General features: G+C 45.2%; 7 non-coding genes and 1 pseudogene across 7 annotated transcripts; 1 reads left to right on the forward strand and 7 right to left on the reverse strand.

The window, feature by feature from the left end:
- Positions 1-26,082: 26,082 nt before the first annotated feature.
- On the reverse strand, positions 26,083-26,155 carry trnav-uac (transfer RNA valine (anticodon UAC)). Its single transcript has one exon. It is a non-coding gene; the product is annotated as a tRNA-Val (tRNA).
- Positions 26,156-29,027: 2,872 nt separating this feature from the next.
- trnav-uac (transfer RNA valine (anticodon UAC)) lies at positions 29,028-29,100 on the reverse strand. Its single transcript has one exon. It is a non-coding gene; the product is annotated as a tRNA-Val (tRNA).
- A 1,144-nt stretch (positions 29,101-30,244) lies between these two features.
- Positions 30,245-30,326, reverse strand: trnal-uag (transfer RNA leucine (anticodon UAG)). The gene has a single exon. It is a non-coding gene; the product is annotated as a tRNA-Leu (tRNA).
- A 1,665-nt stretch (positions 30,327-31,991) lies between these two features.
- trnav-uac (transfer RNA valine (anticodon UAC)) lies at positions 31,992-32,064 on the reverse strand. The gene has a single exon. It is a non-coding gene; the product is annotated as a tRNA-Val (tRNA).
- Positions 32,065-33,190: 1,126 nt separating this feature from the next.
- trnal-aag (transfer RNA leucine (anticodon AAG)) lies at positions 33,191-33,272 on the reverse strand. Its single transcript has one exon. It is a non-coding gene; the product is annotated as a tRNA-Leu (tRNA).
- Positions 33,273-34,937: 1,665 nt separating this feature from the next.
- Positions 34,938-35,010, reverse strand: trnav-uac (transfer RNA valine (anticodon UAC)). Its single transcript has one exon. It is a non-coding gene; the product is annotated as a tRNA-Val (tRNA).
- A 1,125-nt stretch (positions 35,011-36,135) lies between these two features.
- On the reverse strand, positions 36,136-36,217 carry trnal-aag (transfer RNA leucine (anticodon AAG)). The gene has a single exon. It is a non-coding gene; the product is annotated as a tRNA-Leu (tRNA).
- Positions 36,218-62,990: 26,773 nt separating this feature from the next.
- Positions 62,991-64,657, forward strand: LOC140485514 (heat shock 70 kDa protein-like; annotated as a pseudogene).
- Positions 64,658-72,089: the final 7,432 nt, after the last annotated feature.

The following is a 72,089-nucleotide window of genomic DNA, read 5'->3' on the forward strand; positions in this document are numbered from 1 at the left end:
ACAGTCTCTTGGACAGACTGAGACACTCTCTGACACTCTCTGACAGACAGTGACATTTTCTGAGACACTGTGACACTCTCTGAGACACACTGTGAGACTTGCTGTCTCTTTCTGACTCTGAGACAATCGGTCACTCTCTGAGACACACTGTAACATTGTTTGACTCTATCTCACACTCTCTGAGACACACTCTGTCACTCTCTGACTCTCTCTGAGACACAATATGACTCTCTCTGACACACTATGATACAGTGTGATGCTCTCTGACACTCTCTGAGAAACACTGTGACACTCTCTGACCTACTGTTACACTCTCTGACACACGGTGACATTTTCTGCGACACTGCGACACTCACTGAGACACACTGTGGCACTTTCTGTCTCTCTCTGACTCTCTGATACACACTGAGACACTCTCTGAGATAGACTGTGATAATCTCTGACTCTCTGAGACACACTGTGACACTCACTAACTCACTGTGACACTCTCTGAGGCACACTGTGACACTCTCTGACACTCTCTGAGAGACATTGTGATACAGTCTGACTCTCTATGGCACTCTCTGAGACACACTGTGACACTCTCTCACTGACTGTGACCCTCTCTGAGCCAAATGCTGACACTCTCTGAGACACTTTATGACACACTGTGAAACTTTCTGATTCTCTCTGACACTCTGAAATACAATGGAACATTCTGTGACAGACAATCACAATGTGACACTCTCTGAGACAAACTGTGACACTCTCTAACAGACTGTGTCACACTGTGACACTCTCAAAGACCGATTGTGTCACTTTCTGTCTCTCTCTGACTCTCTGAGACACACTGCGACACTCACTGAGACACAATGTGACACTCTCTGACTCTCTCTGAAACTCTCACACACACTGTGACACTCTCTGAGACACACTGTGACACTCTCTGACAGACTGTGACAGACTGTGACCCCCTCAAAGACAGACTGTGTCACTTTATGACTCTCTGAGACACACTGTGACACTCTCTGACAGACTGTGTCAAACTGTGACACTCTCTGAGAGACACTGTGACACTTTCTGTCTCTCTCTGACTCTCTCTGAGACACACTGTGACACTCACTGACCCGTTCTGACACTCTCTGAGACAGACTGTGAGACTCACTGACATTCCCTAACTATCTCTGTTACACACTGTGACAATCTCTGACACTCTCTGAGACATACTGTGATAACGTCTGACTCTCTCTGGCACTCTCTGAGGTACAATATGATATACTGTGACACTCTCTGACTCACTCTGACACTCTCTGAGACACACTGTGACACTCTCTCACAGACTGTGACCCTCTCTGACGCAAATGCTGACACTCTCTGAGACACAGTATGACACACTGTGACACGCTCTGACACACTCTGAAATACAATGTAACATTCTCTGACAGACTGTCACAATGTGATACTCTCTGAGACAAACTGTGACACTTTCTGACTGTCTCTGACTCTCCGAAACGCACTGTCATCCTCTCTTAGACGCACTGTGACACTCTCTGACTCGCTCTGACACTGTCTGAGACACACTGTGACACTCTCTGACTCTCTCTGAGGCAGACTGTGATACATAGTGACACTCTGTGACTCTATCTGCCACACTGGAACACACTATGACACTCTCTGTCTCTCTCTGAGACGCACTTGATACACTCTGACAGACTGCGACACAATCTCGGACACACTGAGACACTCTCTGACACACTGTGACACTCTCTGACAGATGGTGACATTTCCTGAGACACTCGGTCACTCTCTGAGACACACTAACTTTTTTTGACTCTCTCACACTCTCTGAGACACACTGTGTCACTCTCTGACTCACTCTGTCACACTGAGATACACTGTGATGCTCTCTGACATTCTCTGAGAAACACTGTGACACTCTGTGACAGACTCTGACAGACTGTGACAATTTCTGAGACACACAATGAAACTCTCTGACCTACTGTGACACTCTCTGATACACGGTGACATTTTCTGCGACACTGCGATACTCTCTGAGATAGACTGTGATAATCTCTGATTCTCTCTGAGACTCACTGTGACACTCACTGACTCACTCTGACAATCTCTGAGACACACAGTGACACTATCTGAGACACACTGTGATACAGTCTTACTCTCTAATGGCACTCTCTGAGGCACAGTATGACACTCTCTCACAGACTGTAACCCTCTCTGAACCAAATGTTGACACTCTCTGACACTCTCTGAGACACAGTATGTCACACTGTGACACTTTCTGGCTCTCTCTGACACACTCTGAAATACAATGGAACATTCTGTGACAGACTGTCACAATGTGACACTCTCTGAGACAAAATGTGACACATTCTGACTCTCTCGGACTCTCTGAGACACACTGCGACAGACTGTGTCACTTTCTGACTCTCTGAGACACACTGTGACACTCACAGAGACACACTGTGACACTCTCTGACAGACTGTGACAAACTGTGACACTCTCTGAGAGACACTGTGACACTTTCTGTCTCTCGCTGATGCTCTCTGACTCTCTCTGAGACACACTGTGACACTCACTGACCCGTTCTGACACTCTCTGAGACAGACTGTGAGACTCACTGACATTCTCTAAATCTCTCTGTTACACACTGTGGCAATCTCTGACACTCTCAGAGACACACTGTGATACAGTCGGACTCTCTCTGGCACTCTCTGAGGTACATTATGACATACTGTGACACTCTCTGACTCACTCTGACCCTCTCTGAGACACACTGTGACACTCTCTCACAGACTGCCACTCTCTGACACTCTCCGAGACACAGTATGACACACTGTGACACGTTCTGACACACTCTGAAATACAATGTAAAATTCTCTGACAGATTGTCACAATGTGACACTCTCTGAGACAAACTGTGACACTTTCTGACTCACTCTGACTCTCTGAAACACACTCTCATCCTCTCTTAGACCCACTGTGACACTCTCTGAGGCACACTGTGACACTCTCTGACAGACTGTGACACACTGAGACATTCTCAAGTCAGATTGTGACCCTTTCTGTCTCTCTCTCCCTGACTTTCTGAGACACACTGTGACACTCACTGAGACACAATCTGACACTCTCTGACTCTCTCCGAAACTCTCAGACACACTGTGACACTCTCTGACTCTCTCGGACACTCTCAGACACTACGTGACACTCTCTGACTTTCCCTGACACTTTGAGACGTGCGTTGAGACTCTCTGATCCTACCTGATACTCTTTGAGACACACTGTGACACACTCTGACTTTCTCTGACACTTTGAGACGTACGTTGAGACTCTCTGATACTATCTGACACTCTCTGAGTCACACTGTGACACTCTCTGACTCTCTCTGAAACTCTCTGTGGCACTCTCTGACACACGCTGAGACACACTGTGACACTCTCTAAATCTCTCTGAAACTCTGTGACACACTCTGACATACGCTGAGACACACTGTGACACACTGGCTCTTTCTCAAACACACTGTGACACTCTCTGATCCTATCTGACACTCTCTGAGACACACTGTGACACTTTCTGACTCTCTCTGACTCTCTGAAACACACTGTCATCCTCTCTTAGACGCACTGTGACACGCTCTGACAGACTGTGTCACACTGAGACACTCTCAAGACAGATTGTGACACTTTCTGTCTCTCTCTGACACTCTGAGACACACTGTGTGACTCACTGAGACACACTGTGACGCTCTCTGACTCTCTCTGAGGCGCACTGTGACACTCTCTGACAGACTGTGATACACTGAAACACACTGTGACACTCTCTGACTCTCTAAGGCGCACTTTGACGCTCTCTAAAAGAGTGTGATACACTGAAACACTCTCTGAGAGACTGTGACACTCTGTGAGACACACTGTGATACTCTCTGACATTCTCTGAAACACACTGTGACAATCGCTGACTCTCTCTGAGGCAAACTGTGACACTCACTGACTCTGACACTCTCTGACTCACTCTGACACTCTCTGAGACACACTGTGAAACAGTCTGACTTTCTATGACACTCTCTCAGACACAGTATGACATACTGTGACACTTACTGTCTCTCTCTGACACACTCTGAAATACAACATAACATTCTCTGACAGACTGTGTCCCTCTCTGAGCCAAATGCTGACACTCTCTGACACTCTCTGAGACACAGTATGACACACTGTGACACATTCTGAATCTCTCTGACACACTCTGAAATACAATGTAACATTCTCTGACAGATTGTCACAATGTGACACTTTCTGAGACAAACTGTGACACTTTCTGACTCTCCCTGATTCTCTGAGACACACTGTCATCCTTTCTTAGACACACTATGACACTCTCTGACTCTCTCTGACACTGTCTGAGACACACTGTGACACTCTCTGACTCCCTCTGAGACAGACTGTGACACATAGTGACACTCTGTGACTCTATCTGCCTCACTGGAACACACTATGACACTCTCTGTCCCTCTCTGAGACAGACTGTGGCACACTCTAACAGACTGCGACACTCTCTGGGACACACTGAGACCCTCTCTGACACTCTCTGACAGATGGTGACATTTTCTGAGACACTGCGACACTCTCTGAGATACACTGCGACCTTGCTGTCTCTTTCTGACTCTGAGATACTCGGTCACTCTCTGAGACACACTGTAACATTTTTTGACTCTCTCTCACACTCTCTGAGACACACTGTGTCACTCTCTGACTCTCTCTCAGTCACAATGTGGTACACTGTGATGCGCTCTGACTCTCTCTGAGAAACACTGTGACACTCTCTGACAGACTCTGACAGACTGTGACAATTTCTAAGGCACACGATGACACTCTCTGACCTACTGTGACACTCACTGACTCGTGGTGACATTTTCTGCGACACTGTGACACTCTTTGAGACACACTATGACACTTTCCGTCTCTCTCTGACTCTCTGAGACACACTGAGACACTCTCTGAGGCAGACTGTGATAATCTCTGACTCTCTCTGAGACACACTGAGACACTCTCTGAGACACACTGTGACACTCTCTGAGACACACAGTGATACAGTCTGACTCTCTATGGCACTCTCTGAGGCACAGTATGACATACTTTGACACTCTCTGACTCACTCTGACACTCTCTGAGACACAGTGTGACACTCTCTCACTGACTGTGACCCTCTCTGAACCAAATTTTGACACTCTCTGACACTCTCAGAGACACAGTATGACACACTGTGACACTTTATGACTCTCTCTGACACACTCTGAAATACATTGGAATATTCTGTGACAGACTATCACAATGTGACACTCTCTGAGACAAACTGTGACACTTTCTGACTCTCTCTGACTCTCTGAGACCACACTGTGACACCCTCTAACAGACTGTGTCACACTGAGACACTCTCAAAGACAGATTGTGACACTTTCTGTCTCTCTATCTCTGACTCTCTGAGACACACTGCGACACTCACTGGGACACAATGTGACACTCTCTGACTCTCTCTGAAACTCTCACACACACTGTGACACTCTCTGAGACATACTATGATACTTTCTGACACTCTCACAAACACAATGCGACACTCTCAGAGACACATTGTGACACTCTCTGACAGACTGTGACAGACTGTGACACCCTCAAAGACAGACTGTGTCACTTTCTGACTCTCTGAGTCACGCTGTGACACTCACAGAGACACACTGTGACACTCTCTGACAGACTGTGTCAAACTGTGACACTCTCTGAGAGACACTGTGACACTTTCTGTCTCTCTCTGACTCTCTCTGAGCCACACTGTGACACTCACTGACCCATTCTGACACTTTCTGAGACAGACTGTGAGACTCACTGACATTCTCTAACTATCTCTGTTACACACTGTGACAATCTCTGACACTCTCTGAGAAACACTGCGATACAGTCTAACTCTCTCTGGCACTCTCTGAGGTACAGTATGACATACTGTGACATTCTCTGACTCACTCTGACACTCTCTGAGACACACTGTGACACTCTCTCACAGACTGTGACCCTCTCTGAGCCAAATGCTGACACTCTCTGAGTCACAGTATGACACACTGTGACACGTTCTGACACATTCTGAAATACAATGTAACATTCTCTGACAGACTGTCACAATGTGATACTCTCTGAGACAAACTGTGACACTTTCTGACTCTCTCTGACTCTCCGAAACACATTGTCATCCTCTCTTAGACGCACTGTGACACTCTCTGAGGCACACAGTGACTCTCTCTGACAGACTGTGACACACTGAGACACTTTCAAGACAGATTGTGACCCTTTCTGTCTCTCTCTCTCTCTGACTATCTGAGACACACTGTGACATTCACTGAGACACAATCTGACATTCTCTGACTCTCTCCGAATCTCTCAGACACACTGTGACACTCTCTGACTCTCCCTGACACTCTCAGACACACCGTGACACTCTCTGACTTTCACTGACTTTCTCTGACACTTTGAGACGTACGTTGACACTCTCTGATCCTATGTGACACTCTCTGAGACACACTGTGACACTCTCTGACTCTCGCTGAATCACACTGTGACACTCGCTGACAGACTGTGACACTTTCTGACTCTCCCTGAATCTCTGAGACACACTGTGACACTCTCTGACGCTCTCTGAATCTCCCTGTGGCACTCTCTGACACACGCTGAGACACACTGTAACACTCTCTGAATCTCTCTGTGACACACTCTGATATATGCTGAGACACACTGTGACACTCTGGCTCTTTCTCAAACACACTGTGACACTCTCTGATCCTATCTGACACTCTCTGAGACAAACTGTGACACTTTCTGACTCTCTCTGACTCTGAAACACACTCTCATCCTCTCTGAGACACACTGTGACACTCTCTTACAAACTGTGTCACACTGAGACACTCTCAAAGACAGATTGTGACCAATTCTGTCTCACTCCCTGACTCTCTGAGACACACTGTGACACTCACTGAGACACACTGTGACGCTCTCTGACTCTCTCTGAGGCGCACTGTGACACCCCCTGACAGACTGTGATACACTGATACACATTGTGACACTCTCTGACTCTCTAAGGAGCACTGTGACGCTCGCTGACAGACTGTGATACACTGAAACACTCTCTGAGAGACTGTGACACTCTGTGAGACACACTGTGACACTCTCTGACATTCTCTGAAACACACTGTGACATTCCCTGACTCTCTCTAAGACACACTGTGACACCCACTGACTCTGACACCCTCTGACTCACTCTGAAACTCTGAGACACACTGTGAAACAGTCTGACTTTCTATGACACTCTCTCAGACACAGTACGACACACTGTGACACTTACTGTCTCTCTCTGACAAACTTTTAAAAACAACGTAACATTCTCTGAAAAAATTGTGTCCCTCTCTGAGCCAATTGCGGACACTCTCTGACACTCTCTCAGACACCGTATGACACACTGTGATAATTTCTGACTCTCTCTGACACACTCTGAAATACAATGTAACATTCTGTGACAGATTTTCACAATGTGACACTCTCTGAGACAAACTGTGACACTCTCTGACTCTCTATGACACTGTCTGAGGCAAACTGTGACACACTCTGACAGACTTCGACAGTCTCTTGGACAGACTGAGACACTCTCTGACACTCTCTGACAGACAGTGACATTTTCTGAGACACACTGTGAGACTTGCTGTCTCTTTCTGACTCTGAGACAATCGGTCACTCTCTGAGACACACTGTAACATTGTTTGACTCTATCTCACACTCTCTGAGACACACTCTGTCACTCTCTGACTCTCTCTGAGACACAATATGACTCTCTCTGACACACTATGATACAGTGTGATGCTCTCTGACACTCTCTGAGAAACACTGTGACACTCTCTGACCTACTGTTACACTCTCTGACACACGGTGACATTTTCTGCGACACTGCGACACTCACTGAGACACACTGTGGCACTTTCTGTCTCTCTCTGACTCTCTGATACACACTGAGACACTCTCTGAGATAGACTGTGATAATCTCTGACTCTCTGAGACACACTGTGACACTCACTAACTCACTGTGACACTCTCTGAGGCACACTGTGACACTCTCTGACACTCTCTGAGAGACATTGTGATACAGTCTGACTCTCTATGGCACTCTCTGAGACACACTGTGACACTCTCTCACTGACTGTGACCCTCTCTGAGCCAAATGCTGACACTCTCTGAGACACTTTATGACACACTGTGAAACTTTCTGATTCTCTCTGACACTCTGAAATACAATGGAACATTCTGTGACAGACAATCACAATGTGACACTCTCTGAGACAAACTGTGACACTCTCTAACAGACTGTGTCACACTGTGACACTCTCAAAGACCGATTGTGTCACTTTCTGTCTCTCTCTGACTCTCTGAGACACACTGCGACACTCACTGAGACACAATGTGACACTCTCTGACTCTCTCTGAAACTCTCACACACACTGTGACACTCTCTGAGACACACTGTGACACTCTCTGACAGACTGTGACAGACTGTGACCCCCTCAAAGACAGACTGTGTCACTTTATGACTCTCTGAGACACACTGTGACACTCTCTGACAGACTGTGTCAAACTGTGACACTCTCTGAGAGACACTGTGACACTTTCTGTCTCTCTCTGACTCTCTCTGAGACACACTGTGACACTCACTGACCCGTTCTGACACTCTCTGAGACAGACTGTGAGACTCACTGACATTCCCTAACTATCTCTGTTACACACTGTGACAATCTCTGACACTCTCTGAGACATACTGTGATAACGTCTGACTCTCTCTGGCACTCTCTGAGGTACAATATGATATACTGTGACACTCTCTGACTCACTCTGACACTCTCTGAGACACACTGTGACACTCTCTCACAGACTGTGACCCTCTCTGACGCAAATGCTGACACTCTCTGAGACACAGTATGACACACTGTGACACGCTCTGACACACTCTGAAATACAATGTAACATTCTCTGACAGACTGTCACAATGTGATACTCTCTGAGACAAACTGTGACACTTTCTGACTGTCTCTGACTCTCCGAAACGCACTGTCATCCTCTCTTAGACGCACTGTGACACTCTCTGACTCGCTCTGACACTGTCTGAGACACACTGTGACACTCTCTGACTCTCTCTGAGGCAGACTGTGATACATAGTGACACTCTGTGACTCTATCTGCCACACTGGAACACACTATGACACTCTCTGTCTCTCTCTGAGACGCACTTGATACACTCTGACAGACTGCGACACAATCTCGGACACACTGAGACACTCTCTGACACACTGTGACACTCTCTGACAGATGGTGACATTTCCTGAGACACTCGGTCACTCTCTGAGACACACTAACTTTTTTTGACTCTCTCACACTCTCTGAGACACACTGTGTCACTCTCTGACTCACTCTGTCACACTGAGATACACTGTGATGCTCTCTGACATTCTCTGAGAAACACTGTGACACTCTGTGACAGACTCTGACAGACTGTGACAATTTCTGAGACACACAATGAAACTCTCTGACCTACTGTGACACTCTCTGACACACGGTGACATTTTCTGCGACACTGCGATACTCTCTGAGATAGACTGTGATAATCTCTGATTCTCTCTGAGACTCACTGTGACACTCACTGACTCACTCTGACAATCTCTGAGACACACAGTGACACTATCTGAGACACACTGTGATACAGTCTTACTTTCTAATGGCACTCTCTGAGGCACAGTATGACACTCTCTCACAGACTGTAACCCTCTCTGAACCAAATGTTGACACTCTCTGACACTCTCTGAGACACAGTATGTCACACTGTGACACTTTCTGGCTCTCTCTGACACACTCTGAAATACAATGGAACATTCTGTGACAGACTGTCACAATGTGACACTCTCTGAGACAAAATGTGACACATTCTGACTCTCTCGGACTCTCTGAGACACACTGCGACAGACTGTGTCACTTTCTGACTCTCTGAGACACACTGTGACACTCACAGAGACACACTGTGACACTCTCTGACAGACTGTGACAAACTGTGACACTCTCTGAGAGACACTGTGACACTTTCTGTCTCTCGCTGATGCTCTCTGACTCTCTCTGAGACACACTGTGACACTCACTGACCCGTTCTGACACTCTCTGAGACAGACTGTGAGACTCACTGACATTCTCTAAATCTCTCTGTTACACACTGTGGCAATCTCTGACACTCTCAGAGACACACTGTGATACAGTCGGACTCTCTCTGGCACTCTCTGAGGTACATTATGACATACTGTGACACTCTCTGACTCACTCTGACCCTCTCTGAGACACACTGTGACACTCTCTCACAGACTGCCACTCTCTGACACTCTCCGAGACACAGTATGACACACTGTGACACGTTCTGACACACTCTGAAATACAATGTAAAATTCTCTGACAGATTGTCACAATGTGACATTCTCTGAGACAAACTGTTACACTTTCTGACTCACTCTGACTCTCTGAAACACACTCTCATCCTCTCTTAGACCCACTGTGACACTCTCTGAGGCACACTGTGACACTCTCTGACAGACTGTGACACACTGAGACATTCTCAAGTCAGATTGTGACCCTTTCTGTCTCTCTCTCCCTGACTTTCTGAGACACACTGTGACACTCACTGAGACACAATCTGACACTCTCTGACTCTCTCCGAAACTCTCAGACACACTGTGACACTCTCTGACTCTCTCGGACACTCTCAGACACTCCGTGACACTCTCTGACTTTCCCTGACACTTTGAGACGTGCGTTGAGACTCTCTGATCCTACCTGACACTCTTTGAGACACACTGTGACACTCTCTGACTTTCTCTGACACTTTGAGACGTACGTTGAGACTCTCTGATCCTATCTGACACTCTCTGAGACACACTGTGACACTCTCTGACTCTCTCTGAAACACACTGTGACACTCGCTGACAGACTGTGACACTTTCTGACTCTCCCTGAAGCTCTGAGTCACACTGTGACACTCTCTGACTCTCTCTGAAACTCTCTGTGGCACTCTCTGACACACGCTGAGACACACTATGACACTCTCTAAATCTCTCTGAAACTCTGTGACACACTCTGACATACGCTGAGACACACTGTGACACACTGGCTCTTTCTCAAACACACTGTGACACTCTCTGATCCTATCTGACACTCTCTGACACACTCTGAAATACAATGGAACATTCTGTGACAGACTGTCACAATGTGACACTCTCTGAGACAAAATGTGACACATTCTGACTCTCTCGGACTCTCTGAGACACACTGCGACAGACTGTGTCACTTTCTGACTCTTTGAGACACACTGTGACACTCACAGAGACACACTGTGACACTCTCTGACAGACTGTGACAAACTGTGACACTCTCTGAGAGACACTGTGACACTTTCTGTCTCTCGCTGATGCTCTCTGACTCTCTCTGAGACACACTGTGACACTCACTGACCCGTTCTGACACTCTCTGAGACAGACTGTGAGACTCACTGACATTCTCTAAATCTCTCTGTTACACACTGTGGCAATCTCTGACACTCTCAGAGACACACTGTGATACAGTCGGACTCTCTCTGGCACTCTCTGAGGTACATTATGACATACTGTGACACTCTCTGACTCACTCTGACCCTCTCTGAGACACACTGTGACACTCTCTCACAGACTGCCACTCTCTGACACTCTCCGAGACACAGTATGACACACTGTGACACGTTCTGACACACTCTGAAATACAATGTAAAATTCTCTGACAGATTGTCACAATGTGACATTCTCTGAGACAAACTGTGACACTTTCTGACTCACTCTGACTCTCTGAAACACACTCTCATCCTCTCTTAGACCCACTGTGACACTCTCTGAGGCACACTGTGACACTCTCTGACAGACTGTGACACACTGAGACATTCTCAAGTCAGATTGTGACCCTTTCTGTCTCTCTCTCCCTGACTTTCTGAGACACACTGTGACACTCACTGAGACACAATCTGACACTCTCTGACTCTCTCCGAAACTCTCAGACACACTGTGACACTCTCTGACTCTCTCGGACACTCTCAGACACTCCGTGACACTCTCTGACTTTCCCTGACACTTTGAGACGTGCGTTGAGACTCTCTGATCCTACCTGACACTCTTTGAGACACACTGTGACACTCTCTGACTTTCTCTGACACTTTGAGACGTACGTTGAGACTCTCTGATCCTATCTGACACTCTCTGAGACACACTGTGACACTCTCTGACTCTCTCTGAAACACACTGTGACACTCGCTGACAGACTGTGACACTTTCTGACTCTCCCTGAAGCTCTGAGTCACACTGTGACACTCTCTGACTCTCTCTGAAACTCTCTGTGGCACTCTCTGACACACGCTGAGACACACTGTGACACTCTCTAAATCTCTCTGAAACTCTGTGACACACTCTGACATACGCTGAGACACACTGTGACACACTGGCTCTTTCTCAAACACACTGTGACACTCTCTGATCCTATCTGACACTCTCTGAGACACACTGTGACACTTTCTGACTCTCTCTGACTCTCTGAAACACACTGTCATCCTCTCTTAGACGCACTGTGACACGCTCTGACAGACTGTGTCACACTGAGACACTCTCAAGACAGATTGTGACACTTTCTGTCTCTCTCTGACACTCTGAGACACACTGTGTGACTCACTGAGACACACTGTGACGCTCTCTGACTCTCTCTGAGGCGCACTGTGACACTCTCTGACAGACTGTGATACACTGAAACACACTGTGACACTCTCTGACTCTCTAAGGCGCACTTTGACGCTCTCTAAAAGAGTGTGATACACTGAAACACTCTCTGAGAGACTGTGACACTCTGTGAGACACACTGTGATACTCTCTGACATTCTCTGAAACACACTGTGACAATCGCTGACTCTCTCTGAGGCAAACTGTGACACTCACTGACTCTGACACTCTCTGACTCACTCTGACACTCTCTGAGACACACTGTGAAACAGTCTGACTTTCTATGACACTCTCTCAGACACAGTATGACATACTGTGACACTTACTGTCTCTCTCTGACACACTCTGAAATACAACATAACATTCTCTGACAGACTGTGTCCCTCTCTGAGCCAAATGCTGACACTCTCTGACACTCTCTGAGACACAGTATGACACACTGTGACACATTCTGACTCTCTCTGACACACTCTGAAATACAATGTAACATTCTCTGACAGATTGTCACAATGTGACACTTTCTGAGACAAACTGTGACACTTTCTGACTCTCCCTGATTCTCTGAGACACACTGTCATCCTTTCTTAGACACACTATGACACTCTCTGACTCTCTCTGACACTGTCTGAGACACACTGTGACACTCTCTGACTCCCTCTGAGACAGACTGTGACACATAGTGACACTCTGTGACTCTATCTGCCTCACTGGAACACACTATGACACTCTCTGTCCCTCTCTGAGACAGACTGTGGCACACTCTAACAGACTGCGACACTCTCTGGGACACACTGAGACCCTCTCTGACACTCTCTGACAGATGGTGACATTTTCTGAGACACTGCGACACTCTCTGAGATACACTGCGACCTTGCTGTCTCTTTCTGACTCTGAGATACTCGGTCACTCTCTGAGACACACTGTAACATTTTTTGACTCTCTCTCACACTCTCTGAGACACACTGTGTCACTCTCTGACTCCCTGTCAGTCACAATGTGGTACACTTTGATGCTCTCTGACTCTCTCTGAGAAACACTGTGACACTCTCTGACAGACTCTGACAGACTGTGACAATTTCTAAGGCACACGATGACACTCTCTGACCTACTGTGACACTCACTGACTCGTGGTGACATTTTCTGCGACACTGTGACACTCTTTGAGACACACTATGACACTTTCCGTCTCTCTCTGACTCTCTGAGACACACTGAGACACTCTCTGAGGCAGACTGTGATAATCTCTGACTCTCTCTGAGACACACTGAGACACACTGAGACACTCTCTGAGACACACTGTTATACAGTCTGATTCTCCTATGGCACTCTCTGAGGCACAATATGACATACTGTGACACTCTCTGAGACACACAGTGACACTCTCTCACTGACTGTGACCCTCTCTGAGCCAAATGCTGGCACTCTCTGACACTCTGTGAGACACAGTATGACACACTCTGACACTTTTTGACTCTCTCTGACACACTCTGAAATACAATGGAACATTCTGTGACAAACTGTCAAAATGTGACACTCTCTGAGACAAACTGTGACACTTTCTGACACTCTCTGAGACACAGTATGACACTCTGTGACATGTTCTGACATACTCTGAAATATAATGTAACATTCTCTGACAAACTGTCACAATGTGATACTCTCTGAGACAAACTGTGAAACTTTGTGACTCTCTGAAACACACTATCATCCTCTCTTAGACGCACTGTGACACTCTCTGAGGCACACTGTGTCAATCTCTGACAGAATGTGACACACTGAGACACTCTCAAGACAGATTGTGACCCTTTCTGTCTCTCTCTCTCTCTGACTCTCTGAGACATACTGTGACACTCACTGAGACACAATCTGTCACTCTCTGACTCTCTCTGACACTCTCAGACACACCGTGACTCGCTTTGACCTTCTCTGACACTTTGAGATGCACTTTGACCCTCTCTGATCCTATCTGACACTCTCTGAGACACACTGTGTCACGCGCTGACATACGGTGGCATTTTCTTAGACACTGTGACTCTCTCTGAGACATTCTGTGTCGCTTTCTGTCTCTCTCTGCTTCTCTGAGACGCACTGTGACACTCTCTGACCCGCTCTGACACTCTCTGAGACAGACTGTGTCACTATCTGACACTCTCTGACACACACTGTGACACTTTCTGACTTTCTCTGAGACACACTGTGATACAGTCTGCTCCATCATCCACTCTTTGAGGCACAGTTTGACATACTGTGACACTCTCTGAATCACTGTGACATCTCTGAGACATACTGTGACACTCTTTCACAGACTGTGACACTTTCTGAGTCAAATGCTGACACTCTCTGACACTCTCTGAGACACACTGTAGCACTCTCTCACAGACTGTGACCATCTCTGAAACAAATGCTGACACTCTCTGAGACACAGTATGATACACTGTGACACTTTCTCACTCTCTCTGAGACACTCTGCAATACACTGTAAGATTCTCTAACAGATTCTGTCTCAGAGTGACGCTCTCTGAGAAAAAACTGTGACACTTTCTGACTCTCTCTGTCACTCTGAGACACATTGTGACACTCTCTTAGACTCACTGTGACCCTCTGTGACACTCTCTGACAAGCTGTGACACACTCTGACACTGTCTGCGACACACTGTGACCCTCTCTAGCAATTTGAGACACACTGTGACACTGTCTGACACTCTCTGAAAAGCACTGTGACACTCTCTGACAGACTGTGACACACTGTGACACTCTCTGAGACGGACTGTGACACTCTCTGATCTTATCTAACACTCTCTGAGACACACCGTGACACTCTCTGACAGACTGTGACACACCGCGACACTCTCTGGCACTTTGAGACGCACTGTGACACTCTCTGATCCTATCTGACAATCACGGAGACGCACTGTGACACTCTCTGACTCTCTCTAACACTTTGAGTCACACTGTGACAATCTCTGACAGACTGTCGCACACTGTGACACTCTCAAAGACAGACTGTGACACTTTCTGACTCCCACTGAATCTCTGAGACACACTGTGACACGCTCTTACAGTCGGTGACACTGTGACACTTTCGGATACTCTCTCAGATACACTATGACACTCTCTGACACACTGTGACACTCTGAGACAGACTGTGACACTTTCTGACTCTCTCTGAATCTCTGAGACACACTGTGACACTTTCTGACTCTCTCTGAGACACTCTGCAATACAATCTGTCAGAGAATCTTACAGTGTATCTCACAGTGACACACTGTGAGAAATACTGTGACACTTTCTGACTCTATCTGACTCTCTGAGACACACTGTGACACTCTATTATATACACTGTGACCCTCTCTGACACTCTCGTAAACACAGATTGACATTCTCTGACTCTCTCTGAAATTCATTGAGGCACACTATGACACTCACTGAACGACTGTGACACACTGAGGCACCCTCAAAGACAGACTGTGATATTTTCTGACCCTCTCTGACACTCTTTGAGGCACACTGTGACACTCTCTGACAAACTGTGACACACTGTGACACCCTCTGAGACAAACTGCGACACATTCTAACTCTCTCTGATTCTCTGAGACACACTGAGACACTCGCTGAGACACACTGGGACACTCTCTGACTCTCTGAGACACACTGTGACACTCTCTGACACATTCTGAGACACACTGTGACACTCTCTGAGACACACTGTGACATTCTCTAACTCTCTCCGAAAGGCACTGTGACACTCTCTGAAACACACTGTGACACTCTCTGAGACACACTGTGATACTGTTTGACTCTCTCTGAAAGGCACTGTGACACTCTCTGACTCTCACTGAAAGCCACTGTGACACTCTCTGAGACAATCTGTGACATTCTCTGAAACACACTGTGACACTCTCTGAGACACACTGTGACACTGTCTGACTCTCTGAAACACACGGTGACATTCTCTGAAACACACTGTGACACTCTCTGACTCTCACTGAAAGGCACTGTGACACTCTCTGAGACACACTGTGACACTCTCTAATTCTCTCCGAAAGGCACTGTGACACTCTCTGAAACACACTGTGACACTCTCTGAGACACACTGTGACACTGTCTGACTCTCTCTGAGACGCACTGTGACACTCTCTGAGACACACTGTGACACTGTCTGACTCTCTCTGAAACACACTGTGACACTCTCTGACACATGTGGAAACACACTGTGACTCTCTCTGAAACACACTGTGACACTCTCTGACACATGTTGAGACACACTGTGACACTCTCTGACACTTTGAGACACGCTGTGACACTGTCTGACTCTCACTGAAAGGCACTGTGACACTCTCTGAGACACACTGTGACACTCTCTGACTCTCTCTGACTCTCTGAGACACACTGTGACACTCTCTGATACACACTGTGACACTCTCTGAAACACACAGTGATATTCTCTAACTCTCTCTGAAAGGCACTGTGACACTCTCTACAACAAACTGTGACACTCTCTGAGCCACACTTTGACACTGTCTGACTCTCTCTGAAACACACTGTCACACTCTCTGACACAAGTTGAGACACACTGTGACACTCTCTGACACTCTCTGAGACACACTGTGACACTCTCTGACACTCTCTCAAACACACTGTGACACGCTCTGTCAGACTGTGACACACTGCGACACACTCTGACACTCGCTGAGACACACTGGGACACTCACTGACTCTCTCTGACAATTTGAGATGCACTATGACACTCTCTTATCCTATCTGAGACACACTGTGACACTCTCTGAGACACACTGTGACACTCTCTGACAGACTGTGACACACTGTGTCACTCTCAAAGACAGATTGTGACACTTTCTGACTCCCTCTGACTCACTCTAAAATATACTGTACCCTTCTCTGACAGAGTGTGACCCCCGGTTTCACTCTCTGAGACAGACTGTGACACACTCTGACTCTCTGAGATACACTGTGATACAGTCTGACTCTCTGTGACCCTCTATGAGGCACAGTATGACACACTACGACACTCTCTGACTCACTCTGACACACTCTGAGACACACTGTGACACTCTCTCACAGACTGTGAACCTCTCTGAGACAAACTCTGACCATCCCTGACACTCTCTGAGACACACTGTGACACTCTCTGACAGACTGTGGCACTCTATGACTGTCTCTGACACTAACGTAGACAGACTGTGACACTCTCTGAAACACACTGTGACACTTTCTGACTCTCTCTGACTCTCCCGCAGACACACTGTGACACACTGTGACACTCTCTGAGACACTTTCTGACTCTCTCTGACTCTCTGAGACACACTGTGAGACTCTCTGAGACTCACTGTGATACTTTCTGACTCTCTCTGACTCTCTGAGACACACTGTGACACTCTGTGACTCTCTCTGATTCTCTGGAAAACACTGTGACACTCTGTCCCTCTCTCACCTCTTTGAGACACACTGTGACACTCACTGACTCTCTCTGAGACACACTGTGGCTCTCTGACACTCTGGGATACCCTGTGACGCTCCCTCGCACTCTCTGAGAAATACGGTAACGCTCTCTGACAGACTGTGACAGACTGTGACACTTTCTGACTCTCCCTGTGTCTCTGACACACACTGTGAAAATCTCTGATCCTATTGGACACTCTCTGAGGCATATTGTGACACTCTCTGACGGACTGTAACACACTGTGACACTCTCTGACACTCTCTTAGACACACTGACTTGCACTGTTCTTATCTAACACTCTCTGAGACGCACTGCAACACTCTCTGATCCTGTCTGACACTCTCTGAGACACACTGTGACATTCTCTCCAAGACTGTGACACTCTCTGAGCCAAGTGCTGACACTCTCTGACACTCTCTGAGACACAGTATGACACACTGCGACACTCTCTGACTCTCTCTGAGACACTCTGCAATACACTGTAAGATTCTCTGACAGATTGTGTCTCACAGTGACACTCTCTGAGAAATACTGTAACACTTCCTGACTCTTTCTGACTGTCTGAGACACATTGTGACACTCTCTTAGACACACTGTGACCCTCTCTGACACTCTCTTAAATACACTGTGACATTCTCTGACATTCTCTGAAACACACTGTAATACTCTCTGACAGACTGTGACACACTGAGACACTCTCAAAGACAGACTGTGACACTTTCTGACTCTCTCTGAAATATACTGTAACCTTCTCTGACAGACTGTGACACACTGTGACACTTTCTGACTTCCTCTGACTCTCTGAGAAACACTGTGACACTCTCTGAGACACACTGTGACACTCTCTGACATACTGAGACACTATCTGAGACAGATTGTGACACGTTCTGACTCTCTCTGACTCTCTGAGACACACTTTGACACTCTCTGACTCTCTCTATGACCCACTGTGACACACTCATAGACACACTGTTACACTCTCTGATCCTATCTGACATTCTCAGAGACACATTGTGATACACTTCACTCTCTCTGACACTCTCTGAGACACACCGTGACACTCTCTGAGACACACTGTGACAATCTCTGACAGACTGTGACACTCTATGACTGTCTCTGACACTAACGTAGTCACACTGTGACACTCTCTGAAACACACTGTGACACTTTCTGACTCTTACTGACTCTCTAAGACACACTGTGACACTCTGTGACTCTCTCTGATTCTCTGGAAAACACTGTGACACTCTCTGTCCCTCTCTCACACTCTTTGAGACACACTGTGACACTCACTGACTCTCTCTGAGACGCACTGTGACTCTCTGACACTCTGAGATACCCTGTGATGCTCTCTCACACTCTCTGAGAAACACGGTAACGCTCTCTGACAGACTCTGACAGACTGTGACACTTTCTGTGACACACGATGACACTCTCTGACCTATTGTGACACTCTCTGACACACGGTGACATTTTCTGCGACACTGTGATACTCTGAGACACACAGTGACACTTTCCGTCTCTCTCTGACTCCCTGAGACACACTGTGACACCCTCTGACCCGCTCTGACACTCTCTGACGCTCTCTGAGGCACACTGTGGCACTCTCAGACAGACTGTGACACACTGTGACATACTGTGACACTCGCTGACTCTCTCTGACAATCTCTTAGACACACTGTAACACTCTTTGAGACACAATGTGACACTCTCTGATCTGCTCTGACTCTCTGACTCTTTCTGAGACGCACTGTGACACTCGTTGACTCACTCTGGCACTCTCTGAGGCACACTATGACATACTGTGACACTCTCTGACTCACTCTGGCACTCTCTGAGGCACACTATGACATACTGTGACACTCTCTGACTCTCTCTGGCACTCTCTGAGGCACACTGTGACACTTTCTGACAGACTGTGACACTTCTGACTCTCTCTGACTCTCTCCGAAATATACTGTAACCTTCTCTTAGACACACTGTGACACGTTCTGACTCTCGCTGACTCTCTGAAGCACGCTGTGACTCTCTCTGACAATCTCTTAAACACACTGTGACTCTCTCTGACACTCTCTGAGGCAGATTGAGACACTCTCTGAAACAGACTGTGACACTCCAAAAAAACGTGAAATTCTGTGACACACTCTGCGGCACACTGTGACACGCTCTGACAGACTGTGACACACTGTGACACAGTCTGCCCCTCTCTGACTCTCTGATGCACAGCACGACATCTGTGACCCTCTCTGACAGATTGTGACAAACTGTGACACTCTCTATGACTCTCTCTGTGACAGTATGTGACACTTTCTGAGTCATTCTGTCACTCTCTGAGACACACTATAACACTCTCTCACAGACTGTGACCCTCTCAGAGACAAACACTGACCAACTCTGACATTGTCTGAGACCCTGTAGGACTCACTGTGACACTCTCCGACTCCCTCTGACTCACTCTGAAATACATGTAACCATTTCTGACTGACTGTGACACACTGTGACACTCTCTGAAACATACTGTGACACTCTCTGACTCTCTGCGACTCAGTAGGACTCACTGCGACACTCTCTAACTCCCTCTGACACACTCTGAAATACATGTAACCATTTCTGACAGACTGTGACACACTGTGACACTCGATGAGTCAGACTGTGACACGTTCTGACTCTCTGAGACACACTGTGACACTCTCTGACACTCTCTGTGGCATACTGTGACACTATCAAAGACAGACTGTGAATCTCTCAGACTCTCTGAGACACACTGTGACACTCACTGAGATTCACTGTGACATTCCCTGATAGACTGTGGCACTATGACTCTCTCTGAGACTCTCTTAGACACACTGTGACATTCACTGAGACACACTGTGATACTTTCTGTCAGACTGACACTCTCTGGCTCTCTCTGACACTCTCTTAGACACACTGTGACACTCTCTGATGCTATCTGACATACTCTGAGACGCATTTTGACACTCTTTGATTTTACCTGACACACCCTGAGGCACACTGTGACACTCTCTGACTCTCTGAGACACACTGTGACAAACTCTGACCATCTCTGAGACACACAGTGACACACTCTGACTCTCTCTGTCACTCTGAGACACACTATGTCACGCTCTGACAGACTATGACACTCTCTGAACGACTGTGACACACTGAGACACTCTCAAAGACAGACCGTGACACTTTCTGACTCTCTAAAACACACTGTGACACTCTCTGAGAGACTGTGAAACACTGTGACACTCTCTGAGGAGCTCTGAGACACATTGGGACCCTCTCTGATAATTTAAGACACACCGTGACAATCTCTGACAGACTGTGACACACTCTGATACACTCCGTCACTCTCTGGGACACATTGTGACACTCTCAGACATTCTTTGAAACACACTGTGACACTCTGACAACACTGTGATCCACTGTGACACTCTCTGAGACACACTGTGACACTCTCTGAGAAACACTATGACACTTTCTGACTCTCTCTGAAACGCACTGTGACACTCTCTGACCCTCGCCGAGACACAGTGGGACACTTTCTGACTTGCTCTGACAATTTGAGATGCACTGTGACACTCTCTTATCCTATCTGAGACACACTGTGACACTCTCTGGCAGATTGTGACACACTATGTCACTCTCAAAGACAGACTGTGACACTTTCTGACTCCCTCTGACTCACTCTAAAATACTCTGTAGCCTTCTCTGACAGAGCGTGACCCCCGGTGTCACTCTCTGAGACAGACTGTGACACACTCTGACTCTCTGAGATACACGGTGATACAGTCTGACTCACTCTGACACTCTCAGAGACACACTGTGACACTCTCAGACAGACTGTGACACACTGTGACATACTGTGACATTCTCTGACTCTCTCTGACACTCTCTTAGACACACTGTAACACTCTTTGAGACACACTGTGACACTCTCTGATCTGCTCTGAATCTCTGACTCTTTCTGAGATGCACTGTGACACTCGTTGATTCACTCTGACATGCTCTGAGGCACACTGTGACACTTTCTGACAGACTGTGACACTTCTGACTCTCTCTGACTCACTCTGAAATATACGGTAACCTTCTCTAACAGACTTGACATATTGTGACACTCTCAGAGACAGACTGTGACACGTTCCGACTCTCTCTGACTCTCTGAGACACGCTGTGACTCTCTCTGACACTCTCTTAAACACACTGTGACACTCTCTAACAGACCGTGAAACTCTCTGACACACTCTGCGGCACACTGTGACACGCTCTGACAGGCTGTAACAGACTGTGACACAATCTGACCCTCTCTGAGACCGACTGTGACACTCTCTGACTCTCCATGACACTCTCTGAGGCACAGTACGACATCTGTGACCCTCTCTGACAGATTGTGACAAACTGTGACACTCTCTGAATCTCTCTGAGACAGTCTGTGACGCTTTCTGAGTCATTCTGTCACTCTCTGAGACACACTATAACACTCTCTCACAGACGGTGACCGTCTCAAAGATAAACACTGACCCACTGTGACACTCTCTGAGACACAGTAGGACTCACTGTGACACTCTCTGACTCCCTCTGACACACTCTGAAATACATGAAACCATTTCTGACAGACTGTGACACACTGTGACACTCTATGAGACAGACTGTGACACGTTCTAACTCTCTCTGACTCTCTGAGACACACTGTGACACTCACTGAGACTCACTGGAACACTCCCGGACAGACTGTGACACTATGACTCTCTCTGAGACTCTCCTAGACACACTGTGACACTCACTGAGACACACTGTGATACTGTCTGACAGACTGACACTCTCTGACTCTTTCTGACACTCTCATAGACACACTGTGACACTCTCTGATCCTATCTGACAATCTCTGAGACACATTGTGGCACTCTCTGATCTTACCTGACACTCTCTGAGGAACACTGTGACACTCTCTGACTCAATGAGACACTCCGTGACAATCTCTGACACTCTCTGAGACACAATGTGACATTCTCTGACTCTCTCTTGTCACTCTCTGAGACACACTGTGTCACGCTCTGACAGACTGTGACAATTTCTGTGACACATTATGACACTCACTGAAAGACTGTGACACACTGAGACACTCTCAAAGTGAGACTGTGACACTTTCTGACTCTCTCTGACTCACTCTGAAATATACTGTAGCCTTCTCTGACAGACTGTGACACTCTCTGAGACGGACTGTGACACTCTCTGAGATACTGTGAAACACTGTGACACTCTCTGAGGCACTCTGAGACACATTGGGACCCTCTCTGACAATTTGAGATGCACTGTGACACACTCTGACACACTCGGTCTCTCTGTGGGACACATTGTGACACTCTCTGACATTCTATGAAACACACTATGACACTCTCTGACAACACTGTGACACTCTCTGAGACACACTGTGACACTCTCTGACACTATCTAAAAAGCACTGTGACAGGCAATTCCAAACTACTCCTTCAAACATACTGGAGCCTGAGTGCACCACCACTTCCCAGACAATGCTGCAAAGAGACAAAGAAAGAACATCATAAGAATGGGCCAGAAAAAGTGAATTTCACCAATCACAGTCTCGATTAGATTACCTTTCCCTTCCGATGACTCCAGGACGGAAATGAAGGAAGTGGTAGAAATTCACTAACATATGACATCGAAATACATTGGAACGATTTTCTCATTGGCCAGAAAACCAAATAACGACGAGTCGAGTCACCGTAGGACTCTTTTAAGCAACAACGATGAAATAACAGTCTCCGTTCGGTTCCAGTAAAAGCTCCACTTGCCTGGAACAGAAAGCAACAGTAGAGCTGCTGCCGATTTTCCACGCGGGAGGCGAACACGACCATGACAGCACAGACACTTTGGAAAATTCGGCACTTTCCCACACCGCAGTCAATTCGCCGGGAAGCAAACCCATTTTTCTTCTGTTTTGAACAGAAAAGCAGCAGGGATTGAAACAGAATTTAAAGCAGCTGTGCCGTTGGAGCTGTTCAGCAGAAAAGGCAGCGGTGGGATTCGAACCCACGCCTCTATCGAGACTGGTGCCTTAATCCAGCGCCTTAGACCGCTCGGCCACACTACCAACACGCCCGGGTCCCTATCTTCTTGCACTTCCAATTGTGCTCCTGCATAACAACAGATGTCAACTCACGTGAAAAGGGTTCCATGATCCCTCTCCGACTCGCACAGCTGCTCGGATGTGCCCGTCTACAATATCAATTTCTCAGCAGTTAACGATAGCCCATCAATCCAGACAAAAATCACTGGTAAGCTGAGTCTATCTTCTCAGACTGGATTCAGCTACAAATGTATCTGTGAGTGCGTGAGAATATTCGATCGGTTATGATTGGGTCAAATTACCATGAGCTACTTGACATTACTGCAATTTCGATTCTTGCTTTGCTCAATGATTTCACCCATTGCTCGAAACAGGACAACTTTCACGTTTACACGGAACATGAAACACACCGGACCACAGGGAAAATGCACAAAGCTGAGCAGGCCGTGTCCCAAATCATACCGTGCAGCATAGTTTCAGTCACTGTGTCTGTTTTGCAGAATAAGGTTCACAAAGAATGTTCCACCCTAAAACCGGAGGTAGCATTACAATCCGAGAACGACTGATTACATTGACAGGATGCTCTGACCTCGGGCCCGGTTCGAGATGCCACTTTCCTTGCCTTTTACCTTAACCGTGCAATTTGCTGCAGAGATTATCACACCTGGACATGAGCCTCATGGATACCAACTGAGTTGGAAACCTGTGTGGGAATCGATGAGAAAAAGCGACTCAATAAAGTTTAACAAATTCCATGGTGCTTTTTAGAAATGCAGTTTCTGTTCACCTCAATCCAAAAGGCAGTTTCTGAACATAGTCACAGAAGTCAAAAGGTAATTACCTCACCCCACCCCCACTCCGGAAGAGGTGCTAACTGCCCTTGATTGCTTTTTGTTCACGATGTGAAGAGCTCTCACGCCTGAGTCACCTTCACGTCTCTGGTTGCTGAGTGAATCACAAAGAAGGACTTTCTCCAGAGCTGCAACTGCCTCACTTCCCCACTCGCCCTCCCCGTTTACATTTTCCTGCTCGTCAGTGATTTAAAGAAAACCAAATGGATGCGACGTCATTCTGTAGCCTCTCTGCCGATTCCTCCGTTTCAGTTCCAACGTGGCTTAGATCTCGGGGCGCACCTTAATACTAGCGACGCTATGAAAGCACAGGTCCAGAGGTTCCTCTGAGAGTGTAATTTCTTTCATTGCTGTTGCTGATTGAATGAGCGACTAACGTGCGAACTGCTCCAAAACATGATTCAGGACCTCTGGTGCCAATTCTCGCACGTTGAATAACGAAAGACACCTTCCAAATGAGGTCTTTCAGAGACGACTTTGGGATACATTTGACAGACAGACTAGTTGAGGAATCCGTGGTGCGCTGTGACACCAGCGCATCAGCTTCTTTCCTGTCTTTGAACCGGGCCGCCTGCGCAAGGAATGCGAATGCGGTAATGCTTTTCGTGGAAGGATCAGAAGGGGGTAACTACACTCTCAAACAGAATGGCATATGATCAGAACCAGCTTGGAGAAAAACTTTACAATGCTTTGCACTGTAAGTAAATGGAGTTGCATTGCATTGCACTCCGAGAGAAGATTGATTCAAGCAAACTCGAAGGCAGGTTTGCACATGGGAAAGCAAGCAAGAAAGCACCGTTCTTTTCTACGTCAAAGGCTGCAGTTGAAGAGCAAAGCAGTTTCTGCCCAGTTTCGAACTGGGGACCTTTCGCGTGTAAGGCGAACGTGATGACCACTACACTACAGAAACAAGCCTCGGTCAGCCTCGCTGCAGCTCAGTGGCATCCAGCACTGAAAGTTGAAGCCATTCTACCTTTCACCTTTCTGTTTCCATGAGCTCGTTGTTTAATGGGACTTGTTTAATTTTGGCTATGTGGTGAGCATGGACGAGATACACCGAAGTATCTGTTTCCACGCGGTGTCCCCCAATAACGTTGTGTTGCTTACGCCTGCTTTAAAGAATTACGTTTTTGCGGAGCTTACCGTCGCAGTCTGTGGCAAAATCATTTAGTCTGTTCGACTGCTCACGGGAAAGGTAGCATTGTGAAACACTGCAGAAACGAACGACTTCCTTGCTTTTGCTCCGACTGACCATACTCCGTGAAAGTTTCCTAGATTCTCAGTTGAGGATTTTTGCAGCTGGAAGTTACCTCAGAAACCCTGTTAATTCATAATGTATTGAGCGAATCTTAAAACAGAAAGCATTTAACACGGAACACAAACAAAACTGGAAAACCAAATGCATTTTCAGACACAGAGATGCATGAATGCTAAATGTGAGACAGTTCGGGGGCATGAGCCATAAAGTAATCACTCAACTAACAACAGGGCAATTCCAAACTACTCTTTCCAACATACTGGAGCCTGAGTGCACCACCACTTCCCAGACAATGCTGCAAAGAGACAAAGAAAGAACATAATAAGAATGGGCCAGAAAAAGTGAATTTCACCAATCACAGTCTCGATTAGATTACCTTTCCCTTCCGATGACTCCAGGACGGAAATGAAGGAAGTGGGAGAAATTCACTAACATATGACATCGAAATACATTGGAACGATTTTCTCATTGGCCAGAAAACCAAATAACGACGAGTCGAGTCACCGTAGGACTCTGTTTCGCAACAACGATGAAATAACAGTCTCCATTCGGTTCCAGTAAAAGCTCCACTTGCCTGGAACAGAAAGCAACAGTAGAGCTGCTGGCGATTTTCCGCGCGGGAGGCGAACACGATCATGACAGCACAGACACTTTGGAAAATTCGGCACTTTCCCACACCGCAGTCAATTCCCCGGGAAGCAAACCCATTTTTCTTCTGTTTTGAACAGAAATGCAGCAGGGATTGAAACAGCATTTAAAGCAGCTGTGCAGCAGAAAAGGCAGCGGTGGGATTCGAACCCACGCCTCTATCGAGACTGGAGCCTTAACCCAGCGTCTTAGACCGCTCGGCCACACTACCAACACGCCCGGGTCTCCATCTTCTTGCACTTCCAATTGTGCTCCTGCATAACAACAGATGTCAACTCACGTGAAAAGGGTTCCATGATCCCTCTCCGACTCGCACAGCTGCTCGGATGTGCCCGTCTACAATATCAATTTCTCAGCAGTTAACGATAGCCCATCAATCCAGACAAAAATCACTGGTAAGCTGAGTCTATCTTCTCAGACTGGATTCAGCTACAAATGTATCTGTGAGTGCGTGAGAATATTCGATCGGTTATGATTGGGTCAAATTACCATGAGCTACTTGACATTACTGCATATTTCGATTCTTGCTTTGCTCAATGATTTCACCCATTGCTCGAAACAGGACAACTTTCACGTTTACACGGAACATGAAACACACCGGACCACAGGGAAAATGCACAAAGCTGAGCAGGCCGTGTCCCAAATCATACCGTGCAGCATAGTTTCAGTCACTGTGTCTGTTTTGCAGAATAAGGTTCACAAAGAATGTTCCACCCTAAAACCGGAGGTAGCATTACAATCCGAGAACGACTGATTACAGTGACAGGATGCTCTGACCTCGGGCCCGGTTCGAGATGCCACTTTCCTTGCCTTTTACCTTAACCGTGCAATTTGCTGCAGAGATTATCACACCTGGACATGAGCCTCATGGATACCAACTGAGTTGGAAACCTGTGTGGGAATCGATGAGAAAAAGCGACTCAATAAAGTTTAACAAATTCCATGGTGCTTTTTAGAAATGCAGTTTCTGTTCACCTCAATCCAAAAGGCAGTTTCTGAACATAGTCACAGAAGTCAAAAGGTAATTACCTCACCCCACCCCCACTCCGGAAGAGGTGCTAACTGCCCTTGATTGCTTTTTGTTCACGATGTGAAGAGCTCTCACGCCTGAGTCACCTTCACGTCTCTGGTTGCTGAGTGAATCACAAAGAAGGAGTTTCACCAGAGCTGCAACTGCCACACTTCCCCACTCGCCCTCCCCGTTTACATTTTCCTGCTCGTCAGTGATTTAAAGAAAACCAAATGGATGCGACGTCATTCTGTAGCCTCTCTGCCGATTCCTCCGTTTCAGTTCCAACGTGGCTTAGATCTCGGGGCGCACCTTAATACTAGCGACGCTATGAAAGCACAGGTCCAGAGGTTCCTCTGAGAGTGTAATTTCTTTCATTGCTGTTGCTGATTGAATGAGCCACTAACGTGCGAACTGCTCCAAAACATGATTCAGGACCTCTGGTGCCAATTCTCGCACGTTGAATAACGACAGACACCTTCCAAATGAGGTCTTTCAGAGACGACTTTGGGATACATTTGACAGACAGACTAGTTGAGGAATCCGTGGTGCGCTGTGACACCAGCGCATCAGCTCCTTCCCTGTCTTTGAACCGGGCCGCCTGCGCAAGAAATGCGAATGCGGTAATGCTTTTCGTGGAAGGATCAGAAGGGGGTAACTACACTCTCAAACAGAATGGCATATGATCAGAACCAGCTTGGAGAAAAACTTTACAATGCTTTGCACTGTAAGTAAATGGAGTTGCATTGCATTGCACTCCGAGAGAAGATTGATTCAAGCAAACTCGAAGGCAGGTTTGCACATGGGAAAGCAAGCAAGAAAGCACCGTTCTTTTCTACGTCAAAGGCTGCAGTTGAAGAGCAAAGCAGTTTCTGCCCAGTTTCGAACTGGGGACCTTTCGCGTGTAAGGCGAACGTGATAACCACTACACTACAGAAACAAGCCTCGGTCAGCCTCGCTGCAGCTCAGTGGCATCCAGCACTGAAAGTTGAAGCCATTCTACCTTTCACCTTTCTGTTTCCATGAGCTCGTTGTTTAATGGGACTTGTTTAATTTTGGCTATGTGGTGAGCATGGACGAGATACACCGAAGTATCTGTTTCCACGCGGTGTCCCCCAATAACGTTGTGTTGCTTACACCTGCTTTAAAGAATTACGTTTTTGCGGAGCTTACCGTCGCAGTCTGTGGCAAAATCATTTAGTCTGTTCGACTGCTCACGGGAAAGGTAGCATTGTGAAACACTGCAGGAACGAACGACATCCTTATTTTTGCTCCGACTGACCATACTCCGTGAAAGTTTCCTAGATTCTCAGTTGAGGATTTTTGCAGCTGGAAGTTACCTCAGAAACACTGTTCATTCGTAATGTATTGAGCGAATCTTAAAACAGAAAGCATTTAACACGGAACACAAACAAAACTGGAAAACCAAATGCATTTTCAGACACAGAGATGCATGAATGTTAAATGTGAGACAGTTCGGGGGCATGAGCCATAAAGTAATCACTCAACTAACAACAGGGCAATTCCAAACTACTCCTTCAAACATACTGGAGCCTGAGTGCACCACCACTTCCCAGACAATGCTGCAAAGAGACAAAGAAAGAACATAATAAGAATGGGCCAGAAAAAGTGAATTTCACCAATCACAGTCTCGATTAGATTACCTTTCCCTTCCGATGACTCCAGGACGGAAATGAAGGAAGTGGGAGAAATTCACTAACATATGACATCGAAATACATTGGAACGATTTTCTCATTGGCCAGAAAACCAAATAACGACGAGCCGAGTCGAGTCACCGTAGGACTCTGTTTCGCAACAACGATGAAATAACAGTCTCCATTCGGTTCCAGTAAAAGCTCCACTTGCCTGGAACAGAAAGCAACAGTCGAGCTGCTGGCGATTTTCCGCGCGGGAGGCGAACACGATCATGACAGCCCAGACACTTTGGAAAATTCGGCACTTTCCCACACCGCAGTCAATTCCCCGGGAAGCAAACCCATTTTTCTTCTGTTTTGAACAGAAATGCAGCAGGGATTGAAACAGAATTTAAAGCAGCTGTGCCGTTGGAGCTGTTCAGCATAAAAGGCAGCGGTGGGATTCGAACCCACGCCTCTATCGAGACTGGAGCCTAAATCCAGCGCCTTAGACCGCTCGGCCACACTACCAACACGCCCGTGTCCCCATCTTCTTGCACTTCCAATTGTGCTCCTGCATAACAACAGATGTCAACTCACGTGAAAAGGGTTCCATGATCCCTCTCCGACTCGCACAGCTGCTCGGATGTGCCCGTCTACAATATCAATTTCTCAGCAGTTAACGATAGCCCATCAATCCAGACAAAAATCACTGGTAAGCTGAGTCTATCTTCTCAGACTGGATTCAGCTACAAATGTATCTGTGAGTGCGTGAGAATATTCGATCGGTTATGATTGGGTCAAATTACCATGAGCTACTTGACATTACTGCATATTTCGATTCTTGCTTTGCTCAATGATTTCACCCATTGCTCGAAACAGGACAACTTTCACGTTTACACGGAACATGAAACACACCGGACCACAGGGAAAATGCACAAAGCTGAGCAGGCCGTGTCCCAAATCATACCGTGCAGCATAGTTTCAGTCACTGTGTCTGTTTTGCAGAATAAGGTTCCCAAAGAATGTTCCACCCTAAAACCGGAGGTAGCATTACAATCCGAGAACGACTGATTACATTGACAGGATGCTCTGACCTCGGGCCCGGTTCGAGATGCCACTTTCCTTGCCTTTTACCTTAACCGTGCAATTTGCTGCAGAGATTATCACACCTGGACATGAGCCTCATGGATACCAACTGAGTTGGAAACCTGTGTGGGAATCGATGAGAAAAAGCGACTCAATAAAGTTGAACAAATTCCATGGTGCTTTTTAGAAATGCAGTTTCTGTTCACCTCAATCCAAAAGGCAGTTTCTGAACATAGTCACAGAAGTCAAAAGGTAATTACCTCACCCCACACCCACTCCGGAAGAGGTGCTAACTGCCCTTGATTGCTTTTTGTTCACGATGTGAAGAGCTCTCACGCCTGAGTCACCTTCACGTCTCTGGTTGCTGAGTGAATCACAAAGAAGGACTTTCTCCAGAGCTGCAACTGCCTCACTTCCCCACTCGCCCTCCCCGTTTACATTTTCCTGCTCGTCAGTGATTTAAAGAAAACCAAATGGATGCGACGTCATTCTGTAGCCTCTCTGCCGATTCCTCCGTTTCAGTTCCAACGTGGCTTAGATCTCGGGGCGCACCTTAATACTAGCGACGCTAGGAAAGCGCAGGTCCAGAGGTTCCTCTGAGAGTGTAATTTCTTTCATTGCTGTTGCTGATTGAATGAGCCACTAACGTGCGAACTGCTCCAAAACATGATTCAGGACCTCTGGTGCCAATTCTCGCACGTTGAATAACGACAGACACCTTCCAAATGAGGTCTTTCAGAGACGACTTTGGGATACATTTGACAGACAGACTAGTTGAGGAATCCGTGGTGCGCTGTGACACCAGCGCATCAGCTTCTTCCCTGTCTTTGAACCGGGCCGCCTGCGCAAGGAATGCGAATGCGGTAATGCTTTTCGTGGAAGGATCAGAAGGGGTTAACTACACTCTCAAACAGAATGGCATATGATCAGAACCAGCTTGGAGAAAAACTTTACAATGCTTTGCACTGTAAGTAAATGGAGTTGCATTGCATTGCACTCCGAGAGAAGATTGATTCAAGCAAACTCGAAGGCAGGTTTGCACATGGGAAAGCAAGCAAGAAAGCACCGTTCTTTTCTACGTCAAAGGCTGCAGTTGAAGAGCAAAGCAGTTTCTGCCCAGTTTCGAACTGGGGACCTTTCGCGTGTAAGGCGAACGTGATAACCACTACACTACAGAAACAAGCCTCGGTCAGCCTCGCTGCAGCTCAGTGGCATCCAGCACTGAAAGTTGAAGCCATTCTACCTTTCACCTTTCTGTTTCCATGAGCTCGTTGTTTAATGGGACTTGTTTAATTTTGGCTATGTGGTGAGCATGGACGAGATACACCGAAGTATCTGTTTCCACGCGGTGTCCCCCAATAACGTTGTGTTGCTTACACCTGCTTTAAAGAATTACGTTTTTGCGGAGCTTACCGTCGCAGTCTGTGGCAAAATCATTTAGTCTGTTCGACTGCTCACGGGAAAGGTAGCATTGTGAAACACTGCAGGAACGAACGACATCCTTATTTTTGCTCCGACTGACCATACTCCGTGAAAGTTTCCTAGATTCTCAGTTGAGGATTTTTGCAGCTGGAAGTTACCTCAGAAACACTGTTCATTCGTAATGTATTGAGCGAATCTTAAAACAGAAAGCATTTAACACGGAACACAAACAAAACTGGAAAACCAAATGCATTTTCAGACACAGAGATGCATGAATGTTAAATGTGAGACAGTTCGGGGGCATGAGCCATAAAGTAATCACTCAACTAACAACAGGGCAATTCCAAACTACTCCTTCAAACATACTGGAGCCTGAGTGCACCACCACTTCCCAGACAATGCTGCAAAGAGACAAAGAAAGAACATAATAAGAATGGGCCAGAAAAAGTGAATTTCACCAATCACAGTCTCGATTAGATTACCTTTCCCTTCCGATGACTCCAGGACGGAAATGAAGGAAGTGGGAGAAATTCACTGACATATGACATCGAAATACATTGGAACGATTTTCTCATTGGCCAGAAAACCAAATAACGACGAGTCGAGTCACCGTAGGACTCTGTTTCGCAACAACGATGAAATAACAGTCTCCATTCGGTTCCAGTAAAAGCTCCACTTGCCTGGAACAGAAAGCAACAGTCGAGCTGCTAGGCGATTTTCCGCGCGGGAGGCGAACACGATCATGACAGCACAGACTCTTTGGAAAATTCGACACTTTCCCACACCGCAGTCAATTTTCCGGGAAGCAAACCCATTTTCCTTCTGTTTTGAACAGAAATGCAGCAGGGATTGAAACAGCATTTAAAGCAGCTGTGCAGCAGAAAAGGCAGCGGTGGGATTCGAACCCACGCCTCTATCGAGACTGGAGCCTTAATCCAGCGCCTTAGACCGCTCGGCCACACTACCAACACGCCCGTGTCCCCATCTTCTTGCACTTCCAATTGTGCTCCTGCATAACAACAGATGTCAACTCACGTGAAAAGGGTTCCATGATCCCTCTCCGACTCGCACAGCTGCTCGGATGTGCCCGTCTACAATATCAATTTCTCAGCAGTTAACGATAGCCCATCAATCCAGACAAAAATCACTGGTAAGCTGAGTCTATCTTCTCAGACTGGATTCAGCTACAAATGTATCTGTGAGTGCGTGAGAATATTCGATCGGTTATGATTGGGTCAAATTACCATGAGCTACTTGACATTACTGCATATTTCGATTCTTGCTTTGCTCAATGATTTCACCCATTGCTCGAAACAGGACAACTTTCACGTTTACACGGAACATGAAACACACCGGACCACAGGGAAAATGCACAAAGCTGAGCAGGCCGTGTCCCAAATCATACCGTGCAGCATAGTTTCAGTCACTGTGTCTGTTTTGCAGAATAAGGTTCCCAAAGAATGTTCCACCCTAAAACCGGAGGTAGCATTACAATCCGAGAACGACTGATTACATTGACAGGATGCTCTGACCTCGGGCCCGGTTCGAGATGCCACTTTCCTTGCCTTTTACCTTAACCGTGCAATTTGCTGCAGAGATTATCACACCTGGACATGAGCCTCATGGATACCAACTGAGTTGGAAACCTGTGTGGGAATCGATGAGAAAAAGCGACTCAATAAAGTTGAACAAATTCCATGGTGCTTTTTAGAAATGCAGTTTCTGTTCACCTCAATCCAAAAGGCAGTTTCTGAACATAGTCACAGAAGTCAAAAGGTAATTACCTCACCCCACACCCACTCCGGAAGAGGTGCTAACTGCCCTTGATTGCTTTTTGTTCACGATGTGAAGAGCTCTCACGCCTGAGTCACCTTCACGTCTCTGGTTGCTGAGTGAATCACAAAGAAGGACTTTCTCCAGAGCTGCAACTGCCTCACTTCCCCACTCGCCCTCCCCGTTTACATTTTCCTGCTCGTCAGTGATTTAAAGAAAACCAAATGGATGCGACGTCATTCTGTAGCCTCTCTGCCGATTCCTCCGTTTCAGTTCCAACGTGGCTTAGATCTCGGGGCGCACCTTAATACTAGCGACGCTAGGAAAGCGCAGGTCCAGAGGTTCCTCTGAGAGTGTAATTTCTTTCATTGCTGTTGCTGATTGAATGAGCCACTAACGTGCGAACTGCTCCAAAACATGATTCAGGACCTCTGGTGCCAATTCTCGCACGTTGAATAACGACAGACACCTTCCAAATGAGGTCTTTCAGAGACGACTTTGGGATACATTTGACAGACAGACTAGTTGAGGAATCCGTGGTGCGCTGTGACACCAGCGCATCAGCTTCTTCCCTGTCTTTGAACCGGGCCGCCTGCGCAAGGAATGCGAATGCGGTAATGCTTTTCGTGGAAGGATCAGAAGGGGGTAACTACACTCTCAAACAGAATGGCATATGATCAGAACCAGCTTGGAGAAAAACTTTACAATGCTTTGCACTGTAAGTAAATGGAGTTGCATTGCATTGCACTCCGAGAGAAGATTGATTCAAGCAAACTCGAAGGCAGGTTTGCACATGGGAAAGCAAGCAAGAAAGCACCGTTCTTTTCTACGTCAAAGGCTGCAGTTGAAGAGCAAAGCAGTTTCTGCCCAGTTTCGAACTGGGGACCTTTCGCGTGTAAGGCGAACGTGATAACCACTACACTACAGAAACAAGCCTCGGTCAGCCTCGCTGCAGCTCAGTGGCATCCAGCACTGAAAGTTGAAGCCATTCTACCTTTCACCTTTCTGTTTCCATGAGCTCGTTGTTTAATGGGACTTGTTTAATTTTGGCTATGTGGTGAGCATGGACGAGATACACCGAAGTATCTGTTTCCACGCGGTGTCCCCCAATAACGTTGTGTTGCTTACACCTGCTTTAAAGAATTACGTTTTTGCGGAGCTTACCGTCGCAGTCTGTGGCAAAATCATTTAGTCTGTTCGACTGCTCACGGGAAAGGTAGCATTGTGAAACACTGCAGGAACGAACGACATCCTTATTTTTGCTCCGACTGACCATACTCCGTGAAAGTTTCCTAGATTCTCAGTTGAGGATTTTTGCAGCTGGAAGTTACCTCAGAAACACTGTTCATTCGTAATGTATTGAGCGAATCTTAAAACAGAAAGCATTTAACACGGAACACAAACAAAACTGGAAAACCAAATGCATTTTCAGACACAGAGATGCATGAATGCTAAATGTGAGACAGTTCGGGGGCATGAGCCATAAAGTAATCACTCAACTAACAACAGGGCAATTCCAAACTACTCTTTCCAACATACTGGAGCCTGAGTGCACCACCACTTCCCAGACAATGCTGCAAAGAGACAAAGAAAGAACATAATAAGAATGGGCCAGAAAAAGTGAATTTCACCAATCACAGTCTCGATTAGATTACCTTTCCCTTCCGATGACTCCAGGACGGAAATGAAGGAAGTGGGAGAAATTCACTGACATATGACATCGAAATACATTGGAACGATTTTCTCATTGGCCAGAAAACCAAATAACGACGAGTCGAGTCACCGTAGGACTCTGTTTCGCAACAACGATGAAATAACAGTCTCCATTCGGTTCCAGTAAAAGCTCCACTTGCCTGGAACAGATAGCAACAGTAGAGCTGCTGGCGATTTTCCGCGCGGGAGGCGAACACGATCATGACAGCACAGACTCTTTGGAAAATTCGACACTTTCCCACACCGCAGTCAATTCCCCGGGAAGCAAACCCATTTTCCTTCTGTTTTGAACAGAAATGCAGCAGGGATTGAAACAGCATTTAAAGCAGCTGTGCAGCAGAAAAGGCAGCGGTGGGATTCGAACTCACGCCTCTAACGAGACTGGAGCCTTAATCCAGCGCCTTAGACCGCTCGGCCACACTACCAACACGCCCGTGTCCCCATCTTCTTGCACTTCCAATTGTGCTCCTGCATAACAACAGATGTCAACTCACGTGAAAAGGGTTCCATGATCCCTCTCCGACTCGCACAGCTGCTCGGATGTGCCCGTCTGCAATATCAATTTCTCAGCAGTTAACGATAGCCCATCAATCCAGACAAAATTCACTGGTAAGCTGAGTCTATCTTCTCAGACTGGATTCAGCTACAAATGTATCTGTGAGTGCGTGAGAATATTCGATCGGTTATGATTGGGTCAAATTACCATGAGCTACTTGACATTACTGCAATTTCGATTCTTGCTTTGCTCAATGATTTCACCCATTGCTGTAAGTAAATGGAATTGCATTGCATTTCACTACGAGAGCAGATTTGTTCATGCAAATTCGAAGGCAGGTTTGCAGATGGGAAAGCAAGCAAGAAAACTCTGTTCTTGTCTATGTCAAAGGCTGCAGTTGAAGAACAAAGCAGTTTCTGCCCAGTCTCGAATATGGGACTTTTCGCGTGTTAGGAGAATGTGATGACCGCTACACTACAGAATACAAGCTGCCGACGCCCGTCCTGCGGCTCAGTGGCTTCCAGCACTAAAATTTGAAGCCAATCCACCTTTCACCTTTCTGTTTCCAATACCTCGTTGCTGTTCAGCGTAATTGACATCTTGAAAACGTTAAAAAAAGACACTCTTTCAACTCAGTTCCAACACGTTTCCAACTCATTTATTATCCATGTGGCTCGTTTCCAGGTGTGAACGTCTCTGCAGGAAATTGCACGGTTAACGTAAAATGCAGAAAAACATACACACCAACCTGCACCAATACCAGTCTCCTGTTATTCAACTGTTGTAGACAGAAACACCAGCACACAACCTTCCATTACTCCCCTGTCTCCTGCCAATCAGCAGATACATGTAGAAACACACACAAAATCCTCCATCATCACACTATCTCCTTCCATTAAGTCGATATACACAGAAACACACACAACTCTCCACCAAAACCCTGTTTCTTGCCAGTAATCAGATATACACTAAAACACAAAACACAAGCCTCCACCGACACGTTGTCTCACGCTATCAAGCAGATATACACAGAAGCACATATACACACACGACCCTGCACCAACACCTTGCCTCCGAACAATAAAAAGATATACACTGAAACACACACAAATCTCTGAACCACCTTCCTATCTCCTGCCATTAAACAAATATAACAGACACACAGACACACACAACCCTTCACTACCACATTGTTTTCTGCCATTAAACAAATATACACAGAAACACACACACAATCATTCAGGACCACACTGTCTCCTGCCGTTACACAGATCTACACAGAAACACATCCACACACGCTCACTATCACACACTCACCGGCAATTAAACAGGTATAAAAAGAAACACACACACATCTCGACACCATCCCCCTGTCTCTTGCCTTTAAATAGACAAACACAGAAACACACACACACAACCCTTCACCACCACACTGTCTCCTGCAAGTAAACAGATATACACAGAAACACACACAAACCCCTTCACTACCACATTGTTTTCTGCCATTAAACAGATATACACAGGAACACACACACACGCATACACAATCCTTGACACCCAATTTGTCTCCTGTCATTGAGCAGGTATACACAGAAACACACATGCAACCCTCTACCTGTCTCCTGTAATTAAACAGATATGTACAGAAATACACACACAAAACTCCAGCACCACCCTGTCTCCGGCTATTAAACAGTTATACACAGAAACACACACTCACCATCCTCCACCACCACGCTGTCTGCTGCTATTGAACAGAAATTTACAGAAACATACAGCAACCCTCCACCACCACCCTGTCTCCTTTCATTAAACAGATATACACAGGAACACAAACACACACAAACTTCCATCACCACCCTGTCTCCTACTATTATACAGATATACACAGAAACATGCATACACCACCTTCTACCACCATCCTGTCTGCTGCAATTAAACAGACATATACAGAAACACGCACATACGCCCTCAACCACCACCCTGTCTCCTGCCATTAAACGGATATACACAGAAACACAGACCCATACATCGCCCTACCACCACCTTGTCTCCTGTCATTAAACAGATATGCACTGAAACACAGACACATTCCTCCACCACCACCCTGTCCTCAGCAATTAAATAGATATACACAGAAACGCACACATGCACAACCCTCCACGACCACCCTGTCTCCTGCCATTGAGTGGATATTCACAGAAATGCACACACACAACCGTCGACCAACTCCCTGTCTCCTGCCATTAAACAGATATACACAGAAACAAACACACACAAATCTTGGCCACCACCCTGTCTCCTGCCATTAAACAGATATACACAGAAACACTCATACATACGCAATCCTCCACCACCATCCTGTCTCCTGCAAGTAAGCACATAGATACAGAAACACAGACATTCTACCCTCCACTACCACACTGTTTCTTGCCATTACATAGATTTACGCATAACCACACACACACACCAGCCTCCTCCACCACCGTGTCCTGCAATTAAACCGATACATACAGAAACATACACACATATTTCCAGCACCACCCTGTCTCCTGTCATTAAGCAGTTAAACACAGAAACACAAACACGTTCCTCCTCCACCACTGTCTCCTGTCATTAAACAGTTATACATGGAAACACGCACGCACTCTACCCTCCACCACCACCCTGTCTGCAACCCTTAAATAGATGTATGCAGAAACACACGCACACAACCCTCAACGAACACCCTGTCTCCTGCTATTAAACAGGTGCACACAGAAATACACACACAATCCTCCATCACCACCCTGTTTCCTGCCATTAATCAGATATGCACAAAACACACACACACAATCCTCCATCACCATCCTGTCTCCTGCCCTTAAATAAATATACACAGAAACACACACACACACAATCCTCCAACACCACCTTGTTCTCCTATGATTTAGCAAAGATATACAGAAATACACACACAACCCTCCACCACCACCCTGTCACCAGTCCTTAAACAGATATACACAGAAACACACACACGCACACAAACCTCCATGACACCCCATCTCCTACCCATAAACAGATATATACAGTAACACATATACAAATCCCTCCACCACCACCCTGTCTCCTGGAATTAAACATATATACACAGAAACACACACACACCATCCTCCTCCAACACCCTGTCTCCTGCAAATAAACAGATGTACATAGAAATATACACGCATATCTTCAACACCACCCTGTCTCCTGCCATTAAACAAAAACACACATGCACACAACCCTCCACGAACACCAGTCTGTCTCCTGTTATTAAGCAGATATATACAGAAAAACGCACACAACCCTGCACCACCACCTTATCAACTACCATTAAAGAGACTGGCACAAAAAACACGCACAGACAACCCTACACCAACACTCTGTCTCCTGGCATTAAACTGATATACACAGAAACACACACACATACACACAATACCCTCCACCACCACACTGTTCGCGTGCCATTGAGCAGATATACACAGAAATACACTCGCACAACCCTCGACCATCACCCTGTCTCCTGCCCTAAAACAGATATACACAGAAGCACACACACATACAGAACCCTCCACCACCACCCTGTCTGCTGCCGTTAATCAGATATGCACATAAACATACACATACACACACACACAATCCTCCCCAATCACACACTCTCCGGATGCACACACAAACACACACACACACACACACGCACGCATGCACACACACACACACGCACACACACCTTGAACAGCAATTTGTTTCCTGTCATTAAGCAATTAAACAGATATTTACAGAAACATACAGACAACCCTCCACCAACACCGCCCAATCTCCCATCATTATACATATATACACAGAAACACACACACCCATTCCTCCAACACCACACTGTCTCCTGCAATTAAACATATAGACACACAAACACACACATACCACCCTCCTCCACCACTCTGTCTCTGGAAATTAAACAGATATATACAGAAACATAAAGACTTTTCTTCAGCATCACCCTGTCTTCTGCCATTAAACAGACCTAGACAGAAAAACACACGCATACGTACACACAAGCATTGACAACCAATTTGTTTCCTGTCATTAAGCAGATGTACACAGAAACACACACACAATCCTCCACGACCACCCTGTATACATTCATTAAACAGTTATATACAGAAACACACACTCACCAACCTGCAAAACCACCCTGTCTCCTGAATTAAACAGATATTTACACAAACATCCAGACAAGCCTCCACCACCACCCTGTCTCCTGTCATTAAACAGGTATGCACAAACATACAGACAGACACACACCACCACGACCACCCCTCACCTATCATTAAACAGATGTATGCAGAAACACACGCACACCACCCTCCACCACAACCCTATCTCCTGCCATTAAACAGATATAAATGGAAATACACAAACACACAACCGTGCACCACCACATTGTTTTCTGCCATTAAGCAGATATACACAGATGCACACGCACAACCATCAACTGCCACCATGTCTCCTGCCATGAAATAGATTTAATCAGAAACAAACACATACCACCCTCCACCACCAACCTGCCTCCTGCAATTAAACAGGTATATCCAGAAACACACACAGAGGGAATCCTTCCCCACAACCCCGTTTGCTGCCATAAATCAATTATACACAGAAACACACACACACACAAACCTCCACTACCATCCTGTCTCCTGCCATTAAACAGGGATATACAGAAACACACACACAATACTACACCGCCAACCTGTTTTCTGCCATTGATCAGATGTACACAGAAACACACACATAACCCTCCACTACCACCCTGTCTCCTGCAATTCAATAGATATATACAGAAGTGCACACACACAACCCTCCACCACCACCTTATTTCCTGCTGTTAATTAGATATACACACAAACACACACTGAACACTTCACCACCACCTTGTCTCCTGCCACTAAACAGATATACACAGAAAAACACACACACACAATCCTCGACAAACATCCTGTCTGCTGACATTAAACAGATATATACACAAACACACGCACATCCCTCCACCACTACCCTGTTCAGCTGCCATTGAGCAGATATACACAGAAATACACGCACACAACCCTCGACCACCACGATGTCTCCTGCCCTGAAACAGATATACACAGAGACACACACATGCAGAACCCTCCACCACCACCCTGTTTGCTGCCGTTAATCAGATATGTACATAAATACACACAGACACAACCCTCTCCAATCACACACTCTCTGGTGATCAAACAGATATAAAAAGAAACACACACACTTCTCTACACCAACACCCTGTCTCCTGCGATTAATCAGACATACACAGAAACACACACACACACACATGCATGCACATACACGCACACACACAACCCTTGAACAGCAAATTGTTTCCTGTCATTAAGCAATTAAACAGATATTTACAGAAACATACAGACAACCCTCCACCACTACCCAGTCTCCCGTCATAAAACAGATATACACAGAAACACGCACACCCATTCCTCCAATAACACACTGTCTCCTGCAATTAAACATTTATACACACAAAGACGCACACACACACCACCCTCCTCCACCACCCTTTCGCCAGGAATTAAACAGATTTATACAGAAACATAAAGGCATATCTTTAGCACCACCCTGCCTCTTATCATTAAACAGACATACACAGAAACACACACATACAACCCCCCACTACTACATTGTTTTCTGCCATTAAACAGATATACACAGAAACACATACAACCTTCAAAACCACTCTGTCTCCAGCAATTAAACAGATATTTACAGAAACATCCAGACAAGCCTCCACCCACCACCCTGACTCCTGTCACTAAACAGATATACACAAACACACACACACACACACCACCGCGACCGCCCTCTCGCCTATTATTAAACAAAGATATCCGCAGAAATAAACACACACCACACTGCACCACAACCCTGTCTCCTGCCATTAAACAGATACACACAGAAATACACGCACAACAGGACACCACCACATTGTTTTCTGCCATTATGCAGATATACACAGAAACGCACGCACAACCATCAACTGCCGCCATGTCTCCAGCCATGAAACAGATATAATCAGAAACAAAAATATACCATCCTCCACCACCAACCTGTCTACTGCAATTATACTGGTATATACAGAAACACACGCACAGAGAACCCTCCCCCACCACCTTGTTTGCTGCCATAAATCAATTATACACAGAAACACACACACACACAAACCTCCACGACCATCCTGTCTCCTGCCATTAAACAGGGATACCCAGAAACACACACACCACTACTCAAGCAAGTTGTTTTCTGCTAATGATCAGATGTACACAGAAGCACACACAACCCTCCACTGCCACCCTGTCTCCTGCATTTCAACAGATATGTACAGAAACACTCACATACAAACCCCCCACTACCTCCCTGTCAGCAGCCATTAAATAGATACATGCAGAAACACACACACAGTCCTCCACCACAACCTTATTTCATGCCACTAAGTGGATATACATTCAAACACGCACTCTACAATTGAACCACAACCATTTCTCCTGCCACTAAACAGATATACATAGAAAAACACAAACACACAATCCTCGACCGCCACCCTGTCTGCTGACATTAAACAGATAGACACACAAACACACACACGTCCGTCCACCACCACCCTGTTCTGCTGCCATTGAGCAGATATATATAAAAGTACACACACACAACCCTTGACCACCATCATGTGTCCTGCCCTGAAACAGATATCCACAGAAACACACACATATACAGAACCCTCCACCACCACCCCGTTTGCTGCCGTTAATCAGACATACACACAAACACACACAGACACAACCCTCCACCATCACACTCTCTCTGGCGATTAAACAGATATAAACAGAATCACAAACTAATCTCGACACCATCAACCTGTCTCCTGCCATTAAACAGACATGCACAGAAACACACACACACAACCCTCCACCACAACCCTGTCCTCTGAGATTAAACAGATTAAACAGGTGGGTGGCACGGGGACACAGTGGTTAGCACTGCTGCCTCAGAGCGCCAGAGACCCGGGTTCTAATTCCCACCTCAGGCAACTGACTGTGGAGTTTGCACATTCTCCCCGTGTCTGCGTGGGTTTCCTCTGGGTCCTCCAGTTTCCTCTCACATTCCAAAGATGTGCAGGGCAGGTGAATTGGCTATGCTAAATTGTCCGCAGTGTTAGGTAAGGGGCAGATGTAGGGGTGTGGGTGGGTTGCGCTTCGGCGGGGCGGTGTGGACTTGTTGGGCCAAAGGGCCTGTTTCCACACTGTAAGTAATCTAATCTATATGTAGAAATGTACACGCAACTATTAACCACCACATTGTTTTCTGCCATTAAACAAATATACACAGAAACACCCACACACAAATACACACAAAACCCCTGACCAACATCTTGTTGCCTGCCATTAAGCAGATATGCACAGAAAAGCACCACCACGTCTCCTGCAATGAAACATATATACACAGAAACACACACCAACGTCGTCCACCACCCTGTCACCTGCCATTAAACAGATATACACAGAAACACACATACAACCTTCTACGAACACCCTGTCTACTGACCTTAAACAGGTATACACAGAAACATACACAGTCCTCCACCACCACCCTGTCACCTGCCACTAAGCACACAGACACAGAAACACAGACACTCTGCACTCCAAAAACACTGTCTCCTGACATTGAATAGAGATACGCAGAAACATACACAACCCTCCATGACCATCCTGTCTCCTGCCACTGAATAGTTATACAGAGAAACACACACACACAATCATGTCACCTGCCATTTAGCATATATACGCAGAAGCACACACACAACCCTCCACACCAACATGCCACCTACCATTAAACAGTTATACACAGAAACACACACACAGCACACTCCACTACCACCCTGTCTCTAGCCCTTAAATAGATATACACATTGACATACATGCATACAACCCAATATGACCATCCTGCCTCCTGACATTAAACAGGTAGACACTGAACCCAATGCACAACCCTCCACCACCACCCTGTCTCCTGCCTTAATGCAGATATACACACAAACACACACACATCCCTCAACCACCACCCTGTCTCCTGCCATGAAAAAGATATATGCAGAAACTCACACACACCTACGGACACACACACACACACACACACACACACACACACACACACACACACACACACACACACACACACACACACACACACACACAACAACAACTCCATGAACACCCTGCCTCCTGCCATTGGACAGATATACACAAAAAACACACACACCAAACTGTCTAGTGCCAGTAAGCACATATACACGGAAACACACACTCACTCACTCAAATCTCCTCGACCACCCTGTCTCCTGTCATCAAACAGTTATACACGGAAATACACACACACACAACTTCCACGAAATTTACAGCTGAGGGAATGGCAGTTACATGCGATTAGGCAAGATTTAGGAAGTATAGGATGGGGAAGGAACCTGCAGGGAATGGGCACATTAGAAATGTGGAGCTTATTCAAGGAAACGCTCCTGAGAGTCCTTGATAAATATGTTCCTGTCAGGAAGGGAGGAAGCTGTAGAGCGCAGGAGCCGTGGTTTCCGAAGGAAGTGGAATCTCTGGTCAAGAGGAAGATGGAGGCTTATGTTTGGATGAGATGTGAAGGCTCAGTTAGGGCACGTTAGGGTTACAAGGTAGCCAGGAAAGACCTAAAGAGAGCTCAGAAGAGCCAGGAGGAGACATGAGAAGTTGTTGGCTGATAGGATCAGGGTAAACCATAAAGCTTTCTACAGGTATTTAAGGAATAAAAGAATGACAAGAGCAAGATTAGGGGCAATCAAGGATATTAATAGGAAGTTGTGTGAAGAGTCGGAGGAGATAGAGAAAGGACTAAATGAATATTTTTCGACAGTATTCACTCTAGAAAACCACAATGTTGTCGAGAAGAATACTGAGATACAGGCTTCAAGACTAGGTGGGATTGAGGTTCATAAGGAAGAGGTATTAGAAATCCTGCAGAGTGTGAAAATAGATAAGTACACTGGGCCGGATAGGATTTAGCCTGGGATCTTCTGGGAAGCAAGGGAGGAGGTTGCCGAGCCTTTTGCATTGATCTTTAAATCGTCATTGTCTACAGGAATAGTGCTAGAAGACTGGAGGATAGCAAATGTGGTCCCCCTGTTCAAGCAGAGGAATAGAGACAACCCTGGTAATTATAGTCCAGTGAGCCTTACTTCAGTTATTGGTAAAGTGTTGGAAAATGTTATAAGAGATAGGATTTATAATCATCTAGAAAATAATAATTTGATAATGGAGAGTCAGCACGGTTTTGTGAAGGTTATGTCGTGCCTCACAAACCGTATTGAGTTCTTTGAGAAAGTGACCAAACAGGTAGATGAGAGTAAACTGGATGATGTGGTGTATATGGGTATCAGCAACGCATTTGATAAGGTTCTCCACAGTAGGCTATTGTTCAAAATGCGGAGGAATGGGATTGTGGGAGATATAGCAGGTTGGATTCAGTAATTGGCTTGCTGAAAGATTGATGGTTGATGGGAAATGTTCATCTGGAGTTCAGTTACTAGTGATGTGCCGCAAGGGTCGGTGTTGGGTCCACTGCTTTTCATCATTTTTATAAACGACCTGGATAAGGGAGTAGAAGGGTGGGTTAGTAAATTTGCAGACAACACTAAGGTCGGTGGAGTTGTGGATAGTGACGAAAGATGTTGTATGTTACAGAGAGACATAGATAAGCTGCAGACCTGGGCTGAGAGGTGGCAAATGGAGTTTAATGTGGACAAGTGAGAGGTGATGCACTTTGGTTGGAGGAACAGCAATTCAAAGTACTGGGCTTATGATAAGATTCTTGGTTGTGTAGATGAGCAGAGAGATCTCGGTGTCCAGGTACACAGATGCTTGAAAGTTGCCACCCAGGTTGACTGTGTTGTTAAGAAGGCATTAATATAGGGATCGAGTTCTGGAACCATGAGGTTATGCTACATCTGTACAAAAATCTGGTGTGGCCGCACTTGGAATATTGTGTACAGTTCTGGTCACCGCATTATAAGAAGTATAAGAAGTATGCTTTGGAAAGAGTGCAGAAGAGATTTACACGGATGTTGCCTGGTATAGAGAGAAGGTCGTCTGAGGAAAGTCTGAGGGACTTGAGGCTGTTTTCGTTGGAGAGAAGAAGTTTGAGACGTGACTCAATAGAGACATATAAGATAATCAGAGAATTAGAATGGGTGGGCAGGGAGAGCCTTTTTCCTAGTATGGTGACGGCGAGCACGAGGGGCACAGCTTTAAATTGAGAGGTGACAGATATAGGACAGATGTCACAGGTAGTTTCTTTACTCCGAGAGTAGTTAGGGTATGGAATGCTTTGCCTGCAATGGTAGTAGATTCGCCAACTTTAAGTAAATTTAAGTCGTCATTGGACAAGCATGTGGACGTACATGGAATAGTGTAGGTTAGATAGGCTTCAGATTGGAATGACAGGTCGACGCAACATTGAGGGCCGAAGGGCCTGTACTGCGCCATAATGATCTATATTCTATATTCTATGAACGCCCTGCCTACTGACCTTAAATGGATATACGCAAAAACGCACATGCATACACAACCCTCCACCACCACCCTGTCTCCTGCCAGTAAGCACATAGATACAGGAATACAGACACTATACTCTCCACTACCACCTGTCTCCTGTCTTTAAGCAGGTATATACACAAACACACACACATACACATTCCTTGACCACCACCCCGTTTCCTGCCGTTCATCAGATATACAGAGAAACACACACGCACAACCCTCCACTACCACACTCTCTCCAACCCATAAAACAGATATACACAGAAACACACACGCACAACCCTCCACCACCACACTCTCTCCAACCCATAAAACAGATATACACAGAAACACGCACACATCCCTCGACCATCACCCTGTCTACTGCCCTTAAACAGATATACACAGAACCACACATACATACAGAGGGCTCCACCGCCACCCTGTTTCCTGCAATTAATCAGATATACACAGAAACAGACACACACACAACCCTCCACCACCACCAGTCGGTCTCCTGTCATTAAGCAGATACTTACAGAAAAAACTTACACATCCCTGCACCACCACCCTAACACCAGCATTAAACAGACAGACACAGAAAAAAATACCAAACACACAGACAACCCTCCACCAAACCTCTGTCTCCTGGTATTAAACAGATATACACAGAAACACACACACACCCCTCCACCACCACCACCCTCTCTCCTGCTATTTTACAGATATACACAGAAACACACACACACAAACCTCCACCACCAACTTGTCTCCTACCAATAAGCACTTAGACACAGAAACACAGACATATATCCTCCACCACCACCCTGTCTCCTGCCATTATAAAGGATATACGCAGAAACACCCACATGCACAACACTCCATGAACACCCTGCCTCCTGCCATTGGACAGATATACACAATAACATACACACACCAAATTGTCTCGTGCCATTAAGCACATATGCACAGAAACACACATGCACACTCAGTCAAACCTCCTTGACCACCATGTCTCCTCTCATCAAATAGTTATACACGGAAATATACACACAGAAACTTCTACGAACACGCTGCCTACTGCCCTGAAACAGATATACACAAAAACGCACATGCAAACTCAATCCTCCACCACCACCCTATCTCCTGCAATTAAATAGATACATGCAGAAACACACATACAAGCAAAACATTCCATAAACAACGTGCCTCCTGCCACTGAGCAGATATTTGCAGGAACACACACACAACCCTTCATGATCACCTTGTCTCCTGCCACTGAACAGATATACACAGAAACACACACACCACCACCCTGTCTCCAGCCCTTAAATAGACATACACAGAATCACACGCACACCCCTCCAGGACAACCCTATCTCGTGCCATTAAACAGATATACACAGAAACACACACACACACAACCCTCCACCACTGCCCTGTTATCCTTCCATTGAGCAGATATGCACATAAATACACACACACAGCCTTCGACCACCACCAGTCTGTCTCCTGTCATTAAGCAGATATATACAGAAAAACACACACTACCCTGCACCACCCCCTATCACCGACCATTAATCAGACATAAACAGATAACCCTCCATCAACACACTGTTTCCAGGCATTAAACAGATATACACAGAATTGGCTGGCTGACAGAAGGCAGAGAGTGGCTGTAGATAGAAAGTATTCTGCCTAGACGACACTGTTGAGTGGGGTCTCCCAGGGTTCTGTACTTGGGCCTCTGCTTTTTGCAGTTTTTTTTAATGACTTGGATGAGTAGGTTGAGGGCAGGGTTAGTAAATTTGCAGATGACATAAAGTTTGGAGGTGTCAGCGATAGTATAAATGGCTACTGTAGGCTGCAGCGTGACATAGACAGAATGCAGAGCTGGGCTGAGAAATGGCAGATTGTGTTCAACCTGGATAAATGCGAAATGATGCATGTTGGAAGGTGGAGCTCGAATGCTGAATATAGGATTAAAGACAGGATTTAAGGCAGTGTGGAGGAACAGAGGGATTTGGATGTGCAAGTACATAGATCCCTCAAAGTTGCAATACAAGTGGATAAGGTTGTTAAGAAAGCATATGGAGTTTCGGCTTTCATCAACGGGCGGATAGAATTTAAGAGCCGTGACGTTTTGCTGCAGCTCTACAAGTCCCTGGTGAAGCAATACTTGAAATATTGTGTCCAGTTCTGGTGGCCCTACTGTAGGAAAGATACAGAGGCTTGGGAGAGGCTGCAAAGAAGGTTTACCAGGATTCTGCTTGAACTGGGGGGCTTGGCTTATGAAAAAAATGTTGAATAGGCTCGGATATCTCTTTGGAGAGAAGGAGGAAGAGAGGAGACCTGATAGAGGTGTACAAAATAATGAGAGGAATAGATAGAGTCAATAGCTAGAGTATTTTCCCCAGGCCAAGATTGACTGGTATGAGAACTCATAGTTTGAAGATATTAGGAGGAAGGTATAAAGGAGATGTCAGAAGTAGTTTTTGTTTTAACACAGAGAGCTGTGAATGCATGGAATACGTTACCGTGGTAGTGGTGGAAGCAGAGTTATTGGGGACATTTAAGCAACTTCTAGACTTGCACATGGATAGCAGTGAATTGAGGGGTGTGTAGGTTGTTATTATATTTTACATTAGGATTAAATCGCGGCAGAACATCGTGGATGAATGGGCCTGTTTTGTGCTGTACTTTCTATGTTCTACGTTCTCTGACAAGTGTGAGTCGACCTCTGACCACCTAATGCCAACTGCAAAAGATGTTCAAACATGTTCATTGAGTTGCAAAGGTGTCAGTACTATAATTATGTTTTGGTCATTGTAGATTTTCTTTTCCTTGATGGGTTGAAGCTTACCCCACTTCCAACACTACTGCTAAAACTGTTGTAAATATTTTACTCAAGGAGATTATGACCTGCTTTGGTATTTGATATTGTCTACCTTCTGACAATGCCACCCTCCACCCCCACCCCCATTTTATTGTACATATTAATGAAGAATTATACTTTCATTTTGGGATCCACCACCAACTTCATTGTGCTTATTGCCCACAAGTTGCAGGGCTCGTGGAGCATGGTGACCAGAGTCTAAAAAGTAAACTTGCCAAATGGACTTCTGAGACTGTTCTTTCCTCGGTTAGGGTAGTGCCACTGGTATTGTTACACCTACAATAAACTCCTGTGGGGAAATCTCTCTTGGCCTTTTCGAGCACTCTCACTCTGTATGATCTGAATGATAAAGTGCATTGTATCTGATCCGCAGGACACACTGCAGAAATTATCCCATCCCAGCGGACTGAGCTGCCTCCATTGATTGAGCTGTCTCTATTGGTAGAGTATCATACAGTAACAGCAAATATCTTTTGATGTCATCCTCGAAGGTACTTGCTACAAACACGCTGAAGACTCCGGGAAACTGCTGTGATCAGCGCTAACATAGAGGCCCAGCGGGAACCTGGTCGGCCCTAAACCAGAAATCAATCGATATAAAGATTCTTCTTTTTAGAAGAATCCCATTCAGACCATCATCTTAACACTTCCTGGGGAGAAAATTGATGTGGAAGAGCGGACAGTCTCAACTGGTTCCAGCATTTACAACCTTGTCGGTGTGACAACAAAAGCAGAAACTTGGAATTGTTTATCTTGCTTCTGAAAAACAGGTGAGTAAATTTTGAAGATCATAGATATTTCTTCCTGGTGTTCATGAAATGATCTAGAGCAGAGTACGGTTCCCTGAGTATGGTCTGACTTCTGGGTTATGGACTGTGATATTCCGCTCACATGATCTGAACACATACAAAGTAATGACTCAGTGACAAGATCTGCTGAATCGGGTTCTGTGAAGAACAGAAGCTGATGTAATGAAAAGAGCCATAAGAATGGGAATGTAGCAAATTATTTTCCAGACTCGAGGAGAGTTCATAGTGCTGTTTCCAGGGGTCAATACCTGTACAAGTAGACTGAAACAGCGTTGGGTGTTATTGCACTGCATCTTTTGTATAATGGTGCAAAAGCACGGAACTTTTGTATAGAGAGGATAACTTCAAAATCCTCAATGAGGCAAAACACACAAATGAGGTAAACAACAAAGTAACCACACAATTTGGTATTACGTTATGGCGCAAGCGTCACTGCTCAAATTTTGCTCAAAATCGCTCTCTGTCTAATTCCTAAGACTGATATTCGAACATTGAATGGTCTATGTCAATAAAAAACTGCTCTGGTCTCACAACTTCAGCATTTCATACGCCCCCTTATGTATGTCTGGCAATTGTAATTGATCCCTCACTGTGTTCCTTCAGCACACGTAGAGAATAAATATCTATAAGAACAACAGTCAAGTATGTGATTGCGATTTGACCCGATTCCATTGCAGCTGTAATTGAAATTGCTTCCACCTTTCCTGTTTCGGTAATAAGATTGTACAGCTTAGTGGTGAGTTTTCATTCATTGAATTAGACCCAGCATCCTTTCTCAGGTTGAAATTTACAGGGATATAAGGACATGAATAATGACACGGGCACCGTTTATTGAAATACAAAGACGTTATACACGGAACTCTGCTAATTGGTGTAGGAGCATTCCACTATTCTTATCCCATCCTGCCACAGCGGCCCCATCCTGCCCCAGTGACCTTTGAACGAATGTAGCATTCCGGAGACCCCTTGTAACAGATTGCCAGTAGTTTCTATGCCTTTAACCTTCCCATGCTTTCATGCTCTGTATTTTCTGTGCAGTGTTGCGATCTTTCATCAGACATCTTCACCCCACTTTCCAGTAACTGGTCCTTATCCAAGTGTGCTCTCGCTTCTCAAGTATTCGGCTAAATACTCCTGAAATGTTTTGATGACTCGTAGCTTTACTACACGTTCAAACAGTGAGTTCCAGTTATGCAATACTCTCAAGAGAGAAAACGTTCTTCCTATATCTCCTCTGAACATCCTTTCCCTTGCGTTTAACGGAGAACCCTGGATTTTAACTCTTCCCATAAGAAGTTCATTCCTATCACACATACCGGTCCCCTTAATGTGTACTTTAATCATTTCCTCACTTAGCCTTCTCCGCCCCCAGATAAAGAGCCTGAACTGAGCTCGTCTGTCTTCGCAATGGCGATAGTGTCGTTCTGGAAAAGTACAGCAGGTCAGGCAGCATCCATGGAGCGGGAGAATCAACGTTTCTGGCATAAATCTTTCATCAGGAATGAGGATTGAGGGTGGGGACTGAGAGATAATTGGGAGGGGGTTGGGGTTGGGAGCAAGGTAGCTGGGAAATCAAATGGTGGATGGAGGAGGGGAGAAGATGATAAGTCAGAGGGGTAGAGATGAATAGGTCTGGAGGGTGGTGCTGAGTTGGATGTTTCAGACTGTGATAATGCAGGTGGAGGGGAAATGAGGAAGCCGCTGAAATCCACATTTATCCCGTGTGGTTGCAGGGTCCCAAGGCAGAATATGAGGCATTCATCTTCCAGGCGTCATGTAGTAACGGTTTGGTGGTGGCTTATGCCCGAACCGTCGATTGTCCTGCTCTGCAATTCACATGACAGGAGAGATGTGAAAACCAAAGACTAAAAGAAGGACAAAAACTTATAGATTCAGAGTTGATGGAATTCGACACAGTGCATACAGAAACCATTTGGCCAGTTGCGTCTGCACTGTGCGATGGAAGCGATTCACACTTCCCACTCTATCTTTCTAAACCAGCATTCATGGTGCACCTACAAAAATAGAAATTACTCCAAAAGCTCAGCGAGTCAGGCAGCACCAGTGGAGAGAAATCAGAGTTAACGTTGAAAATTAAAATCAGTTCCTACGAAGGGTCTGTTGACCCGAAATGGTCATTCTGTTTTCCCCGATCTGCAATTTTGAATTTTGTCTCTTATTTACAGCACTACAGTCCATTCAGATTTTGTTTGCCATTTACCTGAATTGCACACATTTGCATTGTGGGAAGGAATCGGAGCAGCCAGAGGAAACTCACACGGGAGAGAGAGAGCGTAGGAGTATGCAAATTCCACACAGTCAGTCACACAAGACTTTAATCAAAGGCGGGATCCGACGCTGAATGGCGCAGTTCTATCCAATGAGCCCTCCCAATATGCAAGCGCCTGTCCTGGAAGCAAATTGAACCCGACCTCACGCAGTGACAGGCGGTGGTACTACTCAGGAATTCTATGCAAAAAGAAGCCTATTTGTTAATACTGGAAATTAACATTCGCTCAACTATCCCAACACTTTCTTAAATTACTTGGCCTATACTTGTATGTCTTGGCATCACAAATTCACATCTGAAAACTTCTGAAAGTTCTGAGGATTTCTGCCTCTGCAACCTTTGCATGCACTGAGTTCCAGATTTCAATCCACGGCTGTTTCAAGACATTTGTCTGCACATTCACTCAAATCTTTCCTCTTCTATCCTTAAATCTATGCCACCCTGCGCCTCCCCCGATATCGATCTCACCATCAAAGAGAAACGTTTAATTCAGTCTACGCCATCCATATTCCTGATTATTTTATACATTTCATTCATGTTTCCTCTCAATCTCTTCGACACTAAGAAAAACGCCTCCTGTCTGTCCAATTTCTCTTCATAACTGAAACTCTTCTACCGAGACAATATCCTGGCAAATCTCTGCTGCATCATCTCCAGTGCTATCATATCCGTGCTATAATGCGAATTGCAGAAGTGCACACAATAAACAAGACAGAGCTAATTGAGCAAGTGAAATTAATGATGTAGAAGTCCACAGACAGAAGTATTTTCGAATAAATTTTCTTTTCCTCAGTGCTGCCCTGTGTCCTTTCCCAGAGCCTGATGTTCTAATAACTGCTACATGAGAATTGATCTCACAACCACGTTCTCGAAATGAATTGATTGGCTTGAAAGTGAGCACATGGTTCTTCTATGACGGCACAGAGGCACAAGAAATGTCAAAGCTGGGTGTGCTCCTTGTCAAAGGCGGGGCCGAAGAGAATATTTGTTGTATTAGGATACAACACCAGCATTCACCTGCACTTCAGATTGGCTCAGCTGAAGCGTGCTAGAGCCTTCAGCGAGAGGTCGATTAAATGAAAGCATTCTCTGAAATTTTCCTTAACAATGCGCTGTTTTGTTACTTTGACAGTTAGAGCTGTTTTTGATCACATGGTCTCCACATCAGCCTCTTGCTCTCAGTAAACACTCCAGACCAGCGTACATCACTTTCATTCCAACACAGCCACATGTCATATTCTCATTCCCTCTGTGATAATTAGAATTGACAATATCATTCTCTGAGATGCAGCAATGTAGCATGAAGTTGACAGAGTAGTGAACAAAGAAGAACAAAGATCAGAGAAAATTTACAGCCCAGGAACACGCCCTTTGGACGTCGAAGCCTGAGCTGATCCAAATCCATTGTTTAAACCTATCACCCAATTCCAAAGCATCTGTATCCCTCTGCACTCTTCCTACACATGCATCTGTCCAGGCGCACCTGAAATGAATCTACCGTGCCTACGTCTAATACCTCTGCTGGCAACACGTTCCAGGCACCTACCACCCTCTGTGTAAAATACTTCCAATGACTATCTCTCTTAAACTTTTCAACTTTCACCTTGAACGCGTGACCTCTCATTATTGAACCCCTTATCTTGGGAAAAAGCTTAACTCTTTCCACCCTGTCTACCCTTCATGATTTTGTAGACGTCAATCAGGTCCCTCTCAATCTCGTTTTTTCTAATGAAAACAAACGTAACCTACTCAACCTCTCTTCAGAGCTAGCATCTTCCATACCAGGCAACATCCTCATAATCCTTCTCTACACCCTCTCCTAAACGTCCACGTCGTTTTTGGTAATTTGGAAACCAGAACTGCACACAGCATTCTAAATGCGGTTGAACCAAAATCTTGTACAATTTTAGCATGACCATCCAGCTCTTACACTCAATGCCAGGTCCAATGAAAGCAAGCATGCCATATGCTTTCGTGTCCACTCGATGCATCTGTGCAGCCACCTTCAGGGTACAAAGAACCTGAACTCCCACATCAAGCTGCTCAGCAATTTTACCAAGACTCTTCTGTTTACTGTATACTTGGCTCTAGAATAAGACTTCCCAATATGCATCAACTCACATTTGCCTGGATTCAACTCCATCTGCCACTTCTCCGCTCAACTGTCCTATCTATATTCTCCTTCATTCTTTGACAGTCCCCTATGCTTTCTGCTACTCCACCAATCTTCGTGTCATCTGCAAATGTAATGGCGATATTTGGGCCAGCAACCCTTGGAGACTGGAGCATGGCAGCTGCTGGTATTTAGATTCGATGAATAAAATCTGGAATATAAACCCGCTTAGAGGAAGAGTGACAAAAAGTTTTACTTTGCTGAAAACCCATGCAGTCATGTCCCTTCAAAAGGGAAATCTGCTGTCCTTTACGAGACTTGCCAAAATATAACTCCAGACCAACAATAGTACGATTCACCCATAAATTCCCTCTGACTCAGTTCAAGGAGATTTAAGGATGAACAACAAATGTTGTTCAGACTATGATGGCCACACTCCGGGAGAGAATAAGGAAGGATAAAATAGATGCATTGATGATGGGGAAAATTGGGAATCGTCTCAGCGTGGTCTCAAATTCAGCTGATTATCCAAACTAAATAGACACAAGGATACCCACGCCTCCATGAAGTCAGGTCCATGGGGCTGGGTCTGCAGAAAGGGATTCAATTACCCGCTGAAATGTAAACTCACTTCCTCAGCCACAATGTGGACAGGTCATTCACAACTCCCCTATGTGAGAAGGAATCAGTCAGGAGACCAACCTGAAGAGTTGCCTTCAGGTTTACAAATGATAGCAAGGGTCCGATTCTGTTGTTATTGCAGGTGTTCATCCCATCCAGCAATGAACCATGCTTGGATGCCTGTTTCCAGTGGAGTACCACTGTTTCCTGATATAGATCAAGAATTCAAATTTAATTTTAGGAGTCACTTTTCGATGTTTACAGACGATGCAACAATTGGTTGTGTAGGTGACTGTGATGAATAATATCAGGGATCGCAGTGATGTATCAATCAGGTGGAAAGGAAAAACGGCGAATGGAATTGAATCCAAACCAATAAGTGGTAATGCATTTGGAGAGTTGAAACAATAACAGCGAGGATTCTGAGCGGTGTACAGGATCAAAGAGATTTTGGAGTAGATATTCACAGATCTCTGAAGATTGTTGAACAGGGAGATCAGTTGTATGAGAGGCTCTTTGTTGACCTCAGTCTGAGAATGATATTCGATTTTTAGCAAACGCCAGTTTCGGAAACAACTAAAGGAATGAGCACAAGTCTGGTCAATGCGATAATCAACATTTTTCAAAATTGTAAAATAAAATGTGGAGGGCTCGAGTATAACTCTTTGCCCATCAAGACCACTTCACCACTCAATGAATTTATCACTGCTTCCTCTCCAAGTCATGCTGGTATGTGCATGGAGGGAAATTCATAAATGGTGACGTTTCAGTGCATCTTCAACCTTGTCATTATAGTCGGTACAGTCTTTGAGCTTTGAAGGTTCTGTCAACAAAGCCTGGATGACTTACTCCAGTGAATCTTCTATGTGGTGCACTCTGCTGAAATTGTGCCTTAGCAGTTAAGGTAATAAATATTCAGGCGTTGAGCAATGTACAGTTAAGTGACTGCATTGTCGTGGAGGGTGTCCAGTTCCTTCAGTGATATTGAAGCTGCACTCACCTAGGCAAATGGAGAGAGTTCTGTTCAACATCTAATTTGTGCTTTGCGGACAATGTAGGATTTACGGAGACAAGAGTTGAGTTAATAATCAAACAAAGTCAACCGACGGACATGTTTTTGTCGTCAACTTCTTATGTGCGTGATCAGGTTCCATTTCTCCTAAATACTCGCTCCCAGGAGTATTACACGGAGGACTTCAGTTACAATGAAGCCTTTGAAAGTCAATCGAATATGATTAGATTCTCATTTGTCAGAGTTATCATAGCTGTATTTGGTCCTTCTGTGGATCAATCCGATTCCAATCGCTTTCTGATTTCGAGTTCCAATTGCCGTCTGCACCTGAAATTTCAGCCCATTTCATCACCGAAATTTCTCCACCTGTCTTTATAATAAATAAGGATGCTGCAGGGGACAGCAGTGATTTACGAGGATGTTGCCAAGTCTGTATAAAATGGACCTTCGTGGAATGATTGGTTAGGCTGGGACTATTCTCCTCGAAACAATGGAGGTGGAGGGGTACTCTCTCATCATATAACACCAATCATAAACGTTCAATATTCGTGGAATCTTGACAGGGTAGATACGGGCAGGTGGTTTGCCCCATGCTGTGAGGAGAGCACCAGAGGACATAATCTCAGAATTAGATAGTACCCATCTAATTCAGAAATGTGGAGTCATCTCTTTGCTCAGGGTCCAAATAATCTGTGCCATCACTGTTGTTGTGTGTTTTCAAACTGTGCCAGATAGTTAATCAGAAATATGATGAAAATTTGTCGAGGAAAGTAAGCAGAAAGGGGTTTAAGATTATCAGATCAGCCATGAGTTCGCTGAATGGTGGGGCAGAGTCCATGGGCTGAGTGGCAAACTCCCACTTGTTAAACATTTTGTCTAACTCATGATTTTATTCATAAGTTCAGAATTGTGGGGGGATGGGATAAAGTGATAGAAAAGGTTTATTAAAGACATCAGACAGATCAGGAAAAAGTTCATAAACTCAGGAAGACGAAATATACTGTGACCTGGGGATAACAAATGACACTGGGCACAGCACAGGTGGCTGTGTGCAGAAGCTGTGAATGCTGAAGAACGTTGATAGACCTTATACAATTGGCAAGTCAGTTATCACGCTGGATGATCGATCGTTGTATGATTCACACACAGCAGAAATTTGTGAAAGAATGAAAGGTTCGTTTCATTGGAGAAGTTTTCTGCGGTTCCACTTCCGAGTCACTGTTTGACTTACTGATCAGATCATGGTGTGAAGTGTTAGGTTAAGATACTCATGTGCATCCCCACTGGATAAACTTGTGCTCCTTATTCTTTCAATGCAAATTCATAGAAAGACAAGATGGAATGTGGGGCGGAAAGAAAAATGCATTCTTTCTCATTACACCAAGCTAATCGACAATTGAATAGAATGACTTCTCTCACTCTGCATTTCTACTTTAATGTGGTGTCGATTATTGTGAATCTCACGTACAGTGAAGCGCAAGAACAAGATTCTCTATCCAGTGTATAGCAGACATGTGAGGTGCCAATAAAAACTGAGGGAGTGGTTTGTGATGTTAGCGACCAGAGTGTGAGTCGAACTCGTGAATGTGGAGCACAGCGGTTTTATAACCCAACACCATAATCATTCAGTCTTCTCAGCACATTTTGTAGAGTGGTGACATGGCACCTCATCAGGTTACATGTGGTGAAAGTAAAGGATGAGAAATTTGCAGAGCGGAATCGAATCCACGCCATTGTGTTTCTGTATGCACCAGAATTATAATAACAGCAAATTCCAATAAATAGCCATGCACGACAGAATGAATAGCTGTCATTGATACATTCTGAGTCAGAACTGTGTCAGAATGAAACAGAGAGCAAGAATTTTCCGTCATATTCATACCTATATTTGACTCATAATTTCTTCAGTCACTTTCTCCCTCACGTGAAGAAGCAGCCATGTAGAGGGAAACAAAGGCGATGTTGTTGCTCAATGGCCATTCTGATATGGCTGAACCTGAATTGGATTAAATTGCAAGAAACGCTGTTTTGTTCGTTTCATTTTAGTTTTGCTGCAACCTCACAATGTTCATTGTAATAATCAGAAGTGAATTAGATAAATCTCATTGTAACGATTAATATTGTATTCAAATTTGCTCCGACTTTATTTCAACTTAAGGAAAATATTGCTCAGAAAATCAGTGTTAAAATGCAAAAGAAAACCCACCAGTTTTGTTGCTCGTTGCTTTGGAAGATTTCACCGAGTATAAAATGGATCCAAACATCATGGTGCTTCCCCTCACATCTTTAACGCATATGATTAAAGCCGTAATTCGATCTCCATGCAACTGGTCACTTCTTAATCATTATGTAATATCATTCCTTCACAACGAGAAAAATCCACTCAGTTCCATTTACAATGCTTCAGGTAGAATATTATGCCAAATCTTTCAACATCCAGAGTTTTTGAAACCGAATTTTAATCAGCTGCACACGTTCACGAAATTTCTTTACATTTAAAGTCAACCCACTTAGACATTGTTCCCCCGCAACTTCCGACCGACAACACCGCACCCCTACACCTTTAGCAAGCCACACGCTGTCTCCCTCCTTGTGAAATTTATTCCTTGTATGTCACCAAATGTGCCTTTCCAAATATTTTGAAAACCAGATTCTCGGAGCGACAGCGATTCTGTTCTCATCATTTCTTTGTCCTTCAAAGGTTTTATCAAAGGTTTTGAATGTCTAGCGTCTCGATGTTCACTTACTTGAAAGAGGGAATTTTTCACCTACTTACTCTGTCCAAACATTTCATAACCTGAAAAAAAAACCCAAGTAAGTCTTTCTTGGTTCAGGGATAACTGTTCTAAATTTTCGAAGACAACACGTGAATAAAATCTCATCCTCAGTACGCCCCGTCAGCATCGTTTCTAATGGATTTACACTCCAGTAAATACCGTCATTCCCCTCTCCGAGAGAATCACAGAATCCTACAGTGCAGAAAGAGCATTTCAGTCAATCGAGCCGGTGTTGACTCTCTAAAGAGCATCTCAGAAAGACCTATCTCTCCTCCCCATTCCCTTATATTTCACCAGAAGAAGGGGCAACCCTCCCCATTATGATGTCAAATAAAGCTGTTGGGCTATAACCTGACGTCCTGTGACTTCTGACATTGTCCCCGCGTTACCCAGGCTAATTCACTTAATTTACTTAATTCCATCCCTGCACACGAGAGGGCAATTTAACTTGGCCAATCAACATAACCCTCAGAACGAACAGCAATGCGAATTACTGGGCCAATGTTCCATTATAGTGAGCAAAACCTGAATCATTTTTAATGGCTTTATACCCTGGTAACTCAGCCTCATCAAAGCAAATCAACCCAAATTCAATGTATCGAAACGCGACTCTGTGCTTTACAATCTGATTTGTGCTGCGGGAAATGTTTCTGCAGTCATATTTGAATGCTTTTACGCTATTTCTTCCTCACTTTCCTGCTTTCAATAAACACTTCAATTCGGAACAAGTCTGCCGAATGTTTTTCATTCCAACACCGTTACAAGGTGCAGTTTTCAGAAGTCACGTGTTTGTGCTTTCACTGACACTCTACCTCCCTGAGAGCTGCTGTAATGCCCCACTTGATTCAGGCAGCAGTGTCCTTCCTGTGACATGTCCCATCGAGAATGGAAGGACAAGTATCAATACCCGCACTTGGGAATGGAGCGACAGTTTTAAAACATTTACACTGTCCCCAGTGGAGAATTGAGCCCTGTGACAGGCCGGGACACTAACCATACTACCGAGAACAGGAGTGTCAAAGGAGGCCCTTTAACCAAATGTGGCGACACTTGTCAAAAACAACTGCCTAATGAACTGAATCCCATTTCACAATGTTTATCCCACAGCCTTATATGTCTTGGTATCATGAGTTCAAATCTGAATATTTATTCAGGTTCTAAGGGTTTCTGCCGCTCTGAAAAATGCAGACAGTGTTTTCCAAATTCCAACCACCCACTGGCTGATAAAGCTTTTTCGCACATCTTCTCAAACCATTCTGCCTTTCTCCTTAAGTCTCTGGCCCCAGCTAATCGATCGCTCCATCAATGGGACACTCGTTCAGTCAACCCTGTCCATACCCTAACTCAATCATGTCTCCTCTACATCTCCTTTACACTGCGACAAACACTCCACTCTGTCCTGTCTTTCTTCACAACTGAAACTCTTCATCCCAAACAATATCCCGGGAAATATCTCCTACGATTTTCTCAGTGTGATCACATCCATGTGTGACTTGCAAAACTGCAATCAACAATCTTGCTAGAGTCTAATGAGCATTTGTTTTAAAATTTCTGGATTAGTATAAGGCCGATTGTGGCGAAGCAGAATTTATTACCCATTCTGAATTGCCCATAGGGCAGTTGAGACTCAACCATATTGCTATGTGTCTGAAGTCACATGCAGCCCAGACCAAGTAAGGATATCAAATTGCATCCCGAAATTACATCAGTGGAACAGATTATTTTTTCAACAATTGTCAATGGATCTATAGTGTTATTAGATTCTTCCTTGCAGATTTTTTTGAATCCAAATTTGACAATCATGGCATGTTGGGATTCAAGCCCGAGTACCCAGACTATTTCCTCGGTGTTAGAAACGAAAATCGCTTCTTAATAATCGCTCTAGACAAATTCAGGAAAACAAAGTTTTATTAGCAAGTCTGCAGAGTTGGGCACCCTTCTGAGTAAAAGGCGCGCTGAGGCTTACAAAGTTTCTCATTATATACAGTACAAATCCCTCCCCTCCTTGGCTCTAACAAGCCATGAGGTTCACATTCTTAAAAAAACATCATTATTCTTCGATTTGCACCCTTATCACAAAGTCTGCAACAAATGTCTTCAGAGTCTCTAAAATTGTTGTTTTTCTCACCCTGTAGTCTTATCAGTCAAGGACTCATCCTTCCCTGCCTGTGTTAATGGTTTCATCAATCAAGGGCCTGTTTGTTTTTACTCTGCTCACAAATTGTCAGCATTCTGCACAATTTAAACTATTCTACTTTTGAGTATACAAAATGTTTTTAAACAAAAAGCAAAAGTCTAACGTTTTAGAAAAGAAGTCACTCTGCTTACAAATTGTCAGCATTATGCACAATTTAAACTATTCTACTTTTGAGTATATAAAATGTTCTAGAAAAAAACAAAAGTTTTGTCTTTTATTATAGATCAGTCTGTGGTCCAGGCACATCTTAAAGTTTAAACCGAAATTACCTCTCACAATTCCACCCTTTTCTTTCTTTAAGATGTGCCTGACCAAGATAAGCCCCCCCTCCCTCAAGGGCCCGGGAAATCCTTGGTCTTTCGCAGCAACATCACTTTAAGTTCCCGCGTCCCATGTTGTGGAACCACCACTGCCTGGAGTCGGGAAATATTTTTCTGAATTAAAAACTGAATACAGGGAGTTAGGCAGGGTAATACGAGAAGAAGAATCATGCCTCCCTCAACCACCAGCTACCACCTAGGAGACCATCCCACCATCCGATGCCACTAAGAGGACGCCAAGATTGTACTGGCACATGGGCCAATTTCCGAATTTCATCGGAAATTTTCAAAACCGCTTTACCATTATCGTCAATTTCTAGACAGCAGTTAGTCAGGTTAAATTTCCCGCACACACCCCCCTCCGAGCCCAACAGATAATCCAAGGCAAGTCGGTTTTGATATATAGCAGCCCTCATCTGATCCTGCTGCTTAGCCAGCAACTCCAGGGCCAGGGCAGTCCGGTTAGTAATGACCTCTACGACTGCTTGGAGCCTGATAATTCGATTTAACATATAGATAGGAGTACGGTATCCCCATGATCCGTCCTGTGCCCACGTAGCCGGCCCGTAGTATTTAATAATCCGGGCCGGTGGCCACTCATCCCCCCAATCACCGACTTGGATATCCCTTGGCGACCTACGCAGGGAGTCAAAAATTTTAACTCCCAAATCATCGCCTTCCTCCCGGGGTAATAGGAAGAACGCAGGTCGTATTAGACCCAGGAAGCATACCCCAGCCCATCCCATGGGCAGTTTGGAGTATGCCCGATTACCGCATATCCAAAATAGGCCATCTGTAGCAGGCCCTCCCTGCCTCACAACGTCATCCCACAGCTCCTTTACCCCGGGGACGCCCTCATAAGGACCAGGACCACTGCAATTCCAGTATTCGGACTCCTGGCCCAGAGTCTGGACAGGAGTATCCCAGCATCGATTCCCCCGACAACCACCACTCCAGACTCTCATCATGCCATCGGAAGAATCAGAGGAGGAATCAGTACGTAATGGAACGCAATTTTTATGACCTCAGTTTGCAATGTACCAAGTAATATCCTCAGGCCACCATACTCGCGTGGTTGCATCCAATATATTCTGATAGGGACTAATCCCTACCTCCACGGTCCCCTTGCCTTCAATACAGAACTGGCCCTCAGGGCTGTTTGTCAGTCTCCACCCCTGGCTTTTTCTGTCGTTGTCATGAGTCCAAGTGATTTGCAGCAATTCCCCTATGTCTAAGCTTTGACCAGTCCACGGCCATTGTTCCGACATATGCGGCCCCCCACAGACCCAGCAATTGCTAACATTTAAAACAGTGGCTATTCTTGAGGTGAGATCAATAAACAGGTTTTGTGTAACATCAGGGAGTTCAATCTTTCCTTCTACCTCTTCGTATACAGATGGCACTTTAGGGAGCACGACCGTTCCCTGACGGTCTTGCTCTTTCCCCAACCCCCGATCAGTGATCTGTATCTTGGTCTCCTTGACTCTGTCAACCTGCTCCCTGAGCAACACGGAGGATAGGTCCCACCTCCCAGTTTTGCTAATACACACCCAGCGGTCATTTATAGGGCATCCACGGATATTGCCACCGTATCCTTTATTATATACCTGATAATAGGGTCTCCCATCCTCCCAACATTCATGGCGTGCACTCACATCATAACAGCTATTGTCCACATAGGAATGGGACACAAATGATCCCGAGTAGATTCGAATCCCAAGTCTTACTGTAGTTCGACATTTGTCACATCTCCCCTCACCCTCCCCCACATACAAGAGTAAACTGATCAGTATCCCCACCAATACAGTCCAAGTAGAGTTCATTATCGCTGTCTTTTCAGTTTTACCACCAACGGCTTGTCCCCTTGCTCGCATGTCCAAGTGCTTTCTCCTTCAGGCGGAACAGGCCCCTTTATCCTCGATGCGTGGACCCACCCTTTCTCTTTCGTCCGAACAGCTGCTTCAGTTGTTAACAGAACCAGGAACGGTCCTTCCCACCGCGGCTGGAGCTTTTTGGCCTTCCAGGTCTTAACAAGTACCCAATCTCCGGGCTCCACCTTATGCAAGAGGAAGTCGAGCGGCGGAGTCTGAGCCAGGAGACCTTTCCTCCGGAGTTCTCTTGGGCAAATTTGACCTCAGTGGGATCCCTCCTGCGCCACGTGGTGTACCGCAGATTGAGGTCACCTTTGATATTGACGCAAATGGCATCTTGAATGTCTCTGCTGTGGACAAGAGCACTGGCAAAGAGAGCAAAATCACCATCACCAATGACAAGGGCAGGTTGAGTAAGGAGGAGATCGAGAGGATGGTGCAGGAAGCGGAGAGGTACAAAGGTCAGGATGATATGCAGCGTGAGAAAATTACAGCCAAGAATTCCCTGGAGTCGTACGCATTTAACATGAAGAGTTCAGTGGAGGAAGAGAAAACGAAAGGCAAGGTCAGTGAGGAAAATAAGAACAAAGTCATCGAAAAGTGTAACCAGGCCATCTCCTGGCTGGAGGCAAACCAAACAGCAGAGAAGGAGGACTTTGAGCAGCAGTTGAAAGATTTGAAAAAAAAATGAAAGCCCATCATTGCCAAACTTTACCAGGGAGGTATGCCCGAAGGGCCATTCTCAGAACAAGTCAGAAAGGACCCTTCTGGTGGACCAACAATTGAAGAGGTTGATTGAAACTTTAACTCTCTTCAAAGTAATATCATTTTCAGTTGGTCTCTCTTCTCCACCATTCCATCCCCCCACCTCCCTGAAATTGCAACAGTCCTTTAGAATTTCTCGGGGCTTCTGTAAAACCAGTTGATTTGGACATTTTCACAGTTAGGTAAATGATGGCCTACATTTCTGAAGTTTGGGTGTTTGAATGGGGGCAATTAAACGTGTCAATGGTGAATTTTTCTGCAAACTGTTTCCTGTATGTTTTATACATTGAGTACTTTACACCCTTTTAGCTGCTAATGGAGTTCTTTCTCAGTTTTCTGCACACTACAAGAATGCACCGTATGATTCAGAAATTCAGTCAGTTGTCACTAATCCTGAGAAGTTATTGTTTAGACAGGTTATACTTACAGTTAAGCAAGCCAGCTATCCTTTCTGTCATGTAGTTGGAACAGTGTTCCCTTATAATAAATAGTATACAACAGAGATTCTATTTTCATACAGACCACAAGAAGGTGGTGTTATAACAATTGGCAGCCTTTGCAGACTTAATTTGTATGCAATTATTGCGGAAAGTAATCACAATTAAATATCTTTGGTGGAAAATGCATAACATCCGAGCAGTGGCTATCAATAATACAATTTCTCTCCGTGCACAACCAATTTTCAGATGATGTCCTTTGTGTTCTCCAGAAGCTTGTTTAACCATTTGATTCATTAAGTGGATAGGACCAATTTTCATGCATTGTGTGTCTGTTGCTGTCATAAATGTTTTTTTGTTTGCAGCAAAATTTAAGTTTTTTTTTGCCTTTGTGATACCTTCCAGACATTGATTCTCTCACAATCTTTTCCATTTTTATGACTTTTCTTTCAACTCTGTCTGTTTTTTACCCTTGGTTAATCATTCTTTGATATTCCCTTCCTGGAATCATTTTTCCTCACTGAGGAAACTGGGAGTCTTGAACTATTTTCATAAAAGTGTGCAGTTGTTCATTAGTTGTCTTTTCTATTAAACTTCTTTCTGAGTCCACTCCAGTTAACTCTGCACAATGCCTACCTTCTTCGAGTTTATAGCACAGTTGTTTTCAACCCAAGTTTCTTACTCTTAACATGAATGCTAACTTCTATCATATTATGGTCACTGTAACCTTAGAGTTTATTTTTACTTTGTGATCATGTATTAAACCTTCCTCAGTATATATTATCAGACGCAAAATAGCTTGATTCCCATTTGGATGTAGAACATATGATTCTAGAAAAGTGTCCTTCTGACTTCCTTAGGCAACTTGATTTTCCCAATCTACATGAAAATTAAAATCACCAGTGATAAATATACTGCCTGTTTTTTACACACCTTATTTTCTCCCTGAACTATTCTGTCCCAAAGAAAGCTACTGTTGATGGGTCTGTGGACAACTCCCAGCAGCATCTTTACCCATTATTTTTTATAAGCTCCCACTTATATGGATTTTACAACATATGTTTCCAAGATCATTTCCTGCTACTTATACTTATTCTATCTACAAATAACAAAGCATACCCCAGCCCATCCCTTAATCGCCTTAGATCCCTTATTTCCCATTTCCGAGGACTTTGTATTTCTCCCGTGATAATCTATCACAATGTAGCCAATTCCCAGACCTTTAGTCCCGTGATCGCCCAGGTTCCTTTACAGGCACCCCCGGTCTTTGGATTCCTGTGTCCTACGTCTCTGTGACACAGATCACAGGCACCCCGTAGGTACACGTTCCTCCTCAAACACGGTCTCTGCAAAATCCCTCACAGGCGAGCCCCGGTCTCTAGATTCCTGAGTCCCACGTCTCTGTAGAAAAATCCACAGGCACCCCGCAGTTCCCCAGGCCTCCGGAAACACGGGCCCCACAAGTTTTTTCTTAACTGGGTTCGGTGCACCGAAATTACTCGATCGTTAACCGTCCCCACTGCCTCGGCCACACCCCTCCTTTGTTTTCCTGAGCCTCCCGGATATCACTCGCTCAAGCCGCGCGGGGCGACAAGCAAGGAATCAGGGACTGCCGAAATCAGCAGGGTGCACCTTCTCCGATGTCCTTCCTCAGCTCCCCCCGCGGCCGGAGTGTTGATCCCGGACGACGAGCCCCCAAGTTGTTAGAAACGAAAATCGCTTCTTAATAATCACTCTAGACAAATTCAGGAAAACAAAGTTTTATTAGCAAGTCTGCAGAGTTGGGCACCCTTCTGAGTAAAAGGCGCGCTAAGGCTTACAAAGTTTCTCATTATATACAGTACAAATCCCTCCCCTCCTTGGCTCTAACAAGCCATGAGGTCCACATTCTTAAAAAAACATCATTATTCTTCGATTTGCACCCTTATCACAAAGTCTGCAACAAATGTCTCCAGACCCTCCCCTCCCTGGCTTTAACGAGCCATGAGGTTCACATTCTTAAACCGTCATTATTCTCCAATTTGCACCCTTATCACAAAGTCTGCAACAAATGTCTTCAGAGTCTCTAAAGTTGTTGTTTTTCTCACCCTGTAGTCTTATCAGTCAAGGACTCATCCTTCCCTGCCTGTGTTAATGGTTTCATCAATCAAGGGCCTGTTTGTTTTTACTCTGCTCACAAATTGTCAGCATTCTGCACAATTTAAACTATTCTACTTTTGACTATACAAAATGTTTTTAAACAAAAAGCAAAAGTCTAATGTTTTAGAAAAGAAGTCACTCTGCTTACAAATTGTCAGCATTATGCACAATTTAAACTATTCTACTTTTGAGCATATAAAATGTTCTAGAAAAGAAACAAAAGTTTTGTCTTTTATTATAGATCAGTCTGTGGTCCAGGCACATCTTAAAGTTTAAACCGAAATAACCTCTCACACTCGGTCTCTGGATTATCAGTCCTATGAAATTACCACAAGACCAACGCAGAAAGCCATAAAAGCTGATCTTTTCCAATAAAATGACTTTTCACCAAAACTGCCCTGGGTATTTTCCATGAGCTTGACACTCCAATTGTCTCTGGCCTCGTCAGTAAAAGCTGCTACATGAGGATTGATTTCACAACCGCAGTATCCAAATGGATTGATTTGTTTGAAGGTCCCGATGGTGGGATTGGGGCACGTTCACCCAACAACAGTGACCGCAGGAGCAGCACAGACAGAACAGTATGAATGTGAAAGAGAGTGATAGATTGGGCATTGCCTCAGAGAAATGGGGGGACGGACGGAAAGGAGGTTTAATGCTCGTGGGAAGGAGAGAAATCTCCGACAACGGCTGTGTTTGAATCCTGATATATGAAACGCAGAGATGTGAGAGAGCGGAATTTGAAAGCAAAACCATTACATTCTGAGCATGTGTCACAAAAAGGACAATGGAGAGAACACTTAGTGCCGTGATTTGGTTTCAAATCGAGGTTGCTGTGGTCACAATGCAAAATACCGACAACCACGATCACAGTAACCACAGAACAGGATGCTTGCATGCAGCAATAAGTATACTAGCAGAGGAAATGTTCGGAAGAACAGCAAGTGTACAATATCAGTACTCAGCGAACAGTGACAGACATGTGGGAACTGAGAATGAGCTGAATCTATCAGATCGATGTCCCTCGGAGGCTGTGGAGATCCCTTGGATGAGAATGTCAAAAAATGAGATTGATCGATTTCGACAAAACATCAAAGACTCGGGGGACAGTACAGGATATTGTTGAAATGTATGCTTCAATAGCATTTTAGCTTAACATCGGCACAGCCGCCCAGATCCAACCGGAAATAGGGATGGGAATGAGTGCGCGGAGTTACTCTCTGGCTCCAGTGATGCAATAGGTGAGCGTCCTGTCCTTCTGTGATGGTATAGAGGCGCAAGAAATTCCTAGGTTGAGTGTGCTCCTGCTCAAGGGAATGGTTGTCCCCGTTTATACTATCATAGTGATTTCCAGTGCATCTTTCTAAGACAGCTGAGTGGTACAAGTGGAGCGTGTTGAGCCCTTAACTTTGCAGTGGTGGTTTTAAAAGATGATTTTGCTGTTTGGATCTGTGTTTCCGACACTGGCGGTGGCAGCTACATTTGCTCGCATCAGCTCAGTATCAGTTTCTTCCACACAGTCAAGACTTCAACCTGGAGAAGGTGGTGTTGGGATGATATTTTAAACTAGGTCTTGGGGTTTGGGACACGGAAACTGTGATGTTTACGTTCGACGAAAACAACATGAAATACAAGTCTGACCTCAGGAACAGAGATCATGACTTTAATTTCCTGCATTCCCATTCATTCTTGTCCCTTATGCAGGGCATTCTACCATCTACACCCAGTCCTGCCTACGAGAGACTCCAGGACCAGGAAAACATGAGCTGACCATTAATTCAAGAATCTCCACCGTGTGGGGAAGCAGTCTCATCGGACCTTCCAGTCCACATAGTACATCCGAAGCGCATCCCACCAGTCCCCACGGTATTCCCTGTCCCATAAGCCTGCATTTCCCATTGTTGATCCCTGTAATTGGCACATCTTTGGTCAGAGGGAGAAATAAAAACGTAAACACACAGAGAATGTGCAGACTGCCCACGGACAGACACCCGAGGCTGGGATCGTACCCGGGTTTGTGCTGTAGCCAGACAGCAATGAACAAGGGGCGAAGAATAAATGTTGTCCAGACCAGTGATACTCACACCCTGAGGGTGAATGAGGAAGAATGAAAACACATTCACAACATGGAAAACAGGATTTGTATCTGTGTGGACACAATTTGAAAGGATCGTTCACCCTGTGTAGAAAAAAGGACACAGATAGCACAGAGAAAGCAGAGCAATGTGGGAACTGCTGGAAGGGATTCAATTAACCACAGAAATGGAATCTCATTTAATCAGTAACACTGTGCAGAGACCGTTCACCAGTCCCGCTTGTGGGAAGGGATCACTGAGCAAAATAACCTCCGGAGACTCCAGCAGGATTACATATCCCATCAGGTGTTCGATTATGATGTCAATGCGGCTGTTAATCCCAACCAGCTGCCTGCTCCATCGCGTCAGTCAGAGTCATACAACATGAAAACAGGCCTGTAGTTCCAACCGATCCATGCTGAACATACTGCCAAACTAACCCATTCCCGTCTGCCTCCTCCTGTACCCGCTGAATGGTGATAATGTCCTTGTAGTTTTATGACTGTGTTGTTAATCCAAAACCCAGGTAATATTTTGGGGACAAAGGGTTCAGGTCCTGGCATGACAGATGGTGGAGTTTGAATTCAAAAAGCACCTGGAATTGAAGACTCTCGTGATGACCTGAATCAGTTGTGTGGAAAATCCCATCTGATTCACTTATGCCAGTTCGGGAAGCAAACTGTCATATTCATCTGCTCCGTCCCACTTGAGACTCCAGATGGATAATACTGTGGTTGACACTTAAATGCCCTCTGGGAAATAACTGACGTTCTAGGAATGAATAAAATTATTTTAAAAATCCCACTTTCCCATTCATGTTTGGAATCAATTGTCCATTAAATGTTGCAAATGTTCCCTCATCCATCACTTCCTCAGCAAGTTAATTACACACGTAAAACATCGTCCCTAAAAAAATGCTGCACATGTCTCTTTTTTAAAAAATCTCTCTCTCTTCATCTTAAACATATGCCCTCTCGCCTTGAAATTCCCCTCCTGGGAAAAGGCCACTATCGTTGACTCTAAGCTTGTCTTTCAATAATTCATAAACGTCTGTCCGATCGCCCTTAGCTCGAGTGAAAATGCTCGCAACTAGGAGAAAGTGAGAACTGCAGATGAGAGACCAGAGTCCAGAGTGTTGTGATGGGAAAGTACAGCAGATCAGGCAGCATTTGAGGAGAGGGAGAGTCGACGTTTCGGGAAGAGCCTAGTGAAGGACACTTGTGCGAAAAAAATGATTCTCCTGCTCCTGGGATGCTGCCTTACCTGTTGTGGTTTTCCAGCACCTGATCTCGAATCTGAAAATAGTCTCAGCCTATCCAGCCTTTCATTATAACACAAACCTTCCACAGGCAACAAGCATGTATACCTTTTATTAACCTACTCCAGCTGAATAATATCATTCCTACAACTGGGCGACCAGAACTGGACATCATATTCCAGAAGAGGCCTCATCAATGTCCTGCGAAACTTCAACATAAAGTCCCAACTGCTATACACAAAGGACTGAGCAATGAAGTGAAATAGGTTAAATGCCTTTGAACCATCTCGTCTGTTGGTAATGCAAATTAGAAGGAATTATGTACCTGCACACCGAGCTTCCGTGTTCTCCAACGTACGCAAAGCCCTACTCTTATTGTTGTACCAAAATGCAATACCTTCCATTCATCCAGATTGAACTCCATGTTACGTTTTTCAGTACAACGACTCATTGGATTAAGACCCTTTTGAAACTTAAATAATCTTCTCCACTGTCTACAATTCTGGTATCGCCTGCAAACCTGAGAAGCATGCCTGAAGTTAGTTCCACTGTTTTCTCATATAGATCAATGATTCATATTTACTTGTAGTGGCCGTGATTTAGCAGTGTGCAAATCATACAACAGTTAGTCATGCAATTAACCATGAGGAAGAAAGCCGCAGACACAGGGAGATATCAAACAATTGGAAATAAAACTGGTGAAAGCAAATCATTCCAGGGAAGTGGGTAATGGTGAAGCAAAACTAAACTTCAAACCAGCTGCCCACACTCCAGTTGTGGCACTCAGCTGTCTCAGCAAGATGCACTGTAGATTGCTGTTATAAACGGGAACAAATTTTCCCTTCTGCCCCGCCTTTGACCAGAAGCACTCCCAACCTCGGAATTGCTTGCGCCTCTAAACCATCATAGAAACACCATGCATTCTCCGGTTGATTCACTTGAACCATCGAGTATCTCAGCGACCTCATTCCCATCTTGATTTCAAGTTGGTTATTCGCGACTGCGCCACTCAGTTCCTCTGATTCTGGGGCTGGGAACTGGGACTCTGTGGCAGCAGTGGTTATTGACTTGTGTGGGGAAACTCGTGAAGTAACCGATGTTAAACTGCATTGCTATTGAAATATACATTTCAACAAAAGCTTGGTATAAACAATGACTGTAGATGCTGGAAACCAGATTCTGGATTAGTGGTGCTGGAAGAGCACAGCAGTTCAGGCAGCATCCGAGGAACAGTAAAATCGACGTTTCGGGCAAAAGCTTTTCATCAAGAATTCAGGCAGAGAGCCTGAAAGGTGGAGAGATAAGTGAGAGGAGGTTGGGGGTGGGGAGAAAGTAGCATAGAGTACAATAGTTAAGTGGTGGAGGGGATGAAGGTGATAGGTCGGGGGGAGGGTGGAATGGATTGGTGGAATAGATGAGAGGCAGGTAGGACAAGTCAGAAAGAGTCATGGGTACAGTGCTGAGCTGGAAGTTTGGAAATGGGGTGAGGTGGGGTAGGGGTAATGAGGAAACTGTTGAAGTCCACATTGATGCCCTGGGATTGAAGTGTTCCGAGGC

Source organism: Chiloscyllium punctatum, chromosome 14 (assembly GCF_047496795.1).
Source record: "Chiloscyllium punctatum isolate Juve2018m chromosome 14, sChiPun1.3, whole genome shotgun sequence".
In the NCBI taxonomy this organism is placed as follows: Eukaryota; Metazoa; Chordata; class Chondrichthyes; order Orectolobiformes; family Hemiscylliidae; genus Chiloscyllium; species Chiloscyllium punctatum.